General features: G+C 36.9%; 2 protein-coding genes, 1 long non-coding RNA gene, 3 other non-coding genes and 1 pseudogene across 6 annotated transcripts; 6 read left to right on the forward strand and 1 right to left on the reverse strand.

Annotated features, from left to right (window-relative positions):
• The first annotated feature begins 9,320 nt into the window (after window positions 1–9,320).
• On the forward strand, window positions 9,321–13,028 carry LOC113284063 (probable mediator of RNA polymerase II transcription subunit 36b). Its single transcript, XM_026533461.1, has 5 exons — window positions 9,321–9,872; window positions 9,986–10,063; window positions 10,155–10,331; window positions 12,417–12,485; window positions 12,612–13,028. Exons 1-5 carry the CDS (start codon window positions 9,438–9,440, stop codon window positions 12,786–12,788), a joined length of 936 nt encoding a protein of 311 aa, XP_026389246.1. The 5' UTR covers window positions 9,321–9,437; the 3' UTR covers window positions 12,789–13,028.
• LOC113284975 lies at window positions 10,661–10,732 on the forward strand. The gene has a single exon (XR_003328496.1). It is a non-coding gene; the product is annotated as a small nucleolar RNA snoR60 (small nucleolar RNA).
• Window positions 11,072–11,143, forward strand: LOC113284976. Its single transcript, XR_003328497.1, has one exon. It is a non-coding gene; the product is annotated as a small nucleolar RNA snoR60 (small nucleolar RNA).
• A 605-nt stretch (window positions 13,029–13,633) lies between the features above and the next one.
• Window positions 13,634–14,501, forward strand: LOC113280374 (endochitinase EP3-like). The gene is made up of 3 exons (XM_026529007.1): window positions 13,634–13,637; window positions 13,858–13,956; window positions 14,092–14,501. Exons 1-3 carry the CDS (start codon window positions 13,634–13,636, stop codon window positions 14,499–14,501), a joined length of 513 nt encoding a protein of 170 aa, XP_026384792.1.
• Window positions 13,673–13,744, forward strand: TRNAD-GUC. Its single transcript has one exon. It is a non-coding gene; the product is annotated as a tRNA-Asp (tRNA).
• Window positions 14,502–15,256: 755 nt separating the features above from the next.
• On the reverse strand, window positions 15,257–17,224 carry LOC113280375 (annotated as a pseudogene).
• An 11,309-nt stretch (window positions 17,225–28,533) lies between these two features.
• On the forward strand, window positions 28,534–31,506 carry LOC113284064. The gene is made up of 3 exons (XR_003327899.1): window positions 28,534–28,695; window positions 29,934–30,033; window positions 30,326–31,506. It is a non-coding gene; the product is annotated as an uncharacterized LOC113284064 (long non-coding RNA).
• The last annotated feature ends 40,583 nt before the right edge of the window (window positions 31,507–72,089 follow it).

A 72,089-nucleotide genomic window follows, 5' to 3' on the forward strand; every position in this document is an offset into this window, starting at 1 on the left:
GTTCGGCAGTTCGCGGACTTGGCTCACACCATTCTCCGGTTTCTCTTGATCAACAAAGTTCGCAAACTTTGGTTCAAGGAATAGGACTTATATATAAATGTGTTTCCACAACAATGTTTATGTCCACCATTGGTTATGTAATCTAAACTCCCATTTCAATCATTGAAACATTCTTAGAGGACGTTATGTAGTTGTTACACCATTTCTCGTCAAAGCAATTTTCAAAGTGATCGAAACATATCATGACTGTCGTCATTAGGTAAAGATAAACTTAATCAAAGCGAAAAGCTTACCAACACATATTTCGAGATATAGATAGGCGAGGTATACTCGGCTCGAAATACAAAATGTGTATAATCCAAGTCTATATATATAACATACGACTTCTTGTCTCAAAGAGTGGGAGATAGAGTAGATAGACTTTTGAGTGACAGATAAGTTCAAGTCTTCACATACTTTTTTGTCGAGAAGTTCCACCGGCTTCTTGTATGATGAATCACCATGAAGTCCTTGAGCTCAACTACACTTTTCTATCCTAGTCCGAGACTTAGCTATAATAGACTATAAATCAAGACTTATAGTTTTGATCACTAACATTGACAAACATGCTTGAGATAGCAACGCATGCGAGGTCGACCGAGCAATGCTATAATAATCTCCCCCTTTGTCAATTTTAGTGACAAAACTATCAATACATATGGAATATAAAAAAGATAAAGAAACTTTAGTGGCTCCTATTCCATAGTCTAATCTTCAACATTCCTCGAAATCTTCGTCACTTCCAAGTACTCCAATGATCCCAAAGATTGTAAGTTTAGTATCACCGTTGTTGAAGATACGTAGCTATAACAATGAAAAAGCATCGGTCTCGATCATAGTTATACAGTGTCATAGTATTATTACACAGTGTCAAAGTCCAATTGTATCACAACTTCAAAAATAATACTATCGTGATATGTATCACTCCCCCTTAATCAATACTCCATCTCACATGGAAACCACTCCCCCTTACACAATGATCCGAAAACCATATGTATTTGTAGTGTGAACTACATATTAATTATCCCCCTTTTTGTCAATAAAATTGGTAAAGGTACAAGAACGGGATCATAATGAAATTTCCGTAAGAGACATTTCATGACCAAAAAAAGAATACATACCAACTTAATTTAGATGCAATCATATAGCCAAACCTAATAGCATTCATCAAGGAGTTTAAAGATACAAGATAACCCCTCTAATATTCCACAGCCGCACTCCCCACAAAGATATGGCAATTAAGCACAAGTTCAAAAGAACTCTCCCCCATTTGATGTCATTCCCGAAAGAACAACAAGCGCGACCTTAATTTCAAAAGAAAAGAAGGATTTTATTGGACATTAAAAACCATGAGAATGATTTCCTTTATCCAAAAACTCAATCAAATTAATCACAAGTAAATCCATGATTAATTTAATCGGAATACGCAATAAAATTAAACAAACAAGGTGATCAACTTGATTGATTATGCTCGACATAAGAAAACTTACGGAACATATGACTAACATAACCATTAGACAATGATTAGGATAGTCGTTCATATACTCAACACAAAGGCTTATGGAATATATGAATACTCAACTAGACTAATCACAAGAGAACCCGTAATTAATCTAATTGGAATACACAATCAAACTAATCACAAAAGTAACCAATTTAATTGTCAATTGTTTTGCTCGACATAAGAGAATTTATGGAGAAATAACTAAATAACCAAACTAGATGATTAATTTAGTTCAAAATGCTCGATATAATATACCTCACGAAACAACCAACAAAGTCAATCATAAAATAATCAACTTCGTTGTAGCGTGCTCAACATAAGACACATTACGGAGCCTCACAGTAATACATAGGATATGGATCAACAAAGATCTTTACTGTGGAATACACAAGGATTCATTCTATCTTCCATCATTATATTCATAACAATATTAATAGACATAATCCTTGAAAACAAAAGATTTTAACCTATCTTCCATCAAAGAATTGACAATATAGGCTTAACTTTTGTACTTGTCAAAAGTCTATTCATTCTTTTACCAGTACGTGAATACCGATCACAAACGACTTTACTTTTAACAAAATATGGGACCTTCAAGTTCACGGACGCAAACATACATACCCCATAACAAATTGCAATATAACAAATCATAAAGATTAATACTGCAAAAATATCATCCTCCAAATATTTTTAGAATTTAATACCAATAAACCTAAAAAAGAAAAAGAAGATGAAAAATAATAGCTATGTGTAGTCACAATCATTGCTATTCCAAGCACTAGTTATTCTTCCAACTAAATCAAAAATAAGACATACTAGGCAACAAGACAAACTCGTAATGCACATACAAGATGATTTGTCCTTATAGGTAGAATCAATCTTTTTCGCATGGATTTACACCAATAATATCTAGCAAAGGCGTATAAAAATATTTTCTTAACAATGAAGAACATACAAATTCAATAACGACTATGCACCATAGTTCACAAAGGATGATTGTGAACATTCAAGAATTTCATAACACTGCGTACTACTTTCCATTTTTGAACTTCCTTCTTTGTGATTCACCAACAAAATTCTTTTAAAAGCCATAAATTATCTTAGAAGAGTATTACTCCAAGAATCCAAGTGCCCAAGTTCAAGAGAAGTGGAACAAGTACAACGAAACGGAGCAAAATACTTAAAAACAAGAGACAGGACAAATACCAATCATAACTCATCCAAATTCAAGGTTTATCATCTCCATTTTGAATATAATTCAAATATGAAGAGAGTGCAAAAATAATGAGGACAATCCGAGTTCGGACGAAGAAGTTACGGCCAAAACAAATTTACCGAAAATCGACGTCAAGTATGCATACGGGTTTTCAAATGAATTTTCGTATCGTGGAGCAGTCTGCAGACGGGGTTTGCGAACTTAAACCTCTGGATTTTGGTTTTAAAATATATTATGCATACTTGGTATGTTTACCATGAAGTCCAAACATCCCGAACTAATTTTTTCAAATCTAAACATTTAAGAACCTTAAACACAGATCAAGTTAGGTAGAAATGAACGATAAGCAAGGTACATGGATCATTATAAGTACTCAAACAAGTAATAAAAAATATAAAACTTACTCAAGTTTATAGACATATCTTTTTAGAAAAGTCCAATTGAATTCTACAGCCTTACCGAATATAATTTGTGCGCCCCAGTTGTTGTGCTTCCCTCACCGTATACATAGCAGGGCATTTCTTGGTGAGGATGCACTTTCAACACAAACAAGTTGTGTTGAGGTGAACAATGTCTTGCTCACCATGGAAACAAGAAAGTGTTTCTTTCCAACAACTCTGAAATCTTGTAGTGTTGAGAAACACCCAAGAAACTGTTTTTATAAGTCTATCAAAGAACTTCAAGAGAACCCAAAAAGATTTGTGTTTCTTTCTTGTTTTCCAACTTATAAAAAATAATTTCTGCATATGGTTTTTAGTACTGCGAAGGGAAACTATTTTGATAAAAAGAGACGTCCTAGATTCTTCATAGAAGAAGACAATACTACTATCTTGATATGAAATATCAGGAATTGAACAACGAATCAATTCATGCTTTGAGGTGATACACTTAGATAACTGAGATTTAAACTCCTCTTGTAATTCTTTTAGTTTATCACAACTAATTGGATTACGCAGAGGAGGAGCATTGCTCTCACTGATTAGTAAATCAATATCAACCTCAACATGAACATTATTCATCATAACTTGATTTAGCCTGTCAAGAGATTCTTGCTCTTTCTGGAGGTATAACTCAACATCAAGAGATAAGCTCTCAAGCTTCTTTTCAAGACCTGAAAAACACTTCAAGGGATTTTAAACCTGGTGGAGGTTTAGATATAATTTCTTCTACAGATTTTATTAAATCAGTCATGGAAGAGAATTCTGAAATCCCCGGATATGGTGGTGCATTTATTGAGATAGCACTACCGTCCATAGAGTCAGATCGCTACAAACACATACTTGTAAGGTCTTGAACGTGTTTTCCTGCTCTGATACCAATTGAAAAGGCGGGGGTCTAACAACACCACCCAATATTTCGCTTAGCAATCTGTATGGAATAACTCCAATATACTTTGCTAGAGAATCAACTAGACAGTCAGACTCAATCTAGACTTAAAGTATATCGAGGATTTAATATCTCTCTCTTGTTTTGATTTACTCGAGCTAATAGAAATCAGCGAGTCTTCAATCAAACACAAGGAATAACTTGGATGGTAACAAAGACCAATATCCAAGGATCAATCAATGACAATCAACAACCAAAGGTTGGATTACTCTAACTGATGATCTAATGCACAACCTGTATTATTTCAATTATAAAGATAAAACAATATAATGCGGAATTGAAATAACACAGACACCAGAAATTTACAGACACTAACCTACTCCAAGCTAACTTCGAACTGGACTGTAGTTGAACCCCAATCAATTTCCCACTGATCCAAGGTACAGTTATGCTCATACGCCTCTTATCCTTGCAGGATACTGTACACTTGATTCCCTTAGCTGATCTCACCCACAACTAAGAGTTTCTACGATCTAAAATCGCAGGCTTTGACCATAAATAAATCTGTCTCACACAGACAAGTCTATCAAAGGATCAATCTGTCTCCCCCAGATAAACCCTAAAGGTTTTGTTTCGTCTTTTGATAATAATCAAGGTGAACAAGAACCAATTGATAATCCAGTCTTATATTTCCGAAGAACAGCCTAGAGTTATCAATCACCTCACAACAATCTTAATCGTATAGTAGAGCAACAAGTGTTGCGGAATCACAAACGATGAGACGAAGACGTTTCTGATTACTTTTTATATCTTGCCTATCGGATATATCAATCTCAAGCCAACCAATCTGATTGTACTCGTACGATAGAAGATGCAAGATCAGATCACACAACTACGATAAAAGTAGTATCGTCCTGGCTTCACAATCCCGATGAAGTCTTTAAGTCGTTTAACCCGATTTGAGAAAAGAAAACCAGAGGGTTAAAGGAGAAACGACTCTAGTATGCAAAGTAGTACTAATTGCTTCCATTATATCCCATACAAATCTTCTTTGAATGGCACCCACATGAGCATGAATGCCAAAAACAAGAACATCACCAACATTGACTGTGATCATTTGACTTGACATAGATATTACTGTTGGAGTTGGTAAATTCTTATCCCAAAATAACCATAAATTACCTTTTTTATTTTCTACTGAATTATGAATCACCATGTACTGCATACCTGGTAGATTCAATTTATTGCAAAAGGAAGAACTACAAAAAACTTTAGGTTCAGCTACAAAAACTAATTGAATGATTAAATTTGTTAATTAAAGACCAAAGTTTATTTTGAGCCCTAGATCTTTTAAGGCCACTCAAATTCCAAAAAAGAACTTTCATGGATTGGAATGGAGGCATTTAGTTCATCCTTTTCCTTGAGCTTTTCTAAAGTTATATTTAACTGGACTTGAGTAGTACCTTTTGATGTAATTACCTCTTTTGGAACTTCAGTATTACTTGTAGTTTGAACTGAAAAAGAAGTTGATTTTTGAACAGTTCTAGACCAAAAAGTAACTGGCATTCTTGTTGCTGAAACTGACCCTGTCTTTTCATCCAAAAATGTCACTACACTTTTCTCTACTGATTTGTCTTCCATAATTTGAAGAATTTTAGATGCATCTACCTCAGTTGGTACTACATCATTGACATTATTATCCGCTCCCTTTTCAATTTCCATAATAGGACTGAATCTACTACCAGTGTTGTGAACAACTTATGGAGTTTCAACAATCACTTCCTTATTAACATGAACTTGAGTTTTTGGTGTAAAACAAATATCAAAAGGCTCAACAACTTGGGGAGGTGATTTTGTGCTTTTCTGCTCATTAGATTGCTACTTTCGGAGTGCCATTTACTTGAGCTTGAACTTCATGTTGATGCTGATTGAATTTACATTCTGACAAAAATTGACCCACAATTTTGCAACTACTACAGAATTTAGGTAAATTAGGTAGAAGAACTCCTTGAAAAAAGGCACCATACTTAGTGATGATCCATAGTTTATTAGGAATTGGTCTAGATAAATCAATCTCAATAAGAACTTTTGCAGCATATCCACTTACATAATTAAGAGTTGCATCATCAACTTTAATCGGATTTCCAATAGCTTTATTGATTTTAAAAAGAGTTGCCTCATCCCAGTATTCTAAGCTGAGACCAGGAAATTGAACCCACAACATTGCAGTTGAAATTTTTTGATTCTCTGGTCTGAAATTCGGCACCCATTTTCGAATCCAGAGAAATTGATCAACAACCTCCCACTTTCCGTTCTTAACATATTGCTTATCAACTTCATTCTCCAATTTGATGGTAAAGAAACCTCTCCCCAAGGGAATTAAAAGACATGAACCAGTTAACTTCCATTGATTTTTTAAAATTTTAACCGCATCAACAAATTTAATCTTAAGAAAATCCAAAAGACCAATCAAAGAAATATCCATTGAGCATATCTTTCACCATCTAAGTCACTAAGTAAGGAAATCGATGGCAGTTCTTCAGAAATTTTTGAAATATCAACAACAGGTGAAACCCTATTTGGGTTTTCAGAGTTGTTAATTAAATCCATGATTAACACCGCTGAAAATTAAACCAGATACATAATGAATGATAACGAACAAAAAACACCTGAACTTATCTTGATTTATGTTACCACCTGAGTAGATCGAGGAGAAGAAGAAATTTTTTTCTGCAATTAATGACTGAGTCACCAACCGATCCTCAGAGAGTCTCTCTCTTCAACTCACCGATCCTCCGGAAAAATAGGTACGGTTATCCAAACGTAAATAAAAGTGCATTTCATTTGTGTGTAACAAGACAAGATGATCTAACGGTTGAAAGATATTGGCTTGAATCTAATCAGGTTTTCATCTAACAGTGAATATTGAATGCTTTGTTACTAAGGTAACTTAGACTGCAAACCCTGATTTGAAAACTGTATAACGGAGAACTTTAGCAACTGGGAATCCTAATCCCCACACCTTCTGTGTGATACTAGTTGCGACTATAGTCGATTCTCCTTTAACCTTTGGTTTTTCTAAAAACCTGTAGGTTAAACTTCATTGGAAATCTGAAGCCATACCGAACTATTTTCTCTGTAGTTGCATGTTCTGATCTTGCTTTATAATATTGTATTTGAGTATTATCTTCTCTAAGATTTGCTCGAGATTTAATCTCCGATAGGCAATATAAAAAGTAGTCGCAAACATCTTCGTCTCATCGTTTGTGATTCCACAATATCTTATTTCGTTACCATACGATTAAGATTATTGTTAGGTGATTGATATTATTAGGTTTTTCTTCGGGAATATAAGTCCGATGTATCAATTGGTTTCTGTTCACCTTGATTTATCAAAAAACGGAACAAAACTCGTAGGTATTTCTGTGGGAGACAAATTTATCTATTCAATAGACTTTTATGTGTGATACAGATTGGTTTATCAAAGTCTTCGATTTTGGGTCATAGCAAATCTTAGTTGTGAGTGAGAACAGTTAAGGGAATCAAGTGTACAGAATCCGGCGTGGTTCAAGAGGCGTAAGGGAATGTGACTGTACCTTGATCAGTGTGAGATTGGTTAAGGATCAACTACATTCCAGTCCGAAGTTGAAAAAGCGGGGGTCTAACAATCACACCCAATATTTCGCTTAACAATCTACATGGACAAACTCCAATATACTTTCAAGAGAATCAACTAGATAGTCAGACTCAATCTTTAGAAAAGTACATCCAAGAGTTATATCTTTGTTTTACAGAGTAATCAAAAAATCAAACAGTCAGATTCTGTGAGCCTGGTTAATGTGTAAAATAACTTGAACGGTACCAAAGACCAATGTTCAAGTGTAAATCAATTCAAGCAACAACCCAAAGGATAGATTCAATAACTGATTGAACTTACGCACAACCTGTGATATTTCAATTATATATAAAATATAATGCGGAAAAGAAATAACACAGACACCAGAAATTTTATTAACGAGGAAATCGCAAATGCAGAAAAACCCCGGGACCTAGTCCAGATTGAACAAGCATGGTACTCAAAATTTCGAAGATGCTACCTTGTATCATAGTGTGGTTGGTGCACTACGGTACCTACATCTAACAAGGCTGGATATCTTAGTTGCGGTGAATAAGGTATGTCAGAACATGCATGATCTATTTGTTGAACATTGGGGGTTAGTAAAAGGAATTCTGAGATATCTCAAAAGTACTGTTGATTATGGATTACATCTGAAAAGTTCGAAAGATTTTTCTCTCCAAGCGTACTCAGTTGTAGACTGGGCTGGTAGTTTGTATGACAGACGCTCCACTAGTGGCTACTGTATTTATTTTGGTGGAAATTTGATTATCTTGGAGTACAAGAAAACAAGAGACAGTTTCAAAATCAAGCACTGAGGAAGAGTATAGAGGAGTGGAAATTGCAACTTCGGAACTAATATGGATTCAGTCTTTACTAAAGGAGCTCGAAATACTTCATTCTACACCCATTTTATGGTGTGATAATCTAGGTGCAACATATCTTACTGCGAGTCCGTTGTTTCATGCAATAATCATATAGAGATCAACTATCACTTTGTCAGGGAACATGTTGCAAATAAAGAACTACAAGTAAGATTCATCAGTTCCCGAAATCAGCTGGCAGACATATTTACAAAGGCCTTTCTGCGCCAAGATTTCAGATAATTCGTGGCAAGTTGCACATCCGTCAACTGAAGTACAATTTGAGGAGAAGTGTCAAGGATAACACAGTCATCACCTGAAAAATCTCAATTAAATCAGTCAGTAGTCTGAGTATATTGCTAGATTCTTAAGACTATATTTAAGATCATATCTTTTAGCTTTTGAATAGGTTGTAAATCAGTAGCAACTATTGATGTCTTTCCTCTTAATATAAATAAGATCTCGACTCCACGGATTAAGTGCGGAAGTCATTCACCAAAAATATTTTCCATCTCATACGAACTTCTTCTTGTACTCTTCCCATATATTTCGAAAATTGCTAATCGCCATCCATTCCTAAACCGGGGGTGCACCTTTTCCCGATCGATCCATAAGTATCTTGACTCGTCACATACTCACCGGTCTTGACTCAGTCACTGACTTACAGATTACCAAGCCCAATATGAGGCCCAAGCTCAAAATAAAACCCTAAATGCTCGATTTTTTCTCATCCCTAAATCTCATCCCTTCACTATAAAATTGTAAACCCTAGCTAAACCTTCACAACAAATCTCTTCCTCTCCATCTCAGTTTCTCCGAAATTTCACAGAGAAGACAAAAGTCGGCTCACAGAGTTACTCTCAATCAGCAACGATGAGACCTCCAATGACCAGAGGACGCGGCGGTGGTGGATTCAGAGGAAGAAGTGATGGCGGCGGCGGTAGAGGCAGAGGAGGAGGAGGTAGAGGTTTTGGAGATGGAGGCGGTCGTGGTAGAGGAAGAGGTGGAGATAGAGGCAGAGGAAGCGGTGGTAGAGGCAGAGGAAGAGGAGCAGGTCGTGGTGGTGGTGGAATGAAAGGTGGAAGTAAAGTTATTGTTGAACCACATAGACATGAAGGTGTTTTCATTGCTAAAGGTAAAGAAGATGCGCTTGTGACTAGAAATATGGTTCCTGGTGAAGCTGTTTATGGTGAGAAGAGAGTTTCTGTTCAGAATGATGATGGGACAAAGATTGAGTACAGAGTCTGGAATCCTTTTAGATCAAAGCTTGCTGCTGCTATCCTTGGTGGTGTTGATAACATATGGATTGTAAGTATTGTTTCTATATGATGTTTGATTTTGTGTTTTTAATTTCTTTCTTATTTTTTTTTTCTTTTTAAATCATTCTTTTAACAGTAGGTGGGTTTGATTTGCAATTTCAGGTACCTGGAGCTAGAGTTTTGTATCTTGGGGCTGCTTCTGGAACTACTGTGTCTCATGTGTCTGACCTAGTTGGACCTGTAAGTTTGATTTTGAATGGTTTTGGTGTTTAATTTGTTTCTTATTGTTGTTATGTTAACTGATTTTGGAATGGATTTTGTTTGTTGATAGACTGGTATTGTCTATGCTGTGGAGTTTTCACATAGAAGTGGAAGGGATTTAGTTAACATGGCAAAGAAGCGTACCAATGTTATACCTATCATTGAAGATGCTAGACATCCTGCTAAGTATAGGATGTTGGTTGGAATGGTTGATGTTATTTTCTCTGATGTTGCTCAACCTGATCAGGTGTGTGCTCAACTTATTTGAATTGTGCAAACAATTACCTTTTTTCATATGTTAGGTGTGTAATTTACCTTGTATGTACTACAACTGTTTGAGATATCATATGCTGTGCTCCAGGTTAACCCTTGTTTTATCAAATTCACAGACATCGTTTTATGTTATCTGTGGTTTTTGTTTTGTTTTGTTTTGTAAATATATGAGTTGTTTCATGCTTTTTTGAGGTGCTGTTTTTTTTATAAATTTGTTTGGGTTTTAATTTATGGTTCTTGAGGCTTGAGCAATAGTGATTGGTTGCTGTTGACTTGGTCTTTTTCGTTTACAATCATGACATCCAGCATATGATGAGATACACTCGGATTCCCCTTCTTACATTACGGGTGATGTGAAATCGAGCTTCTGATGCGATATGTCTTACAATTTTGTTTCATTTTAACAGTTTTTTTTTTTTTGGAATGTTCAGTTGTTTAGGTGACCCGGTTATTTCATCTCTTTACTGCGATTTGTTTACTTTAATTTTGTCTTGATTTTTTTTGTTTGAATTGTTCCGTTCAAATGGTTCATGCTTTTGAGTAGTTAATCTATTTCATCTCTTTACGGTGGGTCATTTTCTTTCGATTGTTGCCATGGTTCTGGGTTTTCAATATTTAGCAATTTGATTGACAGTTTTTCATATTATGACTTTTTTAATCTTTAGCGCTTGTTTCCAAGCCAGACCTATTGATTATGGTTATGCTTGTGATGTCTAGCATGTGATGAAATATACTCGGATTCCCCTTCTTACATTATGAATGATGTGAAATCGAGCTTCTGATGTGATATGTCTTGCAATTTTGTTCCATCTTCAGAGATTTGTGTATCTTTGAGCTCTTTTATATGGTTTTGGTTTCTCTAGTGGGTCAATTTCTTATGAGTTTTGTCCTGGTTCTGAATTTTTGATATTCAGCAATTTTGCTGGCAGTTTTTTACTGTCTTTTTTTCAATCTTCATTGTTAGTTTTGTTTCCAAGCGAAACCTATAGATTCTGGTTAGATTTATGATGTTTAGCATGTGATGAGATATACTCGGGGTTTCCTCCAGACATTATGAGTAATGATAAATTGAGTTTCTGGTGTGGTACATTTACCAATTTCAATTATGACGTGTCTTTTTATTTTTTATCTGGGTTTAGTTCAACTTGCTTTTAAGTTCAGAAAACCATTCGTTGTTAATTTTTGTTTGAAAGAAGTTTAATCATATTTCTGCAGTCTTGTAATCTGAATTTCATGTACATTTCAATGATGTTCATTGCCTAGAGAGAACCATGTGTGCTACTTTTGTAAATGCCCCCTGGTTCCGTTGCAGGCATACAGAAAACCATAAAATCCTATTTCTTCGTCGATTTAGCTCTAATCTCTTAATCTTTGTAAGAAAAGGGTTACATACCGATTTTGGTTTTTAATCTTTTCATTAGAAAAAATAATGGTAGTCGTAAAACCCTGTTTTAATTGAGTGGTTTTTTATGTCGTAATACTCTGGTGATCTAAATTTCATATGCATTTTAGTTATGTTCATTGCCTAGAGAGAACCATGTGTGCTACTTTTGTAAATGCCTCCTGGTTCCGTTGCAGGCATACAAAGAAACCAAAAAGTTCTATTTCTTCGTCGACGATTTAGTGCTAATCTAATCTCTCTTTGTAAGAAAAGGTTTACATATTGATTTTGTGTTTCATCTCCTTTTACTTCAGTGTTAGTGGTATTATTATGATGTATGATTTAGGATAACTTTGTCAGAGATTGGTGACGATTCTCCTGAAGTCAATTGATCACAAATTCTAACCACCTTGAGTTTCTCTCCGATATTCTCTGTTTTGTTTTTCTTGCTTTCATCCCTAGCAGTGAGGAATTGTCCCCTAGTGTTGTTGTTTGTTACTTTACAAAACAGTTGAGAATCATGTTTTATCATTCAATAACCCAGTGGTGTTCTTTTTAGTGTTGCTTCTCCAGTTATTTGTTTATCATAATGTTCTTTTGTACATGTTGTCAAGAAATTGTGCTTACCAATTTGTCGTTGTTGTGTCGAATGTGCGTTTAATTACCATCTACCTGCAGGCTAGGATCTTAGCTCTCAATGCTTCATTTTTCCTTAAAAATGGTGGTCACTTTGTGATATCAATCAAGGTGTGTGCTCTTTTCTTTTCAGTTTTATGCTTGTTCTTCCAGTTTCTGTACATCCATACTGCAATTTAGTTTTTTGCATCTTTCTGTTCAAAGTCTTGATGAACTTTACCTTTCAAATTTTGTCAGGCGAACTGTATCGACTCCACAGTTCCAGCAGAGGCAGTGTTTGCACAAGAAGTGAAGAAACTGCAGCAAGACCAGTTCAAGCCATCTGAGCAGGTCACACTAGAGCCTTTTGAGCGTGATCATGCTTGTGTTGTTGGTGGTTACAGGGTACCCAAAAAAGCTAAACCGTCTGCTTAGGACTGGACAGAAAAGTATCTTCTTCTGTTTTAGTAATGGAAGGCTATTAGTTATGTTTATTTTGGTTTTGATCCTATGTCTGGGTTTACATTTACATTACTTTTTCTGGTCTTTTTCTCGTTTAAGTTATCTTGTAGATACCTGTTCCGGAAATGTGGAATCCTGGTAACTAGTTTCTTGATATATGTGATCATCAGAATTTAAAGAAGCATATGATTCTCGTCTTAGCTCAAGTTTGAAGCAGTGTTTTAATTGTCCCAAGTTATGTTGGGAATTATTGCCTTGTGTTTAATCTTTTTAGTCCATTTTTTTCCTCATACATGGCAGTTGCATTTACAAATTTCTGGAAATTCAAGCATCCATGTAAGAATTGACATTCTTACAATCTGCTCACTTAAGGATCAATATATTTTGAATAGATTGAATAGAACTTGCCATGAAATGTCAAAACCTTCTACATGTATAGGTTGTTTCAAGGGTTTAGCAGGGGTTTGGGAGTCTGTTTCAAACACTTTACTTTGTAATGGAAATAGATGATGGTTTTTCAGTATCAAGTTATCAACCATCCAATAAGGAGTAACACAAGTGCACGTAGGAAATTCATCTAGGGTTGCATCAAAATTTATTTATTAGTCATATTCCTCCAGTTATAACACTTAACAGTATTACTGACGCCATTTGAGCCTTAGGTGTTAGCAATCATGTTCAAACCATGAGATGATTCGCTGAGTCAAGGAAACTATCTGGACTATTGCTGTAGCCTCTGAACAAGTGGAGTCGTGCCATTGGAGACGAAATCTCACCTTACTGGGCCTCTCGCTCGGTTCCTGCAGTTCTCGTCCAAAATGGGTTATTAGTGTATAAAATAACAATAAAAACACCAAGTCGTTGTAGTATAGTGGTGAGTATTCCCGCCTGTCACGCGGGTGACCCGGGTTCGATCCCCGGCAACGGCGTTTTTTTTTTTTTTTTTTTGTCATTTGTGATGTCCAGTATAAGCTCAACCAGGAGAAGATTTGTTCTTCGCGCACAGTGTCTATTATGCAGCAATGAAATCGCTAAGTCCCAGAGGCCGCTAAGTCCTATCCTAGATTTGGTACTATAAATCTGGAGGTTTCTAAACGTGAAATCGCTGCATTCTTTGCTCATGTTACACATGAAACTGGACGTAAGTTTTCTAATGACGAATCTTTTTCTTTTTCCTGTTTATGCATTCTTGTTTTACAACTGTTGCAAATAAAATGCAAATGCCAATATGTACACAGAAGCCTAATGATTTAAATGCTGTGAATCCGTTTTGCATATTACTGTTGCAAGGAAGAAATAAACGGACCAAAGAAAAACTACTGTCAGAAAGGAAACAAGCAATATCCATGTGTTCCTGGAAAAGGATACCATGGCCGAGGACCCATACAACTATCTTGGAACTACAATTACTGCCCTGCAGGTAAAGCCATTGGATTTGATGGTCTAAATGCTCCAGAAACTGTCTCAAAGAACCCCGTCATCTCATTCAAGACAGCATTTTGGTTCTGGATGAATAACGTTCATTCCATCATAACTACGAATAAAGGGTTTGGTCCAACAATTCGTGCAATCAATGGCATAGAATGCAACGGTGGAAACTCTAATGCCGTCCAGGCTAGAATCAGATATTTCAAGGCTTACTTTAGCCAACTTGGTGTGGCACCAGGGGCTATTCTTGCTTGCTAAAAACTTATGTTTTCCTATTTTCTAAGCATGTAATGATGCTCAATAATGATGAGTTAAATAAAGAGCATATATGAATATCCATAATAAAACTTATGCTTTATTATGGTTCTTTCACTTTCGAGAATTAGAAGTTGAGAGCAAATTAGCCGGAGGCAAACTAAGATGGCTGTAATATGGTGACCAAGTAATGCTAACTATGGTTGACCAAGGTTAAATATGAACGCTGAGTTGAATCCAATAGGGAAATCTGTGTAGAGCATCCGTTTAATTCTAACCTCTTTGTACTAATCAAGTGAAGTTGGTTACTTAGCAAAGATAGATATAGCGAATCAATAAGAGGTTTGGCAAAACATATGAAGTCTAGCAACCAAATTTGCAAGTATTCTCATTCCTTCTATCATATCATTCAGAGGTTCAGAGAAAAGATGAAATCATGTTTTTATCAAGTTCTAACTAAAATCATAGTGCATCAGAAACTTAAGTAAAGCCACTCGACAGGGCACATTTAATATTGTGAAATAAATCAAAATCTATGTGTACCTATCTCAAGCTTCCCTTATCCGTTTTTCCCATTCCGTTATGTAATGGCTACATCTTTAACTGCTGTGCGACCTGGATCCTTGCATATGCCACCTGAGAGTTTTCAGAACAATTTCAAATTTTATACGGTATATATTTTTCATAAAAAGCTACTGTAATAAAAGAAAATAGTAAGGGAGAAAATGCTGTATAAACAAGAACATAACAGAGAAAAAAAAAATCAACGGTTAACCATTAAGCTGGAATAAAATAGACACAGGCAAAGAAACCATGATTTCATCAAAATATATTGAAGCTTGATAGAGATTCAGATTTTCGCTGTAAATCAGCATTTACAAGGTTTCACCAGAAAAAGCTAGAGATTTCTTAACTCATCTGCAGAAAGAGTGTTTACTAACAAACGATTAACAGAATCACTTGGTGCAAATTTTCTTTCACGCATCTTCCCAAAAAATTGCAATGCCTTGTCAGTTTCCTTTTCTACAAGAAAACCCTTGATAATGGTATCATATGCTCTAGCATCTCGTAAACAACCTTTCTCTTCCATTTCAAGAATTAATTTGTTAGCCTCAGTAACATCTTGCTATGAAAGAGGCCATTTATCATTGTGGTGTATGTTACTACATTAGGCATTAATCCCTTCTTTGGAATTTCAATAAACAGTTCTCTTGCATCTTCAAACTTGCCAGCTCGGAGCAAACCTTGAATAAAAATACTGTACATGTGAATATCAGCTGACATACCAGCACCCTCCATGGATTCAAATAATTCTATCGCTTTCATTATGTGTCCATTTTTGCAGTACCCGTCCAAGATTGTGCTGTATGTGAAATATTTGGAGATAAACCTAAAGTTTGCATCTCAATAAACAAATTATTTGCAGTCTGCATTCTTCCATCTCGGTATAGTCCTGCTAATAGTATATTATATGTAACTACTGTGGGTTTTAAGCCACTTAGTTTCATTTTCTTGAATAGCTGCACAGCTTCATCCAACTTACGATTCTTGCAATATCCACCAATTAATATACTGCAACTGATAACATCTGGTTGAAGGCCCTTATCTACCATCGAGTCAAACAGTTTTACCGCCTCTAGCATTCGACCTGTCAGAGATAGACCGTCGATTATTGAGTTATAAGTAATCTGATTAGGTTTTATGTTTAACTTGTCCATCAATTTGAATAACCCCCAAGCATCTTCCGTCATCCCATCTTTACAAAGTGAATCAATTAATATACTAAAGGTTATTCTATCGGGTGAAATCCCTCGATCCATCATTTCATCAAAATAGCTTCTTGCTTCTTCCCATTGACCATGCCGGCAATGACCATCAATTATACAATTATATGTAATTACATCCGCAGAGATTCCTCTGCTAACCATCTCGTCAAAGACTCTCTTTGCCTCATCCAACCGGCCTGAATTGCAAAGTCCATTTATCAAAGAGTTGTAAACGGTTACAGTGGGTACAACATTTGAACCTCTGTGCATTTCAGAGAAGAGAACCAAAGCTTCGTTAACTAGACCTCCTTTACAAAGAGTATCTATAATCGCACAGTATGAAACAGCATCAGGTCTGCAGTTCCATCTCGACATGTTGTTTTTTAGCTGAAGAGCGCGACCCACTTCACCAGTTCTGCAGAGCCCAGATATAACTGGTATTACACGTAACGGTATTAGGTCGAATACCCATATGAGCCATTCTATCGAACATCTTTTATGCGGAATCAATCTTTTCTTGAGTACACAGTCCTTTAATTAGTGTATTGTAAGTGATAACAGTAGGATGATAACCTCTCTTTATAATCTCTCCAAGCAAACAAAACCCATGTTTCACTTGGCCTAATTGACAGCAACAATTAATCAAAATGTTAAACGTATAAATACTGGGTTGTACCCAACCAAACTCATCTTCTTATACAATTTGATCACATCTGTGTAACATTTGATCTTCGATAATGATCCCAATACATGATTAAATGTAGAATCAGATGGTAATGGTCTCTCTAAAATCAATTGATCAAAGCATCTCAATCCATCCTCAAGTTTCTGGACCTTTCCTGACTTACACTCATCCCTCACAATTTGTTCAAGTGGTGATATCCTATAACCATAATTACCCGCTGAAGTACCATAACAGTAACTGGAGAACAGCCTTGTTCTTCTATGCTGCAGCAACATTTTCTTATGCCCCAAAATTCATCCTTTGTTTTCTTATTTTCTTTCTCTTTTATTCTTCTTCTTTTATCAAAATATATTAGGAATTTAATTCTAACTTCTGTCTTCCAGGTACCTGACAGATATAATTGTTTTAAAAGAAGAGTTCATTCCTTATGGCACGGCTACCAGTTTGGTAGTTCCATTTCTCTATTTCTATGAGAATTATTTTCTTTTTAATAAGAAAACTCTACTAAACCGCTTTAAAACCGCCTAGACCCGGACGAATAGGCCCCATGCTATGGGGATTGCAGGGGTAACCTTTGTGGGGTGGCCCAAGAGAGTTTGTGAGGGGACGGTTTTTAAGGTGTCCGTCTGGGCGGTACACAAGGAATTTTTAAGGATAGTTAAAAACAACCGGCAATTGACTATTGATCGATTTTGAGGTAAAAATCATCTACCGATGAAGTTAAGGCGAATTTGTGGTGACTTTTCTTGCGACGTTGACTAAGTCAACCTTGAAATCTTCTTCCTTCTCATGCTCAATCCATGACTTCTATATAAAATTTATTGAAAAAATCATGTTCTCCTACAAATTTTAATATGTATTTCTGTCTATTATTCACTAATTCTTAACTTATTTTTAAATTGAATTCTGTCTAAGTTATGCCCTAATTCTCTAAATTCAGGCTGGTCTTGATTTTCAGTATCCCATGTGTTTAATCTATCATGTTTTTTAATTTCTACAAGTTTGGCTTTCTTCTATCTCCTTCTGATTCTCTAACTGTTTTGCTTTATTTTGTAATTTTCTCGTTTATTTTTTCCCTATTTAGGTCATGAGCTAATTGAGGTGCACTCATAGAGTTTCTGAGACATCATCATGAGATTTGATTAATCAACAATGATAATTGAGAAGACTGGATTATGTATGATATTGGGTATGGTTCATTGATACTTCATTCTGATCTTATATTTTTTTTCAAAGGATTCTGAATTTGTTCTATAAAAAATAAGTGAAGATTAGTCATTTTGAGGATTTTGGGGAGATTGAGATCCTACCTTGTGTAGAGATTTGATTCTGTTGTTTAATTATTTAACTTTAGATTCTTCTTCTCTATCAAGTATAATCTTGGGAAAGATCCACTTTGATGTGGTTAAGTTCTCTCTTCATGATGATATTGGTGAGAAGGTTTTATAGGGTTTTAGGCTTTAATCTTCCTGGGGCCTGAGGGTTTCTTGTTGGAATTAATTTGATGTTCCTTTGCATTAAAAAATGTGTTTATTTTTAATTTTTATTAACAAAATTAATTTAATATTTTGATGGGTGGCTGTCTCAAATGATTTCATACACTTGGCAGAATTTTTTGGTTTTTCTCTACTGATCTTTTGATCTTCTGAGCATAGAGAATAAGTATATTGGTATTTTCAGTTTCCTTCTCTTAATGGTTTATTCTAATTGATTGTGTTGTCTAAATCATTAATTCAGACCTATCTTCCTATAGTTCCTAGAAATAGTACTGACATCTTCTTCTAGTTTATCTCTTTATAAATCACTCAGTAACTCAATTTTGTTTTTTACATCACCTTGGTTTTTCTTGCACAATATTTTCTCTTATCTAGTGAGTGTCAGCAATAGTTATTTCTGCTGATCAAGTTAGGGTTCTAGACTTAGATGAAATTGTTGAAGAGTTTTCTCACAGATTTGTTGCACTGCTATGTGATAAATATCACAGTTATTATAAAACTGCAGTAAAGCATCATCTCAATAGAATCTGGACTATTAACTCTTTCGATTTTAAACTTGCTAAGCCTTATGTTCAAGGAATGGGTATTCAGAATCTGTTTGTAGTTATGTTTAAGAAGAGTCAAGATAAGGATTTAGCATATGTTGCTAGACCTTCCTTACTATTTGGTAAATTTTTTGTTGTTCAACCTTTAGGTGATCTGGAGTCTATATTTGATCAGGTTTGGGAAACTACTGTAATGCCGGTTCAAATTACTATTCATACAAATTTGGTTAATAAAGGAAAGGCTAGGGAAGTTTTGGAGCATATTGGTACTTTTGTTACAGTGGATTCTCCAGCGGGAAACCAGTATGAAGCAAAGGTTATGGTACACTTGAACTCTCCTCTGACTAGAAAGGCGGTTTCAATACTAGTAGAAGAACTTACTATATGACTGCTTTTTATCCAAAGCTTCATTTTCGTGCTTGCAAGAAATGTTTTGTACTATATCATGATGAAGATAAGTGTAAGGAGACTCAAATGGGAATCTACGTCAAAGTTTTTCCTGCTCCATCCCCTCGATCTACTCATGTTGCTGTTACTACAGTGGTGGTGAGCCAAGAAATTGGTGAGAGTTCTTTTTCTGCTGGTTCTGCAAAAGTCGATGCTGCTACTGCTTTTCCTCATGAGAATTAAAAGACGTCTGCTTTTTCTGTCAGTCTTCAACCTTCGGGGGTTCTCGGTAATAGGGGTTCAACCTTTTCTCCTCCTGTTTTTTCTTGTATTATGCCTGTAGTCTCTGCATTGACTATTAGGGAACCTGTCAATACTGGTCAGCCTTCTTTTACTCATCCTCAAGTTTCATTGAACTCTTCTGGTTATTTATCACCTTTTGATAATTATTCTCTTGGAGATGATGAAATTGTACATGATAGGAAAGGTAAAAGATCTAGGACTGCCTTTGAATCTGTTTTCCTAGGTTCTAGTTCTTTCTCTTCCTCCTCTTTGATGATGCCTACTCCTCACTGGCGCCCTATGTCTTCAGTACTTTCCTTTACTCCTCCCTCTGATACTTCTTTCAATTCTGGTATTTAGGAATGCCCTAATGTCTGGATACTACTGATGCTAATAATGTGTGGTATACATCATGTACCTCTTTCTCTCAGACTGTTGTTACTTCTTCTGGATTTATCTTTAACTCTGCTTCAGATATTAATTACTCCTCATATTTATTTATGCACCTAAGTTCAGAAAATGAGTTTTCAAGTAATGATGATTAGAATGTTGAATTTAAAGATGATATAGTTCTTTAACCTATTCCGTTAGCTTCTGTTCCTCCGGAACCTGTAATCACTGATGGGGAATTTGAAAAGGACATCGATCCCATGATGATGGACTCTAGCTCTATGGATGCGGAACCCTCATCGGCTCTTGACCTAGTAAGTAACTTAAACTTATACTTGTTTTTAATTATCTATGAGTTTCTTATTGTTTACACTATACTTTTATTAATTTTTGTTAATTTGTTTGATCCTCTGTTGGGTTTATTAGCTTCCTCTGTTTGTTAACAATGAAATTCTTGTATTGGAACATTCATGGGTGTTGTTCTAACAAGAAATGGAGTCACTTGTTAAATATTGTTAGGAAATATAAATTAGATAGTGTTTGTCTCATAGAAACCGTGGTTGATGCTGATATTGTTAAAAAATATACTCATCATTTGCCTTTTGATTCCTGGTCTATCATGTCTGCTGTGGGTAAATCGGGTGGTCTTGCGTTTGGCTACTTTGAAAAGTCGAGTATTGAAGTGCTTGGTAGTTCCTTAAATATGATTCATATCTTAGGTGACATTTAGCATGCAATTAAAAATTGTGTTGTTTCTTTCATCTATGGTTTCTTAAACCTTCAACTTATTAGTAGTTCTGAAAAATATCTAGGTACCTCTTTATTCATTGGTAGGGATAAAATTAAATCCTTCAACTTTCTCATAGACAATTTTTATTCTGGACTGAGTTCTTCTAAGAAGACCAATTTAAATGTTGCTGGTGAACAGTTGTGACTAAACATGTGCTGCCTAGCTTAGCAATTTATTTCCCTTCCGAAAAAAGTTACTTCCAAAATTGATTCTATTCAAAGAACTTTCTGGTGGTCTAAAAAGAATCCTAAACATACTGCTTATTTTTCGTTCTTGGGGTGATATAAGTAAATCTAAAATGAATGATGGGTTAGGTATTAAGAATACTTATGATACTAATATGGTGTTTATCTGTAAACTTTGTTGGAGAGTCATTAATAACCCGAACATTTTGCTTACTACATTTTTAAAAAATAAATATTTTCCTAACCAGAATTTGTTAGAAATTGACAAAGCTGCTGATACTTCCTCTTGGATATGTAAAGGTATTGTAAATGGGTTACACTTTATTAGAGCTAATACTGTGGTGAATATAAATAATGGGGCTTCTTCTCTTATTTGGAGTTCTTACTGGATTCTGGGGTATAATAATCTTGTTTCTTCTCATTCTACTTGCAATAATTATATCTTTGTTAAGGATCTTATAGATGTACAAAATAATTGTTGGAATGTCAGTCTATTATCTACTTTATTTCCCCCCCCCCCCACCCCCCAAAAAAAACTCAACCCTACCAAAACCCTAAATCAACCAAAGGGAAATTATAGCAAGGAACAACTGAAATTGCTGCCGCCGCCGCCACGACCCAAGCTATGAAATTGATGCTGGAATCTGTCAAAATCGAATTGCGCCACCATCCCACTGCTAAAACAGTAAGCTTTTTGGTGGAGTAAAGCCTAAACTATAAGATTTCTGCCATCAACTGTACTACGGTCATCAACTCCAGATCCATCAAACCTTGAAACCGCTTTAGAAAAGTTAGGATAGTTTTACTCAAAACTTTTGATTGGAAATGATGTTGAAGAAGAGTGCAGAATTAGACAGGAAAACCATTAAGGTTAGGATTTGAACCACGCTGCCGTTAAAATCGTCGGACCCTTGAATGAAATCCACCTCCATACACACATACATCTTCCATAACCAAGCCACCATAGTGAAATCGTCGCCACTTCTTTAATCAATAAACAAGTACCTCAGATGAAATTAGTGATTTCGGATGATGTTGATTGAAAAAGATGAAAAATAAATGGAATTCAAGAAAAACCAGCAAATCAACCACACATCACTGAAAACTCAGCCTCTATGAAGAACCAAACTCTCGATCAAAGTACTTCTAACCAACACCGATTGGAAGCCGGCTCTGTAAAATATAAACCCAAAAGAAAATACCAAGGAAATATTAGAAGACTTAGATCCAAAGAGAGAAAATCAAACATCCCCCATCATTAGAAAACCCATCCTCCGAACTAATGATGTGCTGCTCAGACCCGATCTATGAGGTTGAAAAGGAAACCCAATATCTCAAACTAGATCTAGAGCTAAAATCCCCAAATGCTTAGAACAAAACCCCACAAAACAAAAATAAAAATAAAACTAACAATTACTAACAAGATCGAAGCTCGGATTTGGTCGGAGAACGGACCAAATCCGAGCTCAGGAGAGGCTTGAAAAGTTTGTAAAGGTTGCAGGGAGGAGGGGAGTACAGATTGGGAGGGGAGAAGAGAGGAGAGAGGACGGGCTGACCAAAAACACTTTTGTGCATAATAATAAAGTTTAAACGGCAAATAGGTTTACTAGCTACAAGTTCTGGTAGCTATGAAAATAAAGTGAAAAATTCCCCCGCCCATGCTGACGAGTTTCGAACTCAGGTTGCTGGTATCATCACCCAACAATTCTACAATTGTATTATAATGACATATGCATGAGTTAAATAAAATAACTAACATGCAGCCGCGCATAGTCCTATGTTTCCTATTTTCTCTGAGCCTGCTTGCACGTTTTTGTGTTTTGGAGGTCTCAGTTTTACTCACCTTGAAATATCGGTGTCTAATTTTTTGAGTAGAAATTTATTCCAAACTCCGAGAAATTTACTCACCTTGAAATATTGGTGTCTAATTTTTTCAGTAGAGATTTATTCCAAACTCCGACAAATCAGTCTTAGCCAGCCGATAACATTGGTGTTTTCAAGTGTTGTCATTAATTCATTTCTTTCGCAGAAAAAGATAATATGATTTTCAACAATTATCTCCACAAACATAGGATTTTCAGATACTCGGGCTTGACCGATTAGCAAATATTTTTAGTCATCGTTTTGTAACCGATCACGATAACGTTTACTGCGTTTGTGGAAGAACTATTATTGATCCTCGTAAAGAGGCTTCTCTTAAATATAGTTCATGCTTTTATTAACCATAACCCACACAAAATAAGTCTTTAATTCAACCAAACGAATTATTATGATTATTAAAATAACCTATAAAATTAGACATAATTCTTATATATAGCCCAAAATAAATTATCAAATCCCTAAATCAAAAAAATTAAATAAACTTAATCATGTAATTTTCATAATTAGATTATGTAATATCCGTGGCATATAATTGATAATCTTAGAATACCCACTTTGTGTAATCATGATTGAGAAAAAAAGAACATCTTAGATTTTTTTTAAAGAATAATAATACTTATGAAGTTTTAGAAAATTGATTTTTAGGAAAAGAATCAAATCACTAATTGATGTCATTTCGTTTTTAGATTGATATTGTTGTGGAGAAGTTTTAAAGGAATAATTAGAATATAGAACCTCAATTAATAATCACGATTTTTTGAACAATAACATTGTTTTATTGAAAAAGTGAAAAGTTGGGTTTAGATTTTTTTTTTTTTTTTATTTTCTTTTATTTTTTTTTAGGAAAAGTAAAATTTTAAGGTTTATAATATGGTGACTTGTAAGAATAATAAGAGAAGAACCATTAGAAAGAAAATGAAATATGATTTAGTTTCGATCAAAAAGAAAAATTAGGATTCATATTTTAATTTTGGGGAAGAAGAAGGATTATCAATTAAAAATTAAGACTTGTTTGGTAATTTTGGTTTTTCATTTTAATTTAAATTTTTTGGGCTATGATTAATAAAAGCATGAGTTTCGTTTAAAAGAAGCCGGTAAAGATCTTGCGGCGAATAGTGAGCATATATAATCTGGTAAAGTAGTGGTGCAAGAATGCGTTTCTTATTTGCACCACAGCCAAGTTATAAGCTATTAGCCTATTGTACCAGCCGTCCGTGATTGCGGTTTGACGCGTATTATTTTTAATAAAATACTCACTCTGTAGTTAAAATGAAAAAATGATTGTGATTTTTTAATTTTTGTAAATTTGAAAAATAAAATTAGCCTCACTAGATGGGTAAAAAGATTATCTGAGACATACTAGAAAAGAAAGACTGAATGTCACTTTAAAATTAAAGAATCTTTTTTTAGGTTCAACTATTTTTTTTCTAATGGCCAAAATAAACCCTTATTTAATCGATGTTAACACATTATACCTCTACGTATACAGTTTTATTTTGTTATACTAAATTATAAATTACAGTTTACTAGTAAATCTAGACAAAATCCAAATGGGGTTCAAGAACAATCGGCCAATACGTTCTTAAAGGAAAAAGATTGGTTTTTATTTTTTATCTGGCACGGCTAGGCCCCACCATCCGCTAGGAGGAACCAGCCAGCTGAGCCTGGCATTACTGCCGGCGGGACTGCCACCGCAACAAGACCCATACTCCAACTATTTCCATATATAAGGAGCAGGGAAGATAATTTTACAAGTGTCGATACTAAACCCTCAACTTCAAAGACATCAATTAAGAACATCAACTCATAATCGACAAATATTCTCATTTTTGTGATCGAGCGTACCCAATCGTCAGTTGGAATGAATAATACATAACAATTCTGATACGATATTCCCGTAATTGCAGTTTTGAACCTATTTGTAAATACAAAAGTTAGGATTTACACTTCATAATAAATTAGCAGATGCGTAATTAAATACATTTTCCAATTCTTGGTTGAGTTTTTGATGGATGAAGAACATGATAGAAGAGTCGCGTAAATTGGTCACAACCCAGTAATTTTTAAAGGGTATCAAAAAAATTGGTTTCAAAATCTTTTGTTTTCTAATTTTCGATTTTTTTTAATATAGGATAATTCAGTGGTCCCTAGACTACATCCAAGCTTTTTTAAACTGGACTTGGTTTGGAAATTACAGGGTTTGAACTTCTACCTCCACAGTGAGAGGGAGCATGAGAACTATCAGTCCACTTTGATTTCTTCCGAAAGAAATAAATGTAAATTAGAAACTTTACCTAGCTCAGCTGGTCATTCATGTTCCCCAAAGTTTCATGCGTTACAGGAGGTCCCAGGTTCGATCCTCCAATGGAGTAATATTACAGAAATTAACATGGAAAGTAGAGTTAGCTTGCCCCCTTTGTGACACAATCTCAGCCCCCCATCCTCTTCGGCTTCCTTAGCTAGGTTACCCATGAGGCTCGCTGGTAGGATAGCACAACCATCTGTTCGACTAATGCAGTAGTTAGCTTATTTTTTTTATAGGCAACGGCCTTCATAAAGGCTAATGGTCCTCCTCAACAAAAGGCTTAAGACAAACAGAAGGGAAAGACCAGTACATAGAGGACTAGTTGTTGTTTTTTTCCAATTGAGCTAACTCATGAGCAACATAATTACAAGTTCTAGGTTGAAAGGAAAAAATACAGTCAATAAGCGAAGAAGCAAAAAATTGAATGTCTTTAAAGATAACACCAGTTCTAGAATTTCCTTCAAATCTTCCGTTTGAGAACTGAGAAATCAGATTTTGAGCATCACTTTCCATTATGATATGATTAATTTTGAATTCCACAGCTTTCTACAAAACGGCCTAGATAGCTCTAGCTCCAGCCTCTTCTGCATAATCCACATCGAAGAAAATAGAAGCACAGAGGAATATTTACTTGAGAAGTCCCTCATCACATATCCTGCACCATTATCCTTAGTAATATCATCATAAGCTCCATCAGTATTACATTTTATCCATCCAAAAGTTGGGGGCATCCAACTAGTCGCTATAGAAAATGACATAGCCAAGGGGTGATGGACCTTAAATTTAACAGTGAGAAGCATAATCTTAGCCTTGTGGATAACTGCCATATGATTATCTTGAAGGTTTCTAAAGATTAGGTTATTTCCACTAGTCCAAAGGGACCACAGGATAGCAACAAACATGTTATGTCTATCAACAGGAATTCTAGAAGCATGATCAATCAACCATTAATGCAACCAATCAATCATACAACCAAAAGAGAAAGCAGAAGTATAAGCACATAAAGAAGCCAAACTCCAAACATGACTAGCAAAAGGACATAGGACAAGGGCATACATAATAAATTCACAGGGGCCAGAGCATAATACAAGTGAGATTCTGTATATGCATCCTAGTTTGTAAAACAGTTTTGGCTGGAAAGATAATTATAGCAGCTTTCTAAGCAAAAATTTGAATACAGTGAGGAACATTAATTTTCCAAATGCACTTCCAAAGTTTTATACAAGGGGAGGGTCCAGACTCTCAAAGTCCCAAGTAAGCAGATTTATAAGAAAATCTACCATTCTTTGAAAGCTCACAAAACTCCTATCAGGAGTACACAAATGGCTTAAGGGAATAGTGATGATCTTATGTACAGAAGCATCATCAAAGTGAGTGTTTAACTTAGTTAAATTCCAAGATCTAGTTGCATCATCAGTGAAGTAAGAAACTTCAACATATGGATCATGAGGGACAAGACGATTAGCTGTAGTATATCCCAATATAGGGATCCATTTATCACACCAAGTGTCAATAAACTTACCATCTCCAACAATCCAATAAATACATTTTTTAATCATCTCTTTTATGGTATAAAGGTATCTCCAAGTCCAAGAATAGTCACTAGGGCAGGTAGAATTAAGAAAATCAGTTCTAGGGAATTATTTAGCTTTGAGCACTGTACCCAATAGGCAGATAATATTCTCTAAGATTTTCCAAGCATTTCTGGATAGCATGGACATATTATTAAGTTCTGATTTTCTAAATCCTAGACCACCTTCAGACTTAGAGGAACACAAAGCATCCCAACCTAAGAGATGTAACTTTCTATCTTTTGGATCTAAAGTCTCTCCCAACCATAATTGACAGAGGTAGGAATCCATTTTCCTACATAGAGTCTTGGAGGATAAGGAAAGTACCCATTTGATATAAGGGAATTTCCTGACCAACATGTTTAACCATAGTAGTTCTCGCAGCTTGGGATAAGAGCCTATGAAGACATGAAGTAATTCTAGCATCCACAGCTTGAAGAATACTCATATGAGACTGAGTTTTTAGATGCCTGAAAAGCTATAGGGGTACCAAGGTATTTATCTCCTCCATCTTTATTATGGATGTCCGGAATATTGGACAAATGGTTCATAAGAGGGACATGCAAATTTTTACTAAATAAAATACCAGATTTATCAAAGTTTATCTCTTGACCAGAGACTATGAAATACTTCTGAAGATAATCCTTAATCTGTTTAAAATCTTCTTCAATAGCCTTAGCAAATAAGAGAGAATCATTGGTAAATAAGAGATGAGTCAAACAAGGGGCATTCTTATAAATTTTAATACCTTCAACTAAACCTCTATTGGAAAGACCATCAATATAAGCAAATAAAGCTTCAGAGAAAATAATGTAAAATTAGGGAGATAAAGGATATCCTTGTCTTAGGCCTCTTTCAGGTTTTATAAGGCCGGTAGGACTAATAACACATAATAAGAAATAGTATAGTGACATTGATGAATAAGGTTAATCCGATGTTCAGATAATCCCATTTTATGTAAAACTTTTACCAGGAAAGACCACTCCAATTTATCATAGGTTTTGGACATATCTAATTTAATGGCAGTTAAACCTTCCTTCTTTTTATGATGATTGACAACATAAAATGGCTCATGAGCTAGAAGAATATTATCAAAGATACTTCTTTTAGGGACAAAAACACTATGATTTAGGGAAATGATATTATCCATGTGAGGTTTAAGTCTATTCGCCAAGGTTTTTGAAAGAATTTCGTAGATAAAATTGCATAAGCCTATATGTCTGTGTTGAGAAACAAGCTCCGCCAGAGGCACTTTAATGATCAAGGCGATATTCGTAGTATTGAAAACCTTATCTATATGACCAGTTCTAAAACAAGTTTGGGTCATGTTTATGATAGCCTCCCCAACAATATCCCAATATTTTTGCTAAAACAAGCCTTTGAAGCCACCAGGGCCAGGAACTTTTTTCCCACCCATTTGAAAAACATAGTTCTTAATTTCCTCAGTAACGAGAGGAAGATTTAGATTGGAATTATCCATAGAAGAATTTAACTGGTAAATATTCTAAAATTTCATCCAGACATTGCCGAGGATAAAAAATTTGTCTGCCCCTCTTATAAACCATCTGCCCGATATTCTTGACCATTTGTACGCCTCTCTTGATAGGCTTCAAATTAGGGATAAAAATGTAATTTTAACAAATACAAGGACCAGAGCCAGTCCAAACTGAAACCGGTTCTATCGTATCCTTTCCTACTTTCTACTCCGAACCATTCTCCCTCACTGGCTGGCTCACTAACCTCTAAGTTGAATTTTATTTTCACAAAACCGAAATCACTAAATCCTTAGGAATAACACTCCAGCGAAAATCCTCCCGGAAAGATGACGAATTATCAGCTCACTAATGAGCAAGGAAACTCCTTTATGATGATGAAGCTACCCTTGCTGACTCAAATTTGAACTTGGAAAATCAGGTTAATCTCTCCCTCTTTTCTATCAATTTCATTTTTTTTTTCCTTTCAAATTTCTTAATTGAGTGTCTCTCACCTACTTCGTTCAATTCAATTTCATATTTCTCTCCTACAGGTGTCAACATGTATGTGTTAGCTTCAATTGTTTCTAAGGATTCTCATCTGTTAATGTCAGGAAATCATCTTAGAAGTCTTTTGTAAATTCACAACCTAGATTTGAAATTTCATTTTTTCAATTTACAAGATTATATTTCTGCTTGTCTTGCTGATTCATGCTTTGGGTAATAGTGAGAGACTTGAATGTTGATATTCTCAACACATGGAACCTATGATTTTTCATTTTCTAATCATAATTGGTACAAGGTATAGTGAAGAATTACTGATCTTAACTTTGTGTGGAGACACCCTACTTAGAAAGTCTGGAATGTGCCCTTATTGGAACTAGGCATAACTTAGAGTCTTAGACCATAAAAAGAGACCAAATAGAAGTTTAAGTCATTGGCTTCAGCACTCTTCTTGTGGTCAATTCATTGGAAATGGTTCGTGTACTTGTTTAGGCGACGCAAACTCTATCAATTCCACGGTTCCAGTGGACGCAGTCCTTGCACAGGAAGTGAAAAAACTGCAGCAAGATCAGTTCAAGCCATTTTGCGCAAGAAGTGAAAAAGCTGCAGCAAGATCAGTTCAAGCCATTTTGCGCAAGAAGTGAAAAAACTGCAGCAAGATCAGTTCAAGCCATCTGAGCAGGTCACAATGGAGCCCTTTGAGCGAAATCATGCCTAGTGTTGTTGCTGCTTAAGACCAGACCGGACAGATTCATCTTTCTTATGTTTTAGAAAATAAGCTCTAGTTCAAGTTCCACTTGAGATACCCGAGTCCCGTTATTTTAATGAAGCTATAAGATTTCAATTTTTCTAAGTTATATTTCCTTGTTCTGGAGCATTTCAGTCAAGTTATCTAAGCTATGAAAATCATTTCTGAACAATCATAACCACATGTATTGACTCAAATGTTGAATAAGCATATAACATCTGCATAAGTACAATTTCTAGACTTCGCTCTACTTTAATGTCGTAAGGTCAGTACTGCAAAATTACCAACTGAAGGCTTTAGGCCCATAGCAGTACAGTTTCTATATTTTACTCTACTTTAACGTCATAACTTCGGTACTGCTGAATTACCAAATGAAGGCGTTAGACCTATAACAGTACAGTTCTAACTTTTACTCTACTATAATGCAGAAACTTCATTTACAAATATGCGTGCAAGCGTTTAAATGGATCGTATGAACAACTCTAAACTACAGGCTATGGCTGTGCAGAAAACTTCAGTATTTCCAAGGTACTCTGAAATCCAATTGCAACGCTTAGATCCACTGTGACATGCTTTAGTTGACATACAGAGCTTGCAAAGAACCCATGTGTTTAACTGCAAGGAAATGCACATTCTTAATTAGAAAACTAAGAATAGACAGGAAAACTGAAAACTACTAATAAAAACTTATCCACTATCATAACAGTTACCACATCTCCTTGTCCCAATCCCAAATTTGTAATGACGAATTCTTTGACCATGTAATGCGTTTTCACTCCTTGATTGTTGATGAAAACGTTTGCATATCTATTCCTTGTAGCATCTCCAATCGGGCGAGTTATGCCATTCTTATCCCACTGTCCTAATCGATCTCCATTTGGAGAAATCACAAATCTCCTAGCTCTCGAACGTGCGGGACTCGATTTGTTGGACCTGTGCCGGGGTGAAAACATGTATGCAACTTCGTTGTTTCCATCTGACAAAGGTGAGACTTTTATGAATACACACGTAAATGAAGTGACATGTCAATGAATATCAGGTAAAGAGAGTCAGCAACTTTACTCACATTGCGCCAAAAGATCAGCAGGTGTTGAACTGTAGAAATCGGCCTCGAAAATACGTCCCTGGTATTGATGCAGGAACTCCTGCCCTTGTGTTATCTTGTCATACAGATAGTTCATAAGTTCTACGTCAGTGGGTCGAAAATCAACAGCAGCAGCCAACCTAGGATTTAGACGATGAAGGCAAACACGGGTTTTATTAGATTAAATATTACTTTCCCCGAAACGGAGAGAATATATGAATCACAAAAAATCTCACTGAAAATTGAATGAATACAACCAAGAAAATGGTTCTTTTTCTTAAATAAAGTAAGGATACATGAAATAACTAACCCTTGATTTTGTTGGGGATGCTGATCACCGGCATTAGCTTGATTATGATTCTCTACATTAGCATCTACTGGTGACGGAGGAGGAGTGCGATTCAGGTCCAATTGGAGTTGCTGCAAGGGTTGAGGATTTTGATTAACGTGTTCCTCCACTTCTTGGTCTTGATTCTCTGCATTTTCTGGCTGTATCTCATCTACTGGTGAAGGAGGTTCCATTTGATTGAGATCACCATCAGCAGCAGCGTGATTTTGATGTTCGTGCACTTCTTGGTTTTGATTATGTAATGGTGAAGGAGGAGCCAATTGGTTTTGATCACCAGCATCAGCATCATCTTGATCTTCTTGCAATTCTTGATTCTGTACATTTGCTGGCTGTATCTCATTCACTGGTGAAGGAGGAGGTGTGAGATTGAGGTCGATTGCCATTGATGGGAAGTTCTTGTTTCTTGGTGTTTATGTAAAATCAGAGAGAAAGAATGAACAGAGAAGAATTCTTTTGTTTCTTGTGTTTTCTGTAATTTTGGTTTCTTGCGGTGTCTCTGATAAAAGTGAATTTTTGATTCGTCTAATCGTTAATTTTCAGTTCTTATAAGGAACGCGGGATTTTTTTTTATAATCAACAATTTGTTTTACTAAATCCACCCCTTTTCTTTTGTTCCCCTTTTCTTTTCTGTTGCGGTATAAAAAGTGCGAACTTATTTGCAACGTTCACTTATTAAGGGCAAATGGTGAATCTTAGAACTAAATAGATAAGCAAGGAAGCCTTAAATTCTCCGACCACTCGCCAATTACTCACGAATAATTCCAAATCTATTATGTACATATGTTGGAAGCCGAATTATCAAGCCAGTATATGAAAGTCGAGTGAGACTGGGCAAAACAACAAATTTGCCACGTCACATGGATGGGCAAACTTATTTCTGGACAATGACAAGATGGTTTATCTAGGTGTATTGAGCCGATCATATGAGATTGAGACCTAAGTTGAGACGACGGCCCAATCTCCTACAAGGCTACAACAGCTATATTTTTAACCGTACCCAACTATTATATTTTTATTTACCAATATATTTTCTTTCCATTCGACAATTTCAAATGCATTCAACTTGTATCCGTTCTTTATTTTCACAAAAAATCTTCCAATTTTTTAATATATTATTTTTTTCGGTCATTTTATTCATTAATGATCCTAATTGGTAAATTGAAGAAACACACACATTAGAGGAAATATATTTTTTTAGAGAAACAAGGGTTTATGCATTTGTTGGATTAAATGGGTGCAGATTCAGACGATAAGAGAACGATGACCAACACCATGATATAATAATTATACATATGGAATATACCACGAGCTCCATAACCAAAAGCCATACTGAGAAGAAGATATACGTAGATTTCGAGAGGAAAGACATCAACAGATGATGCATGCTTATTTTATTAATAAATGTGTGTACTCCGATCAAGATTCTCAATGTCGCTTCAATTTTCTGCAACACTCAGTCACTAGGTTGGAGAGCCTTGTCGAGTAAACATAAATTCAACTATTAATTTAATGCATGAAACATACGAGGACATAATCCTGAACAAAAGGTCACTGCAGTCATAAGGGTTCTGGGTTATGGCGTACCTGCAGATTCCTATGATGAACACATTCATATAACAAAACAAAACATGGAAATTCTCACCATGTTTTGCGAATCTGTAATCAACTTTTAGGTCCATGTTTTTTACGACAACCAACTCAAGGTGATGTCGAGAGAATACTAGTTGAAAATGCAAAGATAGGTTTTTACTAAATACTAGGTAAGCTTGAATGAATGCATTGGGCGTCACGTGGATATCCTTATGCCTGGAAATGTCTGTATAAAGGTCATTACTCAAAACCAATTGTCGTTCTGGAAACGGTGACTTCTTATGATTGTTGAATTTGGCATGATTTTTTTGGCCGCTCGGATTGCAACAACAACATCAACGTTTTACGTAAATTGTAGTCGTCGGAACAATTGAAGTGCGGAACTAGTCCAACCTGCTAATTTCACCGTCAAGGGCGATAAATATAATATGATTTAATTTTTAGCAGAAGGAATTTATCCAGCATGATCAAATTTAGTTCAAAGTTACGTTGAACTAAACTAACACGAGCAAACTGTGATAAAAAGTATTTTAACGAAAAGTAAATCGGGCGTAGGAAGGATACCGAAAAAGCATTTGTAATTCTAAAGAGTGAGTTCCATATAATTTGTGGACCATATAGATCGTTTAAACAAATAAATTTGAATAAGCTTATGCTCACCTGCATCATTTTCCATAATACGGTAATCGAGAAAACTCGACGGATTATTAATGGGACTAGCTATCTAAATACAAATTTGAGGAAAGAAGTTCAACCCAGACATGAGATGTGACCGCTAGAGAGTATATAATGATGGAAGATTGAGGTTTATATTTAAAACTAATTAAGGAAGGATTCCATTGCACACAATTGGGCTTAATTTCCATAGAGCGGGGGATTAAGATGAAATTAAACTAACTATAACATCCAAAATTTGAAAATAATTATTAAACCAGTGTAATGGTATTATTGTTGTGTTTATCTAAGGTGTCCTCCTCATCAGAAGGTACATCAATGGGTGTTGGGCACTGACGTACCTTATGTGCTTGAAGTTCATCAAATACATCTTGGCATAGTTGTAGTTGTGTCCGAATCATCTTTTTCGTGTTCATTCCCATGACTCCTCTCAAATGTGCATTAAAAATATTCTGCTCAACTGTCTTACGACCTTTATTCATTTCTTATGCTCTATTATATTAACACGTCAAACTTTTCTTGTTTTTCAAGAAATTCTTGAACATTGAAGTCTGAAGTTGATGATTGTGTAGCATCTTTTGTTACCTTTTTGTTCTTTTTCTTTTTAGACACCCATTGCATCCCATCTATCATCACTTCTATTAACATTCAGATTAGAGTTACCAAGCTTGGAACCACTAATGTTGGGTTGAGGGTCTAAGTTTGTCTCCAGTGAAGGATTAATAAGGAAACCGTTGAGAAACATTTGTAATCTCGGAATATGATTTCTTCAGCACTTTATACCCATTCAACAAATCAGGATTATATCGGTTCAGCTTTTTGAGGAAGCTTTTTGAGGATGTGGAAACATCTTTCATTCTTGAAACATACAAGCCCGGTAGATGGAAAGGAAAACTAATAAACCAAGCCAACAAAACAGTACAAGTGTAAGCCTCTTCAGATCAAATGCTCAATATAAAATGCGAGTTTTGTGTCATTTTTATTTAACCTCCATTAATTGTCTCCAATACAAAGATTCTCTTATATATAAATCAACTTATTGTAGTCCTATTTACCTTGAATTCATCAGTTAACGGATATGTCATCACTCACAAAAATCAATCTTATTTGATAATTAAGAAGAGAACAATTTTTGATTTTCAGAAGAATTAAATCTGATTCGCTTTTTCGGTTTGTGCCCGAAAAATGGTTTTAACTTTTCAGGTGGTTTTGATTTTTTTTTTCCGTAAGACATGGTGTTCTTTTTTTTTTTTTTTGAAGGAAACATATCTTTATTGATATTCCTCATTGAAAATGAGGTGTTTCATAATGCAATTAAGAGATTCATCATGTACCCACCATCTATTTATATAGTTAGACTTGTGCATTGAACTAAGTCATGCACAATAGAATTAGCGTCTTTAGGGACAACCGTAAAAATAATATCAATGAAGTCATTGATGCGATCTCGGATCAAATTTTTCTTTTGAACAAATACTTCATGGTATCTCATCTTTTTCCTTATAATAGTTCTAGGAAATTCTGCAGCGTCTCCCTCCCCAATGATTCTGGATACCTGTAGCCTTTAATTTTACAACCGAATACCGAAACTCTGTGCTTTTGCCTATGCCACAGTATATGAGAATGTTTTGAAGTATATAACACCACTTCCCAAGTGATTAATGTAAGAATCTATAACTACTGCCGCTACAACACCTTTCCCATTATTGAGCACTGCATCCATGTCAACGAGTATTGCGCATTGTCGTGCCTTAAATGAACTCGACCCGGCCCAATAAAGAAGGCTTGGTACCATGCCAAATATAATATCCAACGGTAATAAAGAGAAACAGAAGGTCGATGAAAGTGAAGGTTACTGACCAGGTAGTCAAGGCTAGCTTATGATGGAAGGAAAGTCATTTTTTTAATAAACAAGGAAGAAGACGTGTTGTAAGGAGGCGAGGAAGGAAAGTCTATAAAAGTAAAAGAAATAGTAATTGGAAATGGAGTCTCTTTCTCTATCTTTCTGTCTTTTGTTTTGGGAATTGGGCATGTTGTTGTCTAGTATCTCGAAGCTATTTCTACTATGACCCTAAAACATTGGCGACCACAATGGAAACCGAGTCTCTAACCCATACTCAATTCTCTTGAGCACCCGTGTTTTTTTTTTTTTTTTTTTTTTTTTTTTTTTTTTTTTTTTTTTTTAGAAATTAACGTTTAATCCCATATTAGTTGGGATTTTAAACACTCTAGTACAGTGACCTCAAGCCTCATACTAGGAGATCCAAATTTACCAAATGTAGAACGGGTTACTCCTTTTTCCAAACGATTCAGTCCAAAATGAATTTTTTAGATGACAAAAATAACTCTCGTACAAAATCTAGAGTAGTTTGTTCCTAGCCCAATTCGTTTCTTCTCTCTTCTCGTTTCTGAAAAGAATTAGGTTTCGTCGACGGAGAAACCTGAAATCAAATCTCAAAAAGTTTTGATATAAATCAACGGAGTTAGAATTCGTAAATTGAGTCTAAGAAAATGTAAATCGATTCAATCTCCATCTTCAAAACCAAAATCTGATTATCACCAACATCCGACATCATCGACATCTGTTCTTGAAGAATTAGCTGAAACTGTGTGGAAGAGAGAAGAAATCACCAACAACAATTGCAACAAAAATGTTTAGGAAAAACAATTACCGATAGAATCGATATTTTTTCTTCGTCTTCATCATCGATTAGGTTTTCTGCTACTCCATATTTGAGTCATTATTTTAATGGAAATGATTGTCGATGGATTTGTCGGATGATAAAGAAAGGTAAACAATGAGCATATCTTGTTGATACATTATCTCTTGTAATTGTTCCTTCCAGTTTTGATTTTCATTATCTCACCAAAAACATAGCGTCATTCCGAGGAAGGCAAGTGAGATGATGACGATAAGCTCGATTTTACGGAGCTCTCTGTATCAGAAATACTCAAATAGACCTTAATTTCGTACTCAAATTTGAAAGGTTAGTTCAATTCCTAGCTACCTCTTCTTGATTGAAATGTGAAGAAATCATTGTTGTATTTATCTATTTTTTTGATTTCGATATTTGAGTATTAGAAATCTGGCTTTACCCCTAATTGTTCTTCTTGATTGAAATCTTAAGATGTTTAGACATCGATTGAGAGGTCCAGCTTTGAAAACCCTTAGTTGTTATATTTTTAGGTTTTGATTTTACGGTTCACTTCTTATTTGTGTAATGCTAATAATCTGTGTTATCATTTGTTATGAAGGTAATTCAATATAAGCTCTCTAGTGATACCATCGAGTCTGCCAATGCTAGTTCCTCTACAGAAGTGATAAATAAGTGGGTCTATGTTGATTATGTAAGAGCTCACACTCATGATTTCATAGCCTTAACGATAGCAGTTCCTAGTGACAACAAAGGTTTGTTCCACTAATGCTCTGTTTTCTCTTGTAATGTGTTGAATAGGGTGAAACTTTACCGATCAAAAAAAAAAAAAAAGAATCGGGTGAAACTTTGACCTCCTTAATACTTTAAGACACGTCAATTATGGTTCAGAAATTCACCAACTTTGCCCCACATAATATTTTTCCTGCACCACAAAGAGTGCGCATGCAATTGGTGCAGAATACACTTAAAAATGATGCTTTTATGATATTAGCTCAGAACTCCAAGTCCTTGGATGTTTTACTTGTTCACTGGCTCTAAAAAGGAGTGCAAGCACGTCGTAGCTTATTAGCATTAAAAGCAGATCGAAGATAATATCCACCACCATGTCTTGTAGTTGAATGTTGTTTGCATATTTCGACCATGAGAAGCCACACCATTTTAGATATTCAAAAGTTGAAGAAAAATACTTCTAAGCTTGCCAAAAAGGAGTTACGTTGTGAACTTCCATTTGCTCATTCCATGGTTTTCATTGGAAAGTTTTCAGAGTTGATTATTGCAGGACAAGATAAAAAGGTTTATGTAAGCATTTCCAATAAATTCATCACTTCAGTTTTTTTTTCTGTTAATTTTTTAGTAGTTAGGCCTTTTGATGTTGGTGAGCTCAGTACTGAGCAATAAATAACTGAAGCTCAAGATGTTAGAATGAGGAGTAAGTTTCTATATTGAGGGTTTGTAGGGTCTAAAAACGCTTGACTCATATTCACCAGTGTTAATAAAGTTGCACATGCATAGTAGAAAATCAGCATAGAATTAATTATGAATTCTCTTTAGAGAGTGGCATCGATATCTAGTTAGCTGTATGGGTTTCATACTAGATTCATTTTTGTTTTAATTCAATTTTTTGGTTTTGCAGGTTGTTAAAGTTAAAAGTAGAAATTTTTTACATACTTTCACACCTTGCCGGTACGTTCATAGTGATTTAACGCCTAGTGAGCCACCCATAACAAGGATGTTCGCAAGTTCAGACGGACATTGGTTGTCAGCTGTTAATTGTTTGGGTGATATATATGTCTTCGATCTTGATAAAAAAAGGTGTGAAATTTCTTTCTTGTATGCGATAGTATTTCAAAATGCATTTTGTTAAGTTTTGGCATTCTGTTGTTTCTTTGTTTCTCCACTCTTCTATTTTTTTTCTCTCTGCATCTTGGTGTTTTCTGCTTGTTTGTTCATGAACGGTACATAATTATACGAAAGCAATCCATATTCCTGCACCTTTAGCATTATCACTTCCCTATTTTACTCAAACTAGAAGTTGTCAACGTGTGTTGCGTATGTGAACCTAGTTGTACAAGTGCTGAATATTAATGTGTACATTATTATACACAAGTGTACATAATTATACGAAAGCAATCCATATTCCTGCACCTTTAGCATTATCACTTCCCTATTTTACTCAAACTAGAAGCTGTCAATGTGTGTTGCGTATGTGAACCTAGTTGTACACGTGTTGAATATTAATGTATACACTATTATACACATGTTGATTGTTATAGCATACATAGTTATACACTTATTGAATATTATGTGTACATAATTATACACATATTTATTGTTAGTGTGTACATAGTTGTACACATTAACACCACATGTACTAATAGGAGGAGCCACATATATCCACATGTACTGATAGATCCCCGGTGTTCCATGGGATAAATTCATACCTTTAATTAATGTGAGGATCTGACAGGAATCAACTTATTGGGATTTGGAAGAAGATACATAAAACCCAGAATATATGACACGCTTATGTAGATTCATGTAAAAGGACGTTTTTGACGAAATCCCTAATTTTATGTTGGCCAAGTCGGTTTGATATCGTTGTGGTTGAACAATATACGACAACTACTTCGGGAGTTTATTTTCTTATTTTAACTCTTACTTTTCTTTTGACTTGTATATATTGATTTTAAATGCTAGGCCTTATTCACTTGACAATAAGAGAATTGTCTACTTTTCTTGAAACATGGGCGACAATTCCAAAGCCAGTACTAAATGAATAAAGACAAGTCCACTTTGTACTTGCAGTGGTCAATGGTTTAGAAATTGTTGAAAAACCAAGTGATATGCCCGTGGGAAGACGCATAACGGTAAGATTTTGCTGTTACTTGATTCACAATGGTGATATGCCACACAAAAATGTTAACCACATATACACTCATCTGAATAATCCTTCACCAATTTGAATTTGCCGTTACTTGATTGAGTGTTTGCGATTTTGCTGTTAATTGCTTTTAAAATTAGTTTGTCTTACATAGTTTTATACATGTTGATCTTGATGTTTACATAATTGTACACATGTTGATTTAAAAAAATTCTTAATGTGTACATAAATATACACATGTTGATTTAGAAGAATTTTGAATTAGATAACTTTTGTTATGATTAAGTCCCCATGTCGATCTTCATGTGGTTAATTAACTAAATTTAAAACGTTGTGTCATCTATATCATGGGGATAAGGAAACCCCTTACATTATTTTCCCTTGTATCGGATTAATAATGTTAGGTATCACATGGAGCTTGCACCAAATTAATTTGGTCTACCGGACTTCGTGGAATGCATCTCTGGGCTATTTGTATGTTCTCTATGTGACTGCTCAACATCCTTTGTCTTATATATATAATTTTTTCTTTGACACGTAAATGGTGTTGAGTTTTTTGTACCATATTGTTGGTGCAACTTGGTGGTGCTATTTACATGGATGTTGATGCCACTTCATAATTGCACAAGAGCTAGGTGTTGTTGATATTTCTCCTTACATTAAAAAGTTTAATGTTTATTCTAATAAGAGACGTAAGTCATATGTCGACGGGTCCATGTGGAAAATTCTACATTTAGGTTTGACTTTGCTTTAATTATGTTGTTGCGCTTTGTATGTACATAGTCTCACGTAAAATCTGACTTTCAACTGGTTTTGTATTGAGTTGGTAATGTATACATAGTTGTACACATGTTGATTCTTAATGTGTACATAATTATACACATGTTAACTTTCTATGTGCACATTGTTGTACACTTGTTGATCGTTAATGTATATATAGTCCTACACTTGTTAGTTAATGTGCACATAATTATACACCTGTTGATTTTTAATATGCACATAGTTGTATAAACATGTTATGTTATTTAGGTATACATAGTTGTACATTTGAAGGATGAACATGAAGAAACATACCAAAATTTAAGGTTTATTAAAATTTTGTTGAGAATTCGTTGGTTTTGATCGTTAATCGTCTACAATTCATGCATAAAGACTTATTTTTCTTATATATATATATATATATATATATATATATATATATTTGAAGGGGTGATTGTAAGATAAGAAGCTCGGGTTATCATTCACCTAGCCTGTACTAGGATTTGAGGTTGTGCTGAAGTTTTCAGATTTAGGATGATTTTAGATTTTTTGAAGTTTTAAACTAGATGACGTTTCTAATATAATTTTCATTCAGTTTCGAACCCAATGCTATCATATTTAGTTTACTTTCATATTCAATTTTCGTTAAAGGAACTAGAAGTTTTCTTTATTAGAGCCACTTACTATTCTAACTTTTCATAGACTTTGTAAGCCTTGCATGATCCTTAAGTAACTTACTTGCCCATTCATTCACACTCACACATTCAGGTTGCATGGTTTACAAAGTCTGGAATTGTTAAAATACAAGTTTGTTGTGTCCAAATATGTGTCTTGAGTGAAGGTCTCACGTAAAATTTGACTTTAAAATTTGACGTAAAAATATTGAATTATTAATGTGTACATAGTTGTACACATGTTGATTCTTAATGTGTACAGAATTGTACACATGTTGACTTTTATGTGTACACTGTTGTACACCTGTTAGTTAATGTGTACATAATTATACACCTATTGATCGTTATTGTGGAACATAATGTCACAGATGTTGATTTTTAATGTGCACATAGTTGTACACCTATATTGAGCTTTAGTATGTATCAATTTGGTTTGCAGCATGTGTAGATTTGTTAGGAAGGGAAACTGTGATTCTTATTTCTTGTATGAATTTGTTTTAGCTAATTATTTCACAATTTTGTTCAATTTATCTAGTAGTTTTGAGTGCTATGTATGTAGTTATCTTTATGCTTTTATTATGAGATATATGTTCACCCTGGAATGTTGGAACCTTGTTTCTATGACTGTCATTTGCTTATCTCATATGTTAAAACTTTTGATTTGGATGGGGATCAAATGATTGTTTAGGAATTAGATCATTAGTAACATATGTGTCTCAAATTCTCAACCTTTTTCTTTCTCTTAATTGCAGGGAATGAAGGTCAAAGCTGATAAAGATGGGTCCTCGCTTCATGCTTCTATGCTTGAAACTCGAGATGTTTCAACATGGAGATAGGTATTTGGTCTAATTGTATACTTGGTTCCCTTTTTTATGCCCACATTCATGTTGGTATCATCTGATAATATGATTTTGTGCATTATGATATCTTAGGTGAAAAACTAGGTTTTATGCATGTTTTGCAGTGGTGTATATATTGGTGCACCTTTGTATTTTCCATGAAAAAGTAGGTTGGTTGTGGTTATGAATGATCGGTTTTGTGGATGTTTGGCAGGGGTGAACATATTGGTGCACTTGTGTATTTTACATGAAAAAGTAGGTTTCTCGTGTTTTACAACATTGTACATTGGTGTATCTATGTAATTCCCATGCAAAAATAGGTTTGTGTGTGATTGTGAATGATCTACTTTATGCATGTTTTGAAAGTTATGGTTTTTTTGTGGAAGTAGTATTGTACTCTAGTATGTTTCAATTTGGTTTGCAGCATGTGACTGATATGTCAGGAAGGGAAATTTTGGTTCGGAATTGTTGATATTAAGTTTGTGCAGTTAGGCCCAAATGGATTGTGTCTCTTTAATTTAATAACTTCCTAACTTTTCATTTTCATCTTTTTCTAAGCTTTGTTTCTTATGTGGTTGTTGGGGAAAGGTTATCAATTTCTTTTTAAGTTGTGGTTTCTTATGTTTTATTGTTTTTCATTGGATGCAGGTTAACTGCTACCCTATCCTATGTGAATCCTTCCATTATTCAGCACGAGCTTGGCGTGGTTGAAAAGTTGCAGCTGGCTATCATGAATGTTGGATTTTCAGTATTTCTTCCGATGTGTGAATTAAAAAAGAAAATGAAAATGAAAATTTTATAGTCATATGGGTACTTCTTTTGTAGATCTCGAAAAGAGCTTTCCGAATATATTAAATTTGTGAATTTTGGACGAGCGGTTCGAAAGATAAATTATTTTTTAATTATTTATATATTATTTAAAATTGATGACATCATTATGAGTTATTTTGGATTAAAATGCAAAACTAAATTATAACAAGGGTTATTAGTGTACTTTTCATATATTTGGACTAATCCGTACCTAGTTAACTCGAGCTGGACTAAGCCATTTTTTTGGACTAAACCATATTTTTCCCTTTTTTTTTCCACTCGCGTATCTTCTTTTATTTTACCCCAACGTTTCTCTTTCACCTATTTTTCATCCAAATCATCTCCGCATTTTTTGTAGCCACTTCACTACCCCGATTTCTTAACTACATCAATATCGATTATCCCTGCTTCTCCAGCTACACCAAACCACACAGTATCATTAGAGACGCTTCCTCCTCCTGCGGTTAGACTGGGTCTTATGGCTCTTCCCAAGCCATTCCCAAATGCCTTTATACATCATCTTTGGAATAACCTAGGCCCGGTGGCAATTCCTAATTTTTATCGGGGATGGCCAATTATCGTCCGTTTTCAACTTTATGGCCCCACTTACACAATTTTTAATTCAAAACAGATAATGATTATCTGTTATAGGGACTTTGGCCTATGTGTGCCGCCCATCCATATTTAACCAAGGTTTACACCGTAGCCTTTAAATGGAGGCTTATTCCTATTTAATATTATATTAATATCTAGTGAATAAGATCTGTTTTCTCTATATTTGTCCTTCAACATGTTATCAGCATGAATCTACAACTTTGTGCATTTTTTTTAATCGCTCGAGATCGATTATGGATTACCTCATTAAGATATTAGCGTGGTTCTGATCAAAATTAATTTTTATTATGGATGTGTTACCAGGTACTTTCTTTCAACAAAAAAAACTCTTTTTCATTGTATTTTCTAGGGTTCCATCAATGTAGAGAAATCACCGTTATAATTTCACGAAATTTTAATATGTTCAACCCAATTACGTATTACATACTCTTTGAAATTTTCAATCAAATCGGAATATAATTCAATCTCTAAAACCTGATTTTGATGAAACTTTCTACATTCAGAAAAATCCTAGTTTATAACAGCATAATAAAACTTAATTTTTTAAGAACTCCAACCGTTGGATTATGCTGTATTTTTAGTATCTTTTACATATTATCCTTACTGATATACTGTAACAATTTCATAAATATCCAACCATGGAAAATACTCCAAACCACGTGATATTTCCACCTATGTCCACAAAAACGTTAATTGGAACAGTCATTCGACGTCATGAATATCTTTGTATATATAAGTTGGATTTCCTTGAAAATTTTTATTATGTTTGGAGCAACATTATCATGCATCTAATTTAGAAATTTCATCATCATTGACCATGTTTACAATTATTTTCTGATCATTTCAGTTGGATGATGAAATTTTCAATTTTAGGGTTAACAATATGTTTGAGCCTATATGCTAATAGTTTCAAGTTTATTGCCTAAGTACTTCATATATGGTGGACCATATATGTGCGCTTTTGTTAACCATGACCTAGTCAACCCAATTTTTTGTGGGTGAAAACCTTTTCTGCTGATTTTGGTAATTTCGTGTGTGTGGGTGAGAAACTAGTCTAAACCCTAAACAATGTACTGCACGGGAGTACTTTTAATTCGAGAGATCAATCTGTACAATCCTGGCCTAAAATAAGAAATGGCCGTTCCAGGATTGCTTCGGTCACAAAGTGAAGGAGAAGGGTTGGTCTTAGGGAGGGAAGCGAAGAAAGTGTTGAGACCAGAATAGTTAATTCTAGAAGTGTGGGTGTTTCGTGACTTGTATCAGAAAGTTGAACTAGCTAGATGGATGAAAAGATATCAGATGATTTCTGGATATTGTATTGTTCCCTTGACCAAAACTTGTTGTTTGGTGGAAAATATGTGATACCTATTTATACAAGTCACAACAAAACGTACCCTGGTCAGCTGGTCTCGTAGGAAGTGGAAACAATTGAGTGGTGGAAGAAAGGAGTAACGGGTAACGCTTGGAATTTATGTTTCCATAATGAAGGATACGTTTACACCATTATTTCTTGCCATTACTAACCACCCCACTTTATGACACTTTCTGTAACTGGTGTATTGCACGCCGCACGCTGTAAACCGCCAGACCAATACCCCGATGAGTATCCCCCAGTTTGTAACATGTTTTGATGTCTCGGGTGTTTTCGTGGAAAACATGTAGAACTTTGCTACGTGTTGTAAGTCAAATCCAAGATACTTTGCCACATGAAAATAGCATATGATGCTATTAGGCTTGCCTTGGTTGGACGCCTAAAACTTGCCACAAGTCCGTCAGCTTGGTGTCGAACTTGAATGGCGGAGATTACATCTCATGAGGAAGAGTGGACTTTGATTATGTATGCATCTTGTTGTATAGAGAAGTGGCGCCATTGGTATAGTAGAGCCTGGTGGAGCCATGGAATAACGCCATGCTAGTAGCTGCGGCATGGCGACATGCCAGTGTCCGTGGCATAACGACATGCTAGTGGATGTGGCATGGTTGCATTCCAGTGGCCGTGGAATAGCGACGTGCTAGTTGTTGTAGCATGGTGGAAATGCCAGTGGCCGTGGCATAGAGACGTGCTAGTAGCCGTGGCATGGTGGCATGCCAGTGGTCGCGGCATAGCGGCGTGCTAGTAGTCGTGGCATGGTGGCATGCCAGTGGCCGTGGTGTAGCGACGTGCTAGTAGCTGTGGCATGGTGATATGCCAGTGGCCTTGGTGTTGTAGCATGGCCAAAGTTTAAGATTTGGCTCCATGACTAAAGTTAAGGCTTGGCGGCAGGGCCAACGTTAGGGCTCGGCGCCGTGGCCAAGTCTAGGGCTTGGCGGGATGGCTGGCATGACTCATGCATGCCTTCGGCGCGGTTGCACGTGTAGCCATAGCCACTGAAATTTTGGCACGTTGGTGTGGAAATATTGCCTAAATTAGGGTTTGGTTTGTCGAAACCCTAATTAGCCTATATGGCACGTCGCATGGTGTGAGTGGCCATGTTTGGCGCGTTTGGCTTGTGCATCTGGCATGTGTGCCTGGTATGTGCGTTTGGCATGTTTGGCATGCTGCTTGGCATGCTGGTGCATTTTTGGGAAACCAATTGGATTTGCGGCCATCTGGCGCGGTTTCCTTCTTTTCAACACTGTGGCGATTTTAAAGTAACCTGATTGGTTAATGTAAGAGGGTCGGCCAGGCATGGGCGTGGCTACACTTCTGTGTGAGTGTAGTGGTTTTAGAGCGACATGATTGGTCGATGGGAAGTGGGGCCGGAAATATAGGGCGTGGCCACACTTCCAATGCGCTGTGGCGGATTTAATTGCCTAGTTTGGCTAAGCATAGTTTTTCGACCAACGGGGTATGGGGTCGGGTTTATGAGTTTTTTATGAGTTATCACAATAATTGGCTGGATTTTGTATGCTTCCACAAAAATAATTATCTATAGAATACAGGGTTCTTTCCGTCTGAGCATTACGTACGATGGCCTTAACTTTGGTACTTGGAGGTTCATGTTACTCTGCTGCGAGTGAACATAAATCCGTCATGCCATACCGATATTAAGGGTTCTGACGGGGAACATAACAAAGGAAAGTACTCAGTGAGTCTTGTATTGGAGAGGTGCCGAAATTTACAGAGTATTTTGGGATGGTTGCTACATTCGCCAGTCTGAATAAATTTCATGTAAATATATTGAATGGCTCAATAAATATGCTAGTAGAGAGGTTAGCACTCTCGACACCATTTCCTTGCAGAGTGACATCACATCAGATGTAAGGTTTTACGATTTTAACCCTAAGCTAAAAACCACCATCAACATTAAGTCCCCTGCTTAGCACTTAACAGTGGCATTGTTGCGGGGTAAGCATGAGATGGTGACAGACAAGAGTAGCGAAAGAGCAAGGCGCGAAGAGATTGCCAAGGAAATTCAACAAACCTTTGGTGGAAGGCATGAGGAATCCGTGATCCTTGTGTTGGCGTCTTTTGCATAAATTCTCCTTGGCCATGGGATGTTGGCACCAGTGCAGCATCTTTGGCTACTAGTTAAGGAATGGTTCATGGTGCTAATGGCTAGGGCATTGGTTAGGATGCGGTTGGAGTTGGGTTGGGCTGCGAATGTCACTTGTCGGGAGAGGAAAAGTTGGCGCTGAGAATGATGCAAGATGTTGGTGCTGGCTAGGGCGTGGAGCTGCTGGCGTTGCTGGCTTGGCTTGGAGGCGGAGATAATGCTGGCTTGGCTTGGCCGTGACGCTGGCTTGGGGTGGCGTGGGCTAATCTGGCTGGGACGCGGAGAGGATGAAACTAGTTAAGGCTTGTCCGTGACGCTGCTGTCTTGGCTTGGAGCCAATGGAGATGGATTGGGTGGCGTGCGCTAATATGGATGGGACGCGGAGAGGATGGCGCTGGTTAGGGCTTGGCTGTGACGCTGCTGGCTTTCCTTGGAGCCGTTGGCACTGGCTTGGGGTGACGTGCGCTAATCTGGTTGGGACGCGGAGAGGATGGCGCTGGTTAGGGCTTGGCCGTGACGCTGCTAGCTTGGCATGGAGACGTTGGCACTGGCTTTGGGTGGCGTGCGCTAATATGGATGGGACGCGGAGAGGATGGCGATGGTTAGGGCTTGGCCGTGATGCGGAGATGTTGCTGTCTAGGAGCGGTTTCTTAGCGTTAGCTTGGCCATGGCCTGTTGGCGCCATGGAGCTTTGCTAGTGCGGGTCCGGTTGCCTCTTTTCATGTGTAACCAAAAATAGGAAACTTTACACCTTTCGAACTCCCAAAAGACGTGCCTATAAGAGGCGTTGCCCATCTTATTTATTACGTATCATCAGTTTTATTCTCACGCCTTGGAGTTAGCGGCAAAGAAGTAGCAACAACAGGCGAGCGTATTCCAGGTATGCATCTCCGTTTTTCTTCTTTTTTGTTTACTCTTATATGCTGGTGTAAACCCTAGACGTTCATCCGTTATAAATTCGTGAAATACTTTAATATGAGTAATTTCCCTTTGCCAGTATCTCCATAACATCAAACACCCTGTGTAACGGTAATGAAGCCAATTGTTTATGCAAAGTAATTATGCACAATCGGGTAGCCGCCGTTTAATCCTTCTCCACAAAACCTAATTTTAGAGTTTCCCTTTTTTTTTGAACGTGACCATAGAACCCTCTTGGCCGAGGGTATACCTCTCGTGGCACAAAGTTGGGGTGGATGCGAGTCCCCATTCTTTCGGCCACCACTCCTCCGGCCGTGCGCCACCTTTGGCTGCGCATGATGTGGCTTGCGACCCAATAAATTGGCTTGTGACCAAGATGGTTTTTTCCTCCGTTGACAAAATGATTTTTATGCTCCCTTTTCCTTAGTAGTAACTTTTATTGGTTTTGCTCCGTTGTAGTTACTTCAATAGTGAAAGCAGCGTAAAAAAATTCTGTTAGGATGTCACCTAAGAAAATTCCCGCCACCACATCGAAGAATGTTGGCAACTCCAAGCCAAACACGGATGATGAATTTTTTACAAAGTATTCTACATTTATGAAAGACCATCCCAAGTACGTGGCGATCCTTTTGACCGGTTCAGAAAATGAAGGAAAAGCCCTGTCGGTTCGGACGAGGAATGTAATGCGGTTTTGCATTCAGAGGAAAGAGTATCCTGCTTCTCCCGTTGACTTAAAAATCTGTCAGAGTCCATTGCGCTTTTTTGATAAGTGGATGAAATTCATGATAATCCAAGACTGTGTGATAGACGCATTTATGTGTCTATTTTGTTCTCAATATTCTGTATTGTTAGACTCGATTAAGTACTTATTGTGTTATTTTGTGTTTTTGTAGATGTTTTTAGAGAAATAAGCCTTTGCGGCGAAATGAGCTCAAAAAAGTGATGATTTACACCCCGGAGAAAAGTACTAAAGGCACCCCAGAAATGCACCGGAAGCGTCCCAGAAATGTACCGGAGGAACCCTGAAAAATTACTATTTCCACCCCAAAATTACTATTTCCACCCCAATTGCTAAAGGGACACCCGTACAGGATTAGGGGGAGGACACTTTTCTTCTCATAATTCAAATTTCATTTTTGGCGGGAAAATATATTCTCTCTCTGGCAGATTTTCAATCAACAAAATGAAGGTGTTGTGGTGCGATTCAATGGCTAAAAATTGGTAGGAAGATGTGATATAGCTTAAGGAATACAGTATGTGTGTCAGAATCGATCGAATTTGGCTAGAATCGGCTAAACAAGTCATCATCAGAGAACATGGCAGTCACGGGTTTGAGAGGATTTTTTGAGGGATTCGGACGTGTTATGATGATGCATGGAGGACTCTAGCACACTTTTGGACCGTGTAGAAGCTAAATAAGGGAGTATCAGAGGCTGTTTACGCGTGGAGAATCATTTCAGGGAAGAAAATATTCGGAAAATATTTTCTTTAAACACCGAGTAATGAAGATTATATGGAGTAATTGAGGGAGATTCAACGAGCTGTAGGTGTATAAATATGTTCCCTGGGAGTACTAGAGAGGCTGTCGAGAGTTGGGAGAAGAGAGGAGAGCCGCAGACGCAGAAATCAAGAGTTGATCAAACTCTGCTGCTGCTGATGAAGAACACCAAGAACACGAAGAACGGACTCGCAGCAGCAGTCGTTTATCAACAGTGAAAATGACTCACATCCGTGGGTCGTAGGTGTGGGTCTTAGCATTTCAGCGACAACAACACCTCAGCTTTGTCGTTAATTTTGGACGCCTTATGTGGGTCGCAGAATCCTGTTTTAGAACATTTACTTATCTTTCTCTTTATTGTAAACATCAATTGAGCTTAATAAAATATTTTGAGAGGTTTTCCAACATGATGAGTTAATTCCCTCGTAACCAAGGCAATGGAGGAAGCTATTCACGCAACATAAATGGGTAACTATTTCATTTAATTATATAATTCACCTAATCGCTGCTTTTGCAGAGTTTTAAATTGTTTGAATGATTGTCTTAATTATTTGTTATTCAGTTTGATAGGTTATTCTTGGTTTAATCTCTTGATAATCTATGCTTAAGGTTTACAAATAATGTTTGAGAATTTGTATGATTGATAGTGAATTAAAGATAAAAGAGGACTTAAGAATTGAATAGAGTTTTGAAATATTTATCATTCAATCTTGCGTAGTAGTGGAATCTAGTGTCTTGGTTACCTCTCGCCCAAAATTGTTAATATTTTGTATATATATTTTTATAAGTCTAAAAAAATCCTTTACCTTCACAAGTCTTAGAGTTCGAACCTTTATTACTACAACCCCCATTAAATCTTTAATCACTGTGTGAGGGTCAATTTGACCAAGGCTCAAATCATCGACGCTGTCGTGGCTTCTGCAACACTTAAAATTAGGAAATATATCCCGGGCTTGATCGCTTTTATCTCCATATGGTGTCCGGATACTCACACGTACATATGTAGGTGGGGTGTAATGACCATCTCTTTAGAGAGTGTAGCCGTCTTATTGAAACTTTCCGTAACAGGGAATCTTGATATCACGTTGTCCGACGAAGAAGAATAAATGTGTGCCACTCTTGACGAGAAGTCAAAAGGATTAGTTCGGAAGGATTACAAGACGAAGTGCTTCTATAACTGGTGGGTGTCTGAGTGGTTCCCTGATGAGTCGGATCTAGTGCTGGACAATACCCTCCATGTTGCTGCATTTTTAGCTCTGTGGCTATCAAGAGATATTTCCGATGATGGCTCTGGTAAGAAGGAGATAAGACAGGAGCTCATTAAATTCGCCATCAAATTGGCAAAAGGTGTCCTTCTTCCCATTGGTGGCTTTTTATTGATTCTTTGTACACCCATTTGGATCATCTGGTCGCGGACATGTACGCTTCAAATGGTCATATGAAAGTGGACTCGTATATTCACGTCGCTTTTATCCAAACATGGTTGTGGGATCATTTCGCAAAATATGCTCCCAAACCGTTGACTTCTCTTCCTGAGTCTTGGTGCGGCTCCAGAATACTGCGCTGGTTGAATAAGTGCCCATCTGGATCAAAGATCATCGACTTTTTCGACAATGACTATGTCGTTATCTTTCGTCCTTGGGCTCCATTTCACGCGTCCATAGTTCAGCCAAACACTTTTGCCGCTGCCCCGAACTTGACTTTGCTTTCAGCTGGAAAGAATATGAGCGTTGGAGAGGTTGTATTTATGCGAAGTTGTATTCCAGGACGCGTGCCATCTTTCTTCCGGGGGTCTTTCAAGGAAGTCCCTTATAATATTGACATGGCGGCTCGACATATGGGTTTTGACCAAGGAGTCCCATTTACACGTCATCCGGTTGCTCCAGAAGAATTGTTGCAAGCTATTCTTGATGCACGTGTTCTCGTGCCAGGTAAAAATCTTCCTTTCTTGCTCTCAGGACGAAGTCCAGTGACAACCTCTAGGTACAACGTGTTCTGGCAAGATGATTTTTTTGCCATCCATGGATTTATGAATGACGTGGTGGAAAATTCTCGTGGCAAGCCTTTCCCCTGCGATTTTAGCGGAACATCCATTTTTGAGGGAGCCTTCTGCTACTAAGCGAAAATCTCCTAGCCCAGATGTGGACAGTCCCCAGAAAAAGGAGCGAAGGTCTAAAAACCGTGCGGGAGGTTTTCAGTCGGATTCGACGGCTGTTGTAACTTTTAGTTCTTCCAATATGCGAGTATGTATGATTTTCTCCCTGATTTGGTCGTCTTGCATAAATATTCTGGATTGTTTCCGCTGAAAATCTCTTCCCTTTTGATTCAGGGTCTCAACAAGATAAAGCTCCTTCACCAGACTTACAAGTGTCCAAAAGGTGATGCCTTCTGAAGAAAAGTCTGGCGATACTGAGCCTCTCAGCAGTGAAGAAGAAGATGAAGAAGAAGAAAAATCAGAGTCTGACAGTGATGGAGAAAGTTCTTCAGAGTGGGGCAGCGAGTCCTCTTCAAATACCAGTGGGCCCACAGATGAGTCGGTGAGTCTCCCACATATTTTTCTCTTGGACTATTTACTTATACCAAATAAATATTCAATTGGCGGTATTTACAGGAGGAGACCGCTTCTGAAAGTAATTCTGAGATGGAGATTCACGATAATGAAGATGTAACAGTGTCTCCAATCATGGAAACCATACCCGCTGGTAATCTGGAGATGGAGGTTGATCATCATAAAGATGCTTAAGATGTAACAGTTTCTCCAATCATGGAAACCGGACCCGCTGGTAATCTGGAGATGGAGGTTGATCATCGTAAAGATGTTTTTGTGTCTCCCATAGCGGAAAATATTATCGTGACGACGGGCGTGATTGTTCCCAAAGAATCTTTGCTAGTCGCACATCCAGCCGCAGGTGTCGTTTTTGATCCTCCATTCGAGGCTCCTTTCGAAGGTCATATGTTGGTTAGAGGATTCAGTGTTCCCGTGAAGTATGCGGAGCTATATACCAAGATATGGAAGAGGTGTAGGCACATCTCCACGACCAGGAAGGTTGATAGTCGCTTTGCATTGGTTAAGCGTGTGGAGGAAACTTTATATTCAATTCATGACATGTGTGGCGTGACTGGACACACTGTTTCTGGAGATGTAGTCAAAAGCTTGGAATACCATCGGGATATGTTTGTAAACTTTGAGCTTAATGCCTCCTGGTTATGTGATGGATTTTCCGAGATCCAAAGGCTGCAGGCTGAAGCGGTTGATGTCTCTTCCGCGGATTTGATTAATCAACATGAGATACAAGTCGAGAAGTTGTACCAAGAGTTGAAGCTGAAGCAGGCGGCTCTTCAAAGCATGAATGACATTTTCTCCAAGAAAAACGAGCCTTTGGTAGGAAATTTTCCTTAAATGTTTTTATTTTTCTAGGACTTCCTTTGCTTAGGGTTTTTTTTCTTTTTTGAAAGGAAAACGAAACGCCTGGTTTATAGTTTGGTATTTTTGGATTGATAGATAGTTGTTACCTATGAGGGTTTTGGATTATTCCTTGAAATTAATTTTAGAATAATGCCGTTTTTTGTCATCACTGTTAGAAGCATGAATATTCCAGGAGAGTCATGGAACCGTGAATGTTGTATGACGGTAGAAAGTATGGGATGAATTTTTGGGGGTAACATGGCTACTGGTTATTATCAACATGAAAACATGAAGTAGTAGATTATGTACTTTGTCTAACAAGACTTACTTTTAGGGTCTCCCAACAAATTTTTTTTTCCGGGCGTAAGTCTAAGTTTTATGCGCGACGTCGCTGTGACTGTGAGAAGTCCCCAGTTATTCCTCATGGTGAAATAACTGACCACCGAGCCATTGAACCCCGCGCGGATCGTTTGCTTATACCATTCTGATGTCCGGGTTTAAGAATGAAATTTGGAATTGGAAACGGATATTGTAACCGAGAGATTAATCTCCCACTGTGGTCGCCAATTGTTTGTGGGTGAAAACCGTTTCTGCTGATTTTGGTAATTTCGTGTGTGTGGGTGGGAAACTAGTCTAAACCCTAAACAATGTACTGCACGGGAGTACTTTTGATTCGAGAGATCAATCTGTACAATCCTGTCCTAAACAAAGATATGGTCGTTCCAGGCTTGCTTCGGTCACAAAGTGAAGGAGAAGGGTTGGTCTTAGGGAGGGAAGCGAAGAAAGTGTTGAGACCAGAATAGTTGATTCTAGAAGTGTGGTTTCTTCGTGACTTGTATCAGAAAGTTGAACTGGATAGCTGGATGAAAAGCTATCAAATAATTTCTGGATGTTGTATTGTTTCCCTGACCAAAACTTGTTGTTTGGTGGAAAATAGGTGAGACCTATTTATACAAGTCGCAAAAAAACGTACCCTGGTGTTGATGGTGGTTTTTAGTTTAGGGTAAAAATCGTAAAATTGTACATCTGACATGACGTCACTATGACCATTAACACATTTATTGAATCAATCAGCGTGCCTACGTAAGAATTAGCACATTTATTGTTCCACGGCAGAACCCTTAACACTGACTGACATCATCTATGCCAAACCTTAATTCTCATGTTACCGCGCCAAGGCATGCCAACCATGCCATCCGCACCATTGCGCCAATGGAAAACCATGCCAGCCACATCTCCGCGCCAAGGCATGCCAACCATGCCAGCCGCACCACTGTGCCAATGACATACCATGCCAGCCACATCTCCGCGCCAAGGCATGCCAACCACGCCAGCTGCACCACTGTGCCAATGACATGCCATGCCAGCCGCACCTTCGCGCCAAGGCATGCCAACCATGCCAGCCGCACCACTGCGCCAATGGCATGCCATGCCAGCCGCACCACATGTGCCAATGACATGCTAACCATGCCAGCCGCACCACATGTGCCAATGACATGCCAACCACCTTCCTGCGCCATACCATGTCGGCCTTCCCTATGCGGCTACCAAAACGAAGGCGTGTGATGATAAACGGCCACCCTTCCATCTTAGATGCAAATCTTAGCCGTCCAAGGTCGCCAAACAACGCATGGTAACCTTTGTCCCAAAACCCTAGTTTTGGCCATGCCAAGGCATGCCATGCCACATGTTCCAATGGCATGCCAACCACCTTGCCGCGCCATACCATGCCGGCCTTCCCTATGCGGCTACCAAAACGAAGTCCTGCAACAATCAACGACCATTTTTTCATCTAAGATGCAGATCTTAGCCGTCCAAGGTTACCAGCTAACGCATGGAAACCTTTGGCCCTAGTTTGGTCGCGCCTAAACAAAGCCAAAACCCTAACTTTTGGCCGCTCCTAAACTAGGCCATATTAAAGCCATACTGATCATGATTTCATGCCAGCGACTACCAAAACGAAGGCCTACAACAATCAACGACCACTTTTTCATCTAAGATGCATATATTAGCCGTCCAAGGTTACCAGATAACGCATGGAAACCTTTGGCCCTAGTTTGGTCGCGCCTAAACAAATCCAAAACCCTAACTTTTGGCCGCTCCTAAACTAGGCCATATTAAAGCCGTACTGATCATGCTTTCATGCCACTGGATACCAAAATGAAGGCCTGCAACAATCAACGGCCACTTTTTCATCTAAGATGCAGATCTTAGCTGTCCAAGGTTACCAGCTAACGCATGAAAACCTTTGGCCCTAGTTTGGTCGCGCATAAACAAATCCAAAACCCTAACTTTTGGCAGCGCCTAAACTAGGCCATATTAAAGCCATATTGATCATGATTTCATGCCACTGGCTACCAAACGAAGGGTTACAATAATCAACAGCTACCTTTCCTCTTAAGATGCAAAATCTCGACCGTCGAAGGTCACCACCGAGTCATCAAGTCTCCCAAGCTCAACTTTCCAGACAACAACAACATGTTACATGTTTTCCACGAAAATGCTCGAGACATCAACACATGTCACAAACTGGGGGATGCTCATTGGGTATTGGTTTGGCGGTTTACAGCGTGCGGCGCACACTACGCTCATTATAATACGGTGTCATAAGGTTGAGGCGGTTAGTAAATACAGGGAGTAATGGTGAAACACTTTCTTTTATGGAACATTAATTCCAGGCGTTACTGATTACCACCTCCTCCCATTTACTCACCCGTTTTCCATTTCTTAATGAGACCAGAGTACGTTTCACTTGGACTGGTATAAATAGGCATTACCTATTTCCACCGAACAACAAGTTCAGGTCAGGAGGATACAACACTCAGAAAATATTTGCTAGCTTTCCATATGTTAGCTTCCCACTTTTTGATAAAAGTGGTGGAAAAACTACTCTTCCAGAATCAACTATTCTGGTCTCAACACTCTCTTCGCTTCCCTCCCCAAAACCAACCCTTCTCCTTCACTTTGTGACCGAATCAAGTCTGGAACAGCCATTTCTTGGTTTAGGCCAGATTTGTACAGATTGATCACTCGAATATGGTGGCATTGACATAGTAGCGTCTGATGGAGCCATGGCATAACGGGATGCTAGTAGCTGTGGCATGGTGGCATGCCAGTGGCCGTGGCATAGCGACAAGCTAGTAGCTGTGGCATGGTGGCACGCCAGTGGCCGTGGCTTAGTGACGTGCTAGTGGGTGTGGCATGGTGGCATGCCAGTGGCCGTGGCATAGCGACGTGCTAGTAGACGTGGCATGGTAGCATGCCAGTGGCCATGGCATGGTAGCATGCCAATATCCGTGGCATAACGGCGTACTAGTAGTCGTGGCATGGTGGCATGCCAGTGGCAGTTTCATAGCGACGTGCTAGTAGTTGTGGCATGGTGGCATTCAAGTGTCCGTGGTGTAGCGACGTGCTAGTAGTTGTGTCATGGTGGCATGCCAGTGGTCGTGGTGTTGTAGCATGGGCAAAGTTTAAGATTTGGCTTCATGACTAAAGTTAAGGCTTGGCGGCATGGCTGACATGGCTCGTGCATGCCTTCGGCGCGGTTACGTGTGTATTCATAGCCACTGAAATTTTGGCACGTTGGTGTGGAAATCTTTCCTAAATTAGGGTTTGGTTTGTCGAAACCGTAATTAGCCTATATGGCACGTCGCATGGGGTGAGTGGCCATGTTTGGCGCGTTTGGCATATGCATTGGGCATGTGTGCCTGGTATGTGCGTTTGACATGTTTGGCATGCTTCTTGGCATGGTGGTGCATTTTTTGGAAACCAATTGGCTTTGCGGCCATCTGGCGCGGTTTCCTTCTTTTCAATACTGTGGCAAGTTTAAAGTAATCTGATTGGTTAATGTAAGAGGGCCGACCAGGCATGGGCGTGGCTACACTTTTGTGTGAGTGTGGCGGTTTTAGAGCCACCTGATTGGTCGATGGGAGTGGGGCCGGCAAGCTAGGGCGTGGCCACACTTCCAGTGCGCTGTGGAGGATTTAATTGCCTAGTTTGGCTAAGCATAGTTTTTCGACCAACAGGGTCTGGGGCGCGAAAACCCTAATTTTGCATATTAGTCGGGTTTATGAGTTTTTTGTGAGTTATCACAATAATTGGCTGGATTTTGTATGCTTCCACAAAAATCCTTATCTACAGAATGCTGGGTGCTTTTCGTCTGAGCATTTCGTGTGATGGCCTTAACTTTGGTACTTGGAGGTTCATGCTACTCTGCTGCGAGTGAACATAAATCCGTCATGCCATACCGATATTAAGGGTTCTTTCGGGGAACATAGCACAGGAAAGTACTCAGTAAGTCTTGTATTAGCGAGGTGCCGAAATTTACAGTGTGTTTTGGGATGGTTGTTACATTCGCCAGTCTGAATAAATTTCATGTAAATATATTGAATGGATCAATAAATATGTCGGTGGAGAGGTTAGCACTCTCGACATCGTTTCCCTACAGAGTGACGTCATATCAGATGCAAGGATTTACAGTTTTAACCCTAAGATAAAATCCACCATCAATACCAATGGATCAGGCCTTGACCAAACAGTTTATCGGTTTTTGACTAAACCAACTCGATTTGTATTTGACCTGCTGGACTCAGAAGTACTTGGGCGCAATTAAAAAGTATCTGGTAAGAAGTCATTTGTGTCTGTGAGGGCTATACTTCCATCACAAAAATCTTTAACCGATAGACGATGCGTAGTTCATAAGATGACGACATAGATTCAATGTTTTCAAGGCGGCATATTGACTCCAGGAGATGAAATGATCTGAAGGAAGTTTTTGAAAAATTCATGAAATTTTTGCCCCGAAAATTTGAATGTTAAGTGGGATGGATCCTATAAAAGTGTGAATTTTTTAAATTAGCATCTCAACCTTTGTGGTAAGAAATTCTCAAAAGGTTACATGAGTCAAATTTTTTTTGCTTCCATTTTTATCTTTTCAACTTCATCCATTATGTTAAACCTGGCATCTTTAGGGGCGACCCCGAAAGAATCACGGGCGACTAATAACACAAAAAAAAGGTTGGAAAATACTTATATGTCCCTTCATAATCGGTAGTTTAGTATTTTTCTTTTATCTACCGATTATGACTATGTTTTTCTCTTTTTTAAGAAGTCCAAAATTCCATTGGTTTTGAAAATTTTGAATTTGAGGCTACTACCACAATCGGTAGATAAATAACATCACGATAGATAATAAACATCACGAAACTACCGATTGTGCAAATAGAGAAATTGAAAGTTCCATTGGTTTTTGAAAATTTCGAATTTGGGGCAACTACCACAATCGGTAGATAAAAGAACATCACCAGACTACCGATTGTACAATCAGTAGATAATAAACATCACGAAACTACCAATTGTGCAAATAGAGAAATTCAAAATTCCATCGGTTTTAGAAAATTTCGAATTTGAGGAAACTACCACAATCGGTAGATAAAATAACATCACGAAACAACCGATTGTGCAAATAGAGAAATTCAAAATTCCATTGGTTTTTGAAAATTTCGAATTTGGGGCAACTACCACAATCGGTATATAAAAGAACATCACGATAGATAATAAACATCACCAAACTACCGAATGTGCAAATAGAGAAATTCAAAATTCCATTCGTTTTGAAAATTTTGAATTGGGGTTACTACCACAATAGGTAGATAAAATAACATCACCAGACTACCGATTGTACAATCGGTATATAATAAACGTCACGAAACTACTGATTGTGCAAATAGAGAAATTCAAAATTCCATTGGTTTTTGAAAAAAATTGAACTTGGGGCTACTATCATAATCGGTAGAAAAATAACATCACGAGATTACCATTTTAACTACCGATTATAATTTTTGTAACACAAACCAACATACATCACTATACACTACCCATTGTAGTATTGTTTTACCGATTATGGAGGGCATTTTAGACATTTCGAAAAATTTGAGATAAGGGGTGGCTTTATTTTAGTTTTGGGTGACCCTATTTTGTCTTATTAGTGGTCCCTAATTATTTCAAAGTCTTCCTTAAAGACGTCAGGATATTAAGTAAAGATGGATGTTGAATTATGTTAACAAGAGATTCACGGTCTTTCGTAAGCTATTCAAACCGATGTAAGTGGTTGGGAGGCATGTGAGATTCTATTAAACAAAAATGTATACATTGGGATAAATAAATTTCTGAACTTAATGTAACTATGGAAAGTATAAATATGGAAAGAACCTCGAATAATATAGAGTTATATGTGCTAAATCATACCAATATTGGTATACTAGAACATGTGAAAAAATACACATAAATTACGGTAGAAGATATAAGCCTTTTTCTACAATAGGACAAGAGATGTAATTCTGGCTCAAGTAATAATTAATGATACAAAGTATCTACCATCCATGAGACAGAGATGCAATTCTGACTCATCCAAACGGGAGTTGGAAACTTGGTATAAACATTTTTTGAGAGTGGGTACAAACAATAGAATGCAGGTATCATGTAGTAGCAACCAACTACAAGATATATAGAGACTCCAATAAAAATGTAGAAGATCTTTTAAGTACAATGTTATCTATATACAAGAGTAAAATTATCATTTCCTGATTATGTGTGTAGAGAAACATAGAATGGTCACAAGATGACCTTGTAAAACCAAATTCCTCCAGATAAGTACAAAATTTTTCAAACCAATCTTGGAGCTTGTTTGAGTCCATATAAAGACCTTTTCAATCTGCAAATTTGTGTTGGTTTTTATAGATCCACAAAACCAGTTGGTTGCTGCATACATACTGCTTTCTTCAAATTTCCATGAAGAAAAACATTTAAAACATGAAGTTTTTTGACATGACATTTCCTTTTCAGGGAAATAGAAAAAACACATCTGGTTGTAGTTATTTTCATAGCAGGACTGAAATTTTTGTTGAAATCAATACCATCCAACTGATTGTAACCTTTTGCAACTAGTTTTGCCTGAAACCTATCAACTAATCCATCATATAATAATTTGATCTTGTAAATCCACTTGCACCCCAACACATTTAAAGAAGGATCATAAGGAATTAATTCCCAAATGCCATTTGCAACTAATTCTGTAAATTCCTCTAGCATAACTTGAATCCACTTAGGGTCATTACAAGATGTTTTGTAAGTTAGGTGCAACAAAAACATCAAAACTAGAAATAAGAGGCTACTTGGTTGTAAGATGAGAAACAAAATCAGAGGGAAGTTCTTTGGGTTTAGATATACCAGATCTTGACGTATTCATAATAGCAGAAGTGGTAATAGGAATTGGAGCTGAAACAATGGTATCTGAAGGATGAGGAGATGAGATATGGGGTTAAGAAATAAAATCATGTGAGACAGGGAAGGTGTAGGTTGAGATGAAGTAGAAGATTTATAAAAATAGGATATAAAAGTCCCATTCTCTGAAGAAAGAGGTAAAACATTATAGAAAACAGTGGTTGGCAAAGAAAGTTCAGTAGATAAAAAACAAGCTGAAGTGGAAGCAGAAGATATATCAACAAAAGGGAAAACATGTTCATCAAAAAGTAGATGAACTGAAAGGTAAACCCTCTGAGTAGAAAGATCATAACACTTGTATCCCTTACGAACATGAGTATAACCAATAAGCACACATTTTGTATATTTATGACTCAATTTATCAGATATATATGGCTCAAATTTGGATAACAGCAACAACCAAAGGTTTTAAAAAAAATTATAATCAGGATAGTGTTGAATAACATCTGAATAACTTTGGTAGGTAATCTATTTATAAGATAAGTAGCTGTGAGGAAAGATCCATACAAAAACTGCTTTGGCAAAGAAGCCTGAAAAACCAATTTCAGTAATATATGTGTCAGTGTTTTCTTTCCGCCAAACCATATTGGTGATGAAGATGAGGACATGAAATTCTATATAGGTAATACCACAATCAAAAAGAAAATCATGAAATTTACTCTTAACCGACTCAAATGCACCATCAAATTGGAAGAATTTGATTGATTTTTCCAATAAACTTTCAGTCATATTTTTAAAATGTCTAAAAAATCAAAACTCTAATATCTTGTTTTCCAAGGATAAATTCATTGAAATCTAGAAAAGTCATCTATAAAAAGTATGTAATACTTGAAACCTAAAGAGGAATCAACAAGAGCAGGTCTACATAAGTTACAGTGTATTATAAAGGTTCAGTTGCAGTTATCTCAGATTGATAAAAATGAAGCCTATGATGCTTTCCCAATTGAAATAATGTACACAACTAAGGAGAAGAAGTTTTGATAGTTAGAAGATGAGGGTACCCAAATACATCACACTTTGATTTATCAACCTATAAGTCCTGTATCTTAATTCTATAGACTGAGTCGAGACAATACAACTTAAGTCTTATACCTTGTATGACTGTATATGGACGAGGTCGAGACAATACAACAACAAAATATTTACTTGACAATAGTTAAGGTAAAAACCAATTCACTATTAGGATCAAAGTCAAGTAATTCGAATTAACGTACCAGTGTAATTTACTTAATTATAATAATATAATTACAATGCTGAAGTAAAGTAAATGAAACAACAAGATTTTTTTAACGAGGAAACCGCAAATGAAGAAAACCCCCGCGACCTTGTCCAGTTTTGAATACTCTCAGAATTAATCCGCTATACAAAATCTAATTCCAACTTCGTATAGTTGAGACCAAGCAGACTATCCCTAGATACTTAGTTTCCTCAGTATCCATGCTCCTTTGACTTTGAGAGTCACGCACGTGAATCACAACCCTTTGGATCGTATTCCAAACAGTAAAGGAAGAAAATATGTTTGGTAACAACTTTATCCAATCTTAGTGATTAACATAATATGAGTTTAACAAAGTCTCTTTTGTATAAATCTTATAAACTCCTTTGATAGGTAATATCTATCTAAATCAGTAACTTATATTCAATTCTAACAACTATCAGATTGGGACACGCTGAATAATGCCACCAAACGATAGTTGTCGATCTATGCGAATTTCTGATTAGATAAATCTAATATAAGTCGGATCCCATCCGATTAGGATGTTTGTGAAAGATTCAAAAAGATAAAAAAAGTAATAAGAACAATCTTCTTCGTTTTCAAATCTTCAATTGCCTTCGTAAACCTGCACAACACAAACTTGAATCCTATTGTGATCAATCGCACACAGAACGAAGTCTGTTAACAATGGATTATGACAAGATGTATTTAGATCCATAAATGGTTCTAAAGATCCCATCGATACTTTGATTTAGTTTGAGTGACCCTTATGTCAGAAGATAAGGCTCTCAAGAATAATCAAACTAACTGCAATTGAAGTTACAACAACCATTTTTCAATCAAGTCAATAATCGAAAACTAATATAACTATGCAATATTTAGTTTTCCCACCAACAGTACTCGTAGAACTTCTTGATCCCATAGAAGTATTTAAACGAGCGGTCGTAAGATATTTCTCCTAATTAGGGTACTTTCCTCTCCAGATAGACGGCTCCACCAGAAACAACAGGAATGAAGTTTTCCTAGCTCTGAGGATATTTTGCAAACCTCAACTATTTATAGACTAAGGATGTTTTAACAATAAGGAAATTCCAAAAACCGAAAGTATTCTCAAGATACGCATTAAGAACAAAATTTAGTTTTCCTATTCCCTCTAAATGTTGGACCATATTTCCGCAACCTCTCATAGAAAATTTCTATTATTAGTTTAGCAGACTAACTAATAATCCTTTTCTAGAGTATATTCTTTTATTGCTGGAAATGAAAGCATATAAAATCAAAGATCATAATTAAATTCTCTTTAATTATTTCCGTTTGGGATCACCTTGAGTATTAAGGAATATATTTGAACAATTAATGATATGAGTTGTGCACATGTTCAAATAATGTCGACATATTGAAGATTCTCATCTTGGAAAACCATAAACCCTAATTCACACAAATCATGACGAAATATATGAACCATGGAAACTTGGTTTTGCTCATGGAACCAATTTAGACCATCACTCCAAAACTATGTCGTGACCAGTTATAACATGATTCCCAAGATAGATTGTAATCGGTTTCACCTTTTTCCACAAAGTGGATTGTAATCGGTTACACCTTGCTCCTAAAGTAGCCTTTGAATGGTTACACCTTGCTTCCCAAAGGTAGCTTGTGAACGATTACAACTAACTTCCCAATTCAACTTGTAACGGGTTACACCTTGGATTCCAAAGCAACTTGTGTCCGGTTACAACATGCATTCCAATATATAGCTTGTGATCGATTACACCTTGATTTCCAAAGTAACTTGTAACCGATTACAACTAGCTACATACCATAGGCTATGACCGTTTATACCTTAACTCTCAACCAAAATTAAGATTGGTTCTACCTAGTGATCATCTTGTATTGATCAATCGAAATATTCAATAAAGAACCAAATCAACACATCATGATTTATTTTTCGATTATGAAACAAGTCCGTACATCCGCATCCTTCAACTAATGTAATTGAAAAAGTGGGGGTCTAACAACTAGAAATCAAGGAGTTGTTTTCTAGAGAATCAACTGACAGTCAGACGCAATCTAGGTAAAAGTATCTCAAGGAGTTAATCTCTCTCTCTTGTTTTGATTTACTCAAGCTAAGAGAAATCAGCGAGTATTTAATCAAACACAAGGAATAAATTGGATGGTATCAAAGACCAATATCCAAGGATCAATCAATGACAATCAACAACCAAAGCTTGGATTACTCTAATTGATGATCTAACGTACAACCTGTATTATTTCAATTACAAAGATAAAACAATATAATGCGGAAATAGAAATAACACAGACTCCAGAAATTTTGTTAACGAGGAAACCGCAAATGCAGAAAAATCCCGGGACCTAGTCCAGATTTAATACACACTGTATTAAGCCACTACAGACACTAGGCTACTCCAAGATAACTTCGGACTGGACTGTAGTTGAACCCCAATCAGTCTCCCACCGATCCAAGGTATAGTTGTACTCCCTACACCTCTGATCCCAGCAGGATACTGCGCACTTGATTCCCTTAGCTGATCTCACCCACAACTAAGAGTTGCTACGACCCTAAATCGCAGGCTTTGACAATAAAAAAATCTATCTCACACATACAAGTATATCAAAGGATCAATCTGTCTCCCACAGATAAACCCTAAAGGTTTTGTTCCGTATTTTGATAATAATCAAGGTGAACAGGAACCAATTGATAATCGGTCTTATATTCCCGAAGAACAGCCTAGAGTTATCAATCAACTCACAACAATCTTAATCATATGGCATTGAAACAAGATGTTGAGGAATCACAAACAATGAGACAAAGATGTTTGTGACTACTTTTTATATCTTGCCTATCGGAGATATCAATCTCAAGCCAATAAATCTGATTGTACTCGTACGATAAAAAAATGCAAGATCAGATTACACAACTACCATAAAAATAGTATCGGTCTGGCTTCACGATCCCAATGAAGTCTTTAAGTCATTAACCTGGTTTTAGAAGAAGAAAACCAAAGGTTAAAGGAGAACCGACTCTAGTATGAAAACTAGTATCACACGTGAGGTGTGGGGATTAGTTTTGCACAATACTAGATGTCTACTTTATATAGTCTTTCAAATCAGGGTTTGCAATTAAGTTACCTTGGTAACAAATCAATCAATATCCACCGTTAGATGAAAACCTCATTTAGATGCAAGATAATATTTCTCAACCGTTAGATCGATAACTTAGCTTGTTACACACACTTGACAATGCACGTTTTTAGGTTTGTTAACAGTAACCAAACATATGCACTTGTTGGCTCAACAATAGTTAACCAAAAGGTTAGCCATATGAGCATTTCATATCAACCATGTTCTTCTTTACCATAATAGTTCAAATGACTTCAAGATGAACTAGTTAGAGAGTTGTTCAATTGCAAGGAAATCTCATGTACTACACAAGACATAATTGAAGCAAAGATGATTTGATTCACTTGAATCGGTTCATGAACTTTTATAGCCACAATTTGCAAACTGCATTCCTTATTCTTTTTAAGTTTAAGTTCAGAAATCATCTTCAGATATATAACCTTATCAAGTTCGCAGACTAGGTTCGCGGACTTAAGTTACCGGGAAGAGTTTACAAACTCCAGCAGAAGTTCTCGGGTATGAGAACTTCGCCGGTTCGCGGACTGAGTTCGCGGACTTAGCTTCACGAAAGTAGTTTGTCAACTTCAACAGAAATTCTTGGGTTTGAGAACTTCGACAGTTCACGGACTAATTGGCTCAGGCCATTCTCCCGGTTCTCTTGATCAACAAAGTTCACAAACTTTGGTTCAAGGAATATGACTTATACATAATGTGTTTCCACAACAATGATTATGTCCACCATTGGTTATGTAATCTAAACTCTCATTGCAATCATTGAAACATTCTTAGAGGACGTTATATAGTTGGTACACCATTTCTCGTCAAAGCAATTTTCAAGATGATTGAAACATATCATGACTTTCGTCACATGGTAAAGATAAACTTGATCGAAGCGAAAAGCTTACCAACAAATATTTCGAGATATAGATAGGTGAGGTATACTCGGCTCGAAATACCAAATGTGTATAATCCAAGTATATAAATACAACGACTTCTTGTTTCAAAGAGTTGGAGATAGGGTAGATAGACTTTTGAGTGATAGATAAGTTCAAGTCTTCACATACCTTTTTATCGAGAAGTTCCACCGGTTCCTTGAGTAGTTATTCTACTTGTATGATGAATCGCCATGAAGTCCTTGAGCTCAACTACACTTTCTATCCTAGTCCGAGACTTAGCTATAACAGACTAGAAATCAAGACTTATAGTTTTGATCACTAACATTGACAAACATGCTTGAGATAGAAACGCATGCGAGTTCGACCGAGCAATGCTCTAACATTCCCCCCTTTGTCAATTTTAGTGACAAAACTATCAATACATATGGAATACAAAAAAGATAAAGAAACTTTAGTAGCTCCTATTCCACATGTCTAATCTTCAACATTCATCGAAATCTTCGTCACTTCCAAGTACTCCAATGATCCCAAAGGCTGTAAGTTTAACATCACCGTTGTTGAATATTCGTAGATATAACAATGAGAAAACATAGTTCTCGATCATTATTATACAGTGTCATAGTATTATTACACATCGTCAAAGTTCAATTGTATCACAACTTCAACAATAATACTATGGTGATATGTATCACTCCCCGTTATTCAATACTCCATCTCACATGGAAACCCCTCCCCCTTACACAATGATCCGAAAACCATATGTATTTGTAGTATGAACTACATATTAATTCTCCCCCTTTTTGTCAATAAAATTGGCAAAGGTACAAGAACGGGATCATAATGAAATTTCCGAAAGAGGCATCTCATGACAAAAGGAAAAAAATACATACCAACTAATTTAGATGCAATCATAAAGCCGAAGCTAAATGCATTCATTAAGGAGTTTAAAGATACAAGATAACTCCTCTAAAATTCCACAGCCGCACACCCCTCAAGATATGACCATTAAGCACAAGTTCAAAAGAACTCTCTCCTATTTGATGTCATTCCCGAAAGAACAACAAGAGCGACCTTAATTTTATAAGAAAAGAAGGATTTTTATTGGACAACAAAAACCATAAGAATGATTTTCTATATCCAAAAACTCAATCAAATTAATCACAAGTAAACCCATGATTAATTTAATCGGAATACACAATCAAATTAAACACACAAAGTGATCAATTCAATTGATTGTGCTCAACATAAGAGAACTTATGGAGACACGAAAATACTAGACTAGATTAATTACAAGAGAACCCATAATTAATCTAATTGGAATACACAACCAAACTAATTACAAAAGTAATAAATTTAATTGTCATTTTGCTCGACATAAGAAAACTTACGGAGAAATAACTAAATAACCAAACAAGATGATTAATTTAGTTCAATATGATCGACATAACATACCTCACGGAACACCAACTAAGCTAAAAAATCAACTTGTTGTATAGTGCTTAACATGAGGTACATTACGGAGCCTCACAGTAATACATAAAATATGGATCAGGGATGATCAATACTGCGGAATACACAAGGATTCATTCTATTTTTCATCACTATTTGCATAACGATATTAATAGACATAATCCTTGAAAACAAAAGATTTTAACCTATCTTCCATCAAATATTTGACAATATAGGTTTAACTTTTGTATTTGTCAAAAGTCCACTCATTCTTTTACCAGTACGTGAATACCGACCACGAACGACTTTACTTTTGACAAAGTATGGGACAAACATAGTTCACGGACGTAAGCACCAATCTCATAACAAATTGTAATATAACAAATCATAAAGATTAATACTGCAAAAACATCATCCTCCAAATATTTTTATAATTTAAACCAAATAAACCTAAAAAAGAACAGGAAGATGAAAAATAATAGCTATGTGTAGTCACAATCATTGCTATTTAAAGCACTAGTTATTCTTCCAACTAAGCCAAAAAGAAGACTTACTAGGAAACTAAAACAAGAAACATGATTAAAACATCCTAAACTTTGTCAGAAACTAGAGATTGAACATGAACGAGCTCATCAGTTGCCTTCTTCTGTTTGTTTTTCATAAAATAAAGATTCCTTGTTGCAATTCCGAGTTGTTCACGTACTACTTCAAAGTCTCGAAGAAGATTTCCTACCAGTTATGATGACATCTGAACTGGTAGTTTGTTTTCATGATCAACATCATGAAAGCATGTTATAGACACATGATTCAACTCAAGAATATCGCCCTTCTCAACTTCATAAACCTTATTGCTTCCATCCATCGTGTACAAAAAAAAAGAGTCCGGTAGAATCTTTTGACCTTATAGAACATTGTATTTATAAAGAGTTCCAAGAAATCCTAGGAACTATGACGTTCGTGTGGGTCCGGTATGTGTACTTGGTCAATCACACATGTGATACCTGGGGGAAAGGAGAAGCTTAATTATGCAAATAGCATTTCCGAGAGACACTCGGAGAAGGGATGAAGGAACACGAGGACTAGAGAAGAATTTTTTTTAAAAAAAAAAACTTAATACCAACCTGACAACTTTCTCAAGATGAACATCTTGAGAACAAAGAGCATCCATCTTTTTCGTAAAGGAGGGATGCAGCTTTAAGTAGCATGGTGTATTAAGATGAACATCTTGCTCATCAATATTCACTTCTTCTCCTTTATCAAGGGTATTTAGAGAGACATTACTCGTCATAGCTGAAGAAATTTTATCAAAAAAATGGTTAGGAGTACCTGAGTCAACTGTTTTCCATGTTTTCTTGATGCACCGTTTGAGTTTGTTTACACTGATTTTTAGATCTGAGACTCGATTGTTGATATGTAAGAAATATGGAGCGGAAGTCTTGGATTTGCATCTTTCTTCAGGGAGAGATGAGGAACTCAAGTTTTCTTTCTTCCTCCTATGCCTTTTTTCTCTTTGCAGGGTTAGTCACCCTTTGTTCACTCTTCCTTCTTTCATTGTAGGCATTTTTGGTTTTGAACACACAATTAAGAAAGGACTTATCACAGTACATTCCTTGAGTGTTTAAAGTGAATTTTCCAACAATTGCGTGAAACCGGTTTAATGACTTCTTTAGACATCCAAGTAAGAATGTTATGAAGTTTTTCATTCCTCAATCGATAACGACATCTTCGCTCAGAATGTCCTTTATTTCCGCAGTAATAGCAGTTAAAGGAATTATTTTTAACTATTCTCTTGTGAGCAGATTTAGAAGGAGCAGAATTCTTGTTTTTGGGACCATTGCAAGCTACCAAAGGTTTTTCACATGGAAAATTATCACTAGCTTTAACAAAGTTGATCTTACTAGTTTTTGGAGCGTCTATTACTTTATAGCCCAGACCACATGTATCACGATGTTCTTTACATGCTCCAAGCATAGAAGATAATTTTGTAGAGATAGAATTGAATCTACTCAGACTCTCTTCCAGTGATTTTACTTTATTAAGAGTAGAGGCAAGCTCAGTCTCCAAGGATTTTTCTTTGGCGAGAAGACTGTGCTCTTTGTCGCTAAAACGTTTTTGTTGAGAGTCATATCTTGCTTCAGTTTCTTCAAGTCTTTCTTTCAACACGAAGAGATTTCGAAAAAGATTATCACATTCAGATTTTTTTGTGCGTACATCTTCTTCATGATCTTTAACGATAGATTGTAAGAGTTTATATCCACCATCATATCCTTTAAAGAGTTTTCTCAACTTTCTGTTCTCTTGACAAAGAGGACCCATGTATTTACTCAAGCAGGTTGTTGACTTCTTTTCTTTCAAGGCACGATCAAACAAATTGATATATTGAGAGATTTCCTCATCAATACTTTGTCCTTCATATGAACCACTATCATCTGAAAGATCATCCAACTGTTCCTAAAGAGATTTTTTCCAGTCGAAAGCAGATTCAGTCAATGGACAAGTTTTTGAGTTTTTCTCAGAAGTTCCTACTCTTTGAAACTCACGTGAGTAACTCTGAACTGGTGTTGCGTTATAAAATATGTACTTGTCGTCCATAAAGTCACGTCGCTACAAACACAGACTTCTAAGGTCTTAAATGTGTTTGCCTGCTTTGATACCAATTGAAAAAGCAGGGGTCTAACAACACCACCCAATATTTCTCTTAGCAATCTGTATGGACTAACTCCGAAATACTTTCTAGAGAATCAACTAAACAGTCAAACTCAATCTAGGCAAAAGTATCTCAAGGAGTTAATATCTCTCTCTTGTTTTGATTTACTCAAGATAATAGAAATAAGCGAGTCTTTAATCAAACACAAGGAATAAATCGGATGGTACCAAATACCAATATCCAAGGATCAATCAATGACAATCAACAACCAAAGCTTGGATTACTCTAATTGATGATCTAACGCACAACCTGTATTATTTCAATTATAAAGATAAAACAATATAATGCGGAAATAGAAATAACACAGACTCCAGAAATTTTGTTAACGAGGAAACCGCAAATGCAGAAAAATCCCGGGACCTAGTACAGATTGAAAACACATTGTATTAAACCGCTACAGACACTAGGCTACTCCAAGCTAACTTCGGACTGGACGGTAGTTGAACCTCAATCAGTGTCCCACCGATCCAAGGTACAGTTGTACTCCCTACGCCTCTGATCCCAGCAGGATACTGCGCACTTGATTCCCTTAGCTATTCTCACCCACAACTAAGAGTTTCTACGACCCAAAATCGCAGGCTTTGACAATAAACAAATCTGTCTCACAAAGACAAGTCTATCGAAGGATCAATCTGTGTCCCACAGATAAACCCTAAAGGTTTTTTTCCGTCTTTTGATAATAATCAAGGTGAACAGTAACCAATTGATAATCCGGTCTTATATTCCCGAAGAACAACCTAGAGTTGTCAATCAACTCATAACAATCTTAATTGTATGATAGCGAAACAAGATGTTGCGGAATCAGAAACAATGAGACGAAGATGTTTGTGACTATTTTTTATATCTTGCCTATCGGATACATAAATCTCAATCCAATCAATCTGATTATACTCGTACGATAGAAGATACAAGATCATATCACACAAATACGATAAAAGTAGTATCGGTATTGCTTCACAATCCCAATGAAGTCTTTAAGTCGTTAACCTGGTTTTAGAAGAAGAAAACCAAAGGTTAAAGGATAAACGACTCTAGTATGCAAACTAGTATTACATGTGAGGTGTGGAGATTAGTTTTGTACAATACTAGATGTCTCCTTTATATAGTCTTTCAAATCAGGGTTTTCAATTAAGTTACCTTGGTAACAAAGCAATCAATATCAACCGTTAGATGAAAACCTGATTTAGAATCAAGCTAATATTTCTCAACCGTTAGATCGAAAACTTAGCTTGTTACACACACTTGGAAATGCACGTTTATAGGTTTGTTAACCGTACCCAAACGTATGCACTTGTTGGTTCAACAATAGTTAACCAAAAGGTTATCCATATGAGCATTTCATATCAACCATGTTTTTCTTTTACCATAACTAGTTCAAATGACTTCAAGATGAACTAGTTAGAGAGTTTTTCAATTGCAAGGAAATCTCATGTACTACACAAGACACAATTGAAGCAAAGATGATTTGATTCACTTGAATCAGTTCATGAACTTTTATAACCGCGGTTTGCAAACTGCATTCCTTATTATTTTTAAGTTTAAGTTCAGAAATCATCTTCAGATATATAACCTTGTCAAGTTCGCAGACTAGGTTCGCGGACTTAAATTACCGGGCAGAGTTTACAAACTCCAGCATAAATTCTCGGGTTTGAGAACTTCGTCGGTTCGCGAACTGAGTTCGCGGACTTAGCTTCACGCAAGTAGTTTGTCAACTCCATCAGAAATTCTCGGGTTTGAGAACTTCAGAAGTTCGCGGATTTGGCTCATGCCATTCTTACGGTTCTCTTGATCAACAAAGTTCGCAAACTTTGGTTCAAGGAATATGACTTATACATAAATGGGTTTCCACAACAATGCTTATTTCCACCATTGGTTATGTAATCTAAAGTCTCATTTCAATCATTGAAACATTCTTAGAGGACGTTATATAGTTGTTACACCATTTCTCGTCGAATCAATTTTCAAGATGACTGAAACATATCATGAATTTCGTCACATGGTAAAGATAAACTTGTTCAAAGATGTTTGAGGGTGAAAATAGTTTCTGCTGATTTTAGTAATTCGAGTGTGTAGGTGAGAAACGAGTCTAAACCCTAAACAATGTACTTCAAGGGAGTACTTTGATTCGAGAGATCAATATATACAAATCTGGCTTAAACCAAGAAATGACCGTTCCAGACTTGCTTCGGTCACAAAGTGAAGGAGAAGGTTGGTCTAGGGAGGGAAGCGAAGAGAGTGTTGAGACCAGAATAGTTGATTCGGGAAGAGTAGTTGTTTGACGACTTGTATCAGAAAGTAGAAAGCTAACAAATGGGAAAAATAACAAGTGATTTATGAATGTTATATTCTCCTGACCAAAACCTGTCTTTCGTGGAAATAGGTGAAGCGTATTTATACAAGTCGCAACCAAACGTACCCTGGTCTCGTAAGAAGTGGAAACGGTTGAGGAAATGGAAGATAGAGGTAACGGGTAATGCCTGGAATTGATGTTTCCATGATAAAGGAAAAATTTCACCATTACTCCTTGTATTTACTAACCGTCTCACTCTTATGACACTTTCTTGTAACGGGCGCAGTGTACGCCGCACGCTGTAAATTGCCAGACCAATACCCTGATGAGAATCCCCTAGTTTGTGACATGTTTTGATGTCTCGAGTTTTTTCTTGGAAAACGTGAGCATGTTTCTATTGTTTGACAAGTTAATATTGAGAGGCTTGCTAGTTCGGTGGTGACCTTCGACGGCCGAGATTTTGCATCTTGACAGGAAGGTTAGCCGTTGATTGTGGTTACCTTCCGTTGGTAGACAGTGGCGTGGCCACGGTGCTGGCATGGCTTGCACATGCTCTTGGCGTGGCTAATTAGGGTTTGGTGCCGTAACAAAAGAATTGGCATAGCTAAGTGTGTGACGTGGCCAAAGAGTTGGAAGCGTAGCCAAAGGTTGCCACAAGTCGTTTGGTGGGAAGTTTGTACGGCTGAGATCTGCATCTCAGGATGAATGATAGACGTTTATTGTTGCAACCTTCCGTTTTGCAGCCAGCGGCATGGCTTTAGCGTGAAGTGGAGCTGCTAGCAATGTGCGGCTTGCAAGGGAGCCGCTGGAAGCTTGAAGCTTGGAAGGGAATATCCTGCGGCTTGCAAGGGACCCGCTGGCAGCGTGCGGCTTTGTCTAAATTAGGGTTTGACTCGCCGAAAGCCTAATTAGCGCCCTTTATTAGAACCGCTGTAGAATTCCCGTACAGACTCGGATTTTGACGGTCCGCCCCTCTATTTTGATCGAAAAAGAATTCTATATCTCCCTACGACAGAATATTAAGGTTTTGTGCTCGTTTAGGGTGTAAAAACATCCCGACAGTGAAACTCAGGAAAAATTCAGGAGGGATGGAGACATGTCCAAAGTTAAGTTTTGGTGTCACAGGCCAAAGAATTTGGCGTTATGGCAAAAAAAGTCGCCATAAGTCTTTTAGTTCGGTGGCGGACTTGTACGGCTGAGTTTTGCATCTCAGAAGGCAGGGTAGCCGTTGATTGTTGCAACCCTCCGTTTGGCAGCCAGCGGCATGGTGGTAGGGCCGGCATGGCTTTGGCATGTTTTAGGCACGGCCAAAATTAGGGTTTTGGCAAAAACCGTGATGTTTGGCCTTGGGCCGGAAGTTGCCACGCGTTAGG

Source organism: Papaver somniferum, chromosome 5, assembly GCF_003573695.1.
Source record: "Papaver somniferum cultivar HN1 chromosome 5, ASM357369v1, whole genome shotgun sequence".
Lineage (NCBI taxonomy): Eukaryota > Viridiplantae > Streptophyta > Magnoliopsida > Ranunculales > Papaveraceae > Papaver > Papaver somniferum.

Bases quoted from the DNA above. Each gene is read 5' to 3' on its own strand.
- LOC113284063 (XM_026533461.1), top strand. From the start codon at position 9,438: ATGAGACCTCCAATGACCAGAGGACGCGGCGGTGGTGGATTCAGAGGA. The intron at 9,873-9,985 runs GTAAGTATTGTT...TTGCAATTTCAG, and splicing joins GTGTTGATAACATATGGATT to GTACCTGGAGCTAGAGTTTT. The intron at 12,486-12,611 runs GTGTGTGCTCTT...AAATTTTGTCAG, and splicing joins ACTTTGTGATATCAATCAAG to GCGAACTGTATCGACTCCAC.
- LOC113280374 (XM_026529007.1), top strand. The intron at 13,957-14,091 runs GTAAGTTTTCTA...TCCGTTTTGCAT, and splicing joins TGTTACACATGAAACTGGAC to ATTACTGTTGCAAGGAAGAA.